The sequence below is a fragment of the Tachypleus tridentatus genome, chromosome 2, assembly GCF_004210375.1.
Source record: "Tachypleus tridentatus isolate NWPU-2018 chromosome 2, ASM421037v1, whole genome shotgun sequence".
Classification (NCBI taxonomy): domain Eukaryota; kingdom Metazoa; phylum Arthropoda; class Merostomata; order Xiphosura; family Limulidae; genus Tachypleus; species Tachypleus tridentatus.
Window position 1 is genome coordinate 129,172,457 of NC_134826.1, and position 58,013 is coordinate 129,230,469.

The 58,013-nt window shown below is 30.9% G+C and overlaps 1 protein-coding gene across 1 annotated transcript; it reads right to left on the minus strand.

Annotated features, from left to right (window-relative positions):
- Nucleotides 1-1,134: 1,134 nt before the first annotated feature.
- LOC143245093 (DEP domain-containing protein 1A-like) lies at nucleotides 1,135-55,854 on the minus strand. Its single transcript, XM_076490967.1, is given in 14 exon segments — nucleotides 1,135-4,326; nucleotides 7,910-8,083; nucleotides 13,438-13,614; nucleotides 15,800-15,966; nucleotides 19,498-20,603; nucleotides 20,605-21,163; nucleotides 23,700-23,846; nucleotides 25,510-25,557; nucleotides 27,509-27,639; nucleotides 32,280-32,594; nucleotides 34,088-34,201; nucleotides 41,115-41,272; nucleotides 51,144-51,404; nucleotides 55,596-55,854. Coding segments are annotated over 13 exon segments (3,282 nt in total). The 5' UTR covers nucleotides 51,222-51,404; nucleotides 55,596-55,854; the 3' UTR covers nucleotides 1,135-4,218.
- Between the last annotated feature and the right edge of the window lie 2,159 nt (nucleotides 55,855-58,013).

Here is a 58,013-nt window from a genome sequence, read left to right on the forward strand (position 1 = left end):
TGCTAAAAACCGGGTTTCAATACCCTTGTGTGCTAAACACAAAACAACAACTGCTGCATACCATGTTCCCGACATTATGAGCTCTTCTCACTTATGCAAGTTAATTAGTATAATAAAACAGCAGCATTTGATTATTTTTTATGTATTTAAAACTACCCACTGGTATTGCTACCATATACTAGTTTAAGAACACTTTTTATCCCATACTAATTGTAATTAAAGCAAGAGCACACAAACACTCATTATTATCTGACTCAAACTATCAGTTCCACAAGTATTTTGAGGTTAACTAGTTTTATCAGCTAACTAACTAAAAGATAGTTAATAAAGTATGAGGTGGTACATCAATAAAACATTTATGGTTGCACTAATGTTATAATGGATGTCTAAGTCCCCACAATTTGATGATGTAACATCTGGTGAATTTTCTGTGAGTTTTGACTCATGAACTTCAAGAAGTTATTTGGGTCTATAACTTTATATGTGTTACCTATTATATAAGATTGGTCAGTATGCATTCATCCTACATTGAAATATCATGTCCACAGAGATGGGGAAGATTTTTTATGTATTGGTAACTGTTTGAAATTCCACAGTTGATCATTCATAGAACTCTGCATGCTGTGTTTGTTGTATAAGTTTGGCTAAGATCCATCCATTGAAATTTGAGAGATCCTGTCCTTAAGACTGGGATAGATGAGTAACAGACAGACAAAGGCAAACCCCAAAACATCCTACTCTATGATGCTTTGCAGTAGGGGTATAAAATTTGAATACAGCATTTGGCTGTTACAAATACACCTGTTTCTGTGGGATACTGACATATCACTGGTTCCCACAGACATGGTTACAAGAAATTGTTATTACATCACACCTTATTAACCTTATTCTCACATAGTTTACGAAAATAACAGATGATAAAAAGTATTTCAATGTTTTGCTTGCTTTATTTGTAATTAATCTGTACATTCAGGGATTTTGATTAATACATAGATACTAGATTAATGAATAAATTAACACAACTTTTGTAGAATCAATTGTCCATAATTTAATAATTGCTTAAAAAAGTACTGTGACGTTGGAAAATAGACTAAAAGTTGACAAGTCCTTAGAAGAATCCAAACTTCAAAAATATTATTTTTTGGAATTATTTTTATTCCAATTTATAAAACAGTGCATAGAAATACATGAAAAAACAATATGAACACACTGTTAAATGTGAATTCTCTTTTGATATTGTTTAATGAGACAACCTTATTTAGAAAATACGAAAATATTTATTTAGAGAAAAAAATTAATTACATTTTTTTTTTGTTTACACGTTTGCACAAGATATTCAGTAGAATGATACACAATATTTTATTCTTACTGATACAAAGGTGAAAAATTAACAATATCACAACAAATACCTAATTTCTGTACAGTATTTGATTTCTAGGACACCATTAATAAAAATGAGATTATATAAACAATTATTCAGATTAATAATCAGAAGAAAATCATCTAAAGATCTTTAAATCTTAGCTGCCACATCAAACATAAAATGGATGAAGTTCAAATCACTGATTAAATGTGTTATGTATTGGTCAATCTAACAGTATTTTGGCATGTACATAAAGAGCCAAGACAAAACAAGCACTTCACAAATTAGCAACCAATAGATTGCAGAAAGTTACAAACTTTTTGTGCTAAATGCTGTAATGGTTAACAATAATAATTCACTAAATATGTCAAATAAATATAGCAGTTACTTATACTTAGAAGTTTTAACTGAAAATGACCATATTAAAAAAAGGTTCCTCTACAAAAAGAAAAAAAATAGTAATCTTAGGCTTACCAAAACATTAAAATAGTGTTATCTTTAGCTTTGTAAAAAAATTTGAAGGCAAACCTTTAGAAAAACGCTTTTGCATTTTCTGTTCTTTGAATAGTTTCTTTTCAACACAACTCTAGCCTACTGGGAAACTGATTGGAGTGGATGTGTATACTGTTATTTGTTGAAGATACAGTTTGGACAATGTTTAACAAAATATCTTTGTAACTAATGTTTTACAATACCAATACCAATATTGCACATAAGACACCTGTGATTACAAACAACCAATAAGAATAGTGTTTTTTAGAGTTCTTAACATGAAGTCAGACACGTCTTCAAATTTCTCCTAACATCTTCTGAATTATTTATTCAGCTTTCAGCAAGCAGAAGTTAGGGGAAAAAAAAAGCTGTTCTCATTAATGATCTAAAACCTTTCCTTAACAAAACGGAAAATATAAAGGGACTAAGTCGGTTACAGTCATCCAAAACTTTTCCTTGACAAACAGAAGAGCTGAAACATTGTTTTAATATCAATTACTATGAGTTTTTAGAATCTGAAATGAAGATTTGTGGGCCATACACAGAATACTAAACTTAAATCCACTGTTTTTATAATACTGGGCATTAATTTTACTATAAAAGCATTTGCTTTCAAGAAGTAGCCTCAATTAAACACATATATCAAAAGTCTTATAATACTGAAAAACAAATAACAGTATATCATGTATCACTAATAAATTGTCATACAGACAGTACATCCCTGGAAAAATTAAATTCTCAAAACAAAACATTCTGACAGTAACTGACTGTCTTAATGTGGCCACCATGCAACATACTTGTTTTACTATTTGTATTGACAGGATTTATTTAATTCTGTTTATTCAGAATCTTGTAAATAATAAAATTCTATTACTAATATGACTACAACATCTAAGTTTAATATAATTTAATTAAAACCAAAAGTTATAGTTTCCTGTAATCATCTTCAACTGATTAGTTGTTTAATGTATGATGAAAATACAACTAATCAGAACTGGATTAAAACATATTAAGAAAAGAAAACAATATATCATCATTTCACACAATGCTTAGACCAACTTAAAGTATCCACACACTTAAGAACAGTCAATTTCTAACACAGTATAAGGAACGTGACTTACATTACACTAAAAGAACTTGACAAGTAAGTTCAGTGTTTTAAAGTAAATCTAACCTCTGATAATCACATAAACATGTAATTTTTGGATTAATTTCTTCACATGAATTCTACTCATCTACTAGACCTCAAGAACTTAGATATTAAGAATTTATCAGAATAATAAATATTTATTTTTAGTTTTTCTTTATAAAGATATACAATTTGAATAGAGCTATCATTTTCATAGAGATTTACCTTCCTCACTTGATATTACAAATTTTAATAACATTTGGAAGTGAAAAACAAAAAATTATAAAACAAAACAATCTTCATGTTATTCACTTAAAACTTGACTTACTAAAAATAAATAATTTTCTTTTCAAAATATGTTTATAGAAAAGTTCATCTTTATTCTTATGTGAAATCATTTTAAGTAATATTAGATGCAGCTGATTATCATTAGAGCTATGAAGTGAAAATTCAATCCAACATATTTTACTTTGCAGTAACAACTTGTATGATTTTTAATGCAAGTCATTAGAACATACAGAGACAATGAATATTTTCAAACCATTCCATTAGAATAGTTTGGTTTCTAACTGTTTGTTAACATAATGAACTATATTAGTCCTCTCATTTCTTTAAGACTCATATTTAAGTGTGAAAAGATATAATGAATTGAAGAATCTCATAGTTGGGAAAGCAAATATAACTTGTAAGAAAATTGTATAAAACCTGTTGATGATTTATAGACTAAGCACATGTATGGCAAAGCAGACTTTTCAAATGCTGTCAACATATGTAAATAATGTTTTTCATATTTAACTCATTTGTTTGAATGCTAATATACAGGTTTATGCTTGTTTTTAATTTGTTTTTTAATATAACAACTTCACATTCTAGTATTTTCTTGATACAAAATGAAAGCAATTTACATGATGGGTTACATGTGAAACAAGATCCATGTGAACTCAGTATTTATGAAAATTAATTTCAAGAAGTTCTTTCACTATACATGACATAGTTTTCAAGTAGTGTTTGAAAGCAATGATGTTAAATTCTAACACTTGTTAAGGAGCTACAATATTTGATATTATACATTTGTTTTGTAAACATATATATTACATAGATGTAGTTAGATAGAAAAACCTATCTTAGCAATTGAGAATTATGTATTGTATATAAAGAAAATAGTAAACAAGTTTATAAACTGATATTATGCATTCTATAAATTAAACATACATACATACAGTCAACCTGTTATTCAAACTCTCACACTCATTATTCGTTTTAGTAGTGGAGCTTTCTTCCTAACTTTCCTTTCTTCATTGGGGAACCTGGCAGCATAGACATCAGGGTGGTTTTCTTTGAACTAAAAACAATAACAGAATGAAGCAGTAACATGTTAGCACGTCAAAATTTTGTCAGTATTATGCAATGATCTGTTGAGGGTTGTGGTGGACATTAAAAAACAAGGAGTAAACCCTCACACACGTAAACGACTAGTATTGACCTTAGAATTATACAGGTCAAGACCACAACTAGAAATAAAATGAATATATAAATACATATGTTTTCTATTTCTTAGTTAATATGTGAATTAGTTTTCTAATTATGTTTCATTAGTCTCAGTTTGGACATAGTGGGGCACTTAAGTTAATTAACTTTTCTTTTTCTGAAGTGTACAGTTGAGTGTGTTTGTAATTGGCTGTTATCCTTGTTCTTGTGCAAGAAAGATAACTTGTAAATTAGTATGAGAAACAGTTGTTTCTCTTGTCAATGAGTCAAGTAATGGCTAGGGACTGCCATGATCTATTCACACCATATGCCACAAACACGCAAGAGTTCTCACTGAACACTGGGCAGAGGGCAAACTTAGCTTTGTGTGTAATTTTGTCTTTATATTAAAAAATCAGGTGTGCTTGAGGACCTTCAGAATGCAAAATTCTATTTTATTTAAATTTTAATACAGTTTAAAGTTATCTTAAGATTGAATTAATTTTTTTTCTTTATTGAGGTTCATTTTTCAGTGAACTGGTTTAACATATTTTGGGATTTAATAAAGACTTTGACTTTCATGAAAGAATAGGTTTGTCTCAAATTCAGTTATACACTATTTTCATTTAATTTGCCAGAGTAATTTTTGAATTACATTTTACCCCATTTTGAGCTTAAATTTGAATTTGTACAAGAACCTGAAAAATGTTTCCTATATATCTCTCTTATCAATTCAATAAATATCCACAAGAATTACTTGCCTCTTTTGTCATGTATTTGTGACAGAAAATTATTTTCTCATTTGTGCACATGTTTAAATTCATAGCTTTAAGCATTGGTTTTATGTACAACTTTTAATAAAATTCAAGCTTGGATTTTGTTATAACTATTTTTCTAACTTGTTTAGGATTATTACTTATTCTGATTTTAGCTAATTATACTTTCAGTTCAAAGTTAAGCTGGTCAGGGAAACTAACAAGCACTTTTCATGTATCTGTCATCATTCAATAAGTATTTGTGAGAAACAACTGTCTTATTGTTTACTTTAGTATTGTATTGTGTTTTGGTTTTGTGACAATAAAAAACAATGCACCCTTTTGATTGTCAACTAAACTAGAATAACTTTCTCATCATCATACCATTATAATATAAGTAAAACATTTAAACTTAATAATTGATTTTTAAGTCTAATATATCAATTATTATCAAAAATACTCTCTATAAACAAGAAAGTAAATAGCAACATAATTAACTTAATATGGGTTGCTATATGCACCCAACTACATTTTCTTCCAACTAGTAACTTTATTACACACTGAGTCCTGACATATTAGAACAGGATCTGTTCAAATTTAAATGCAAAAAAATAAGAGTATATCAGAATTGGATGCAAAGTTTGGTTAGAAAATCAAAAAAATTAAAATAATGAACTGACTTAAGTCTGGTGCTGATTATGGAGAGCACAGATATTATAAGCTCTTGATTGTGAGCAATTATGGATTAACTGATGTAATTCTGTATTTAAGATGTTGCAATAAGTAAGTGTGATAAATCAGAGGTAGCATGAGTTCATTATTTTAAAACTTTACAGTATTTTTATTAATGCACACACACACATATCTATTAAAAGGAAAGGCCCTTCCAATGAGACAGTGACTTCTGCAGAGATGCCAACCATTATGATTTTGGTGTATACATTACGACTATATGCTCATACAGACAAATATTACGATTTGTTGCACCTCCCAAATTATTATATATTGTATAGGCCTATACAATAAACTGATAAATTGTTTCCCAGGGCTTGAAAGGGGTGAAAAGAAAATTTCTAGTGAGATGCAAATAAATTTTGATAATAAATAAAAGACATAGTCCACATGGCTACTTGCGATAATCATGTTTGTGCTTGAAATAATAAAAAATATTTGTATCTCCGATGTTTGCCAATAGTTTGAGTGTGGTGTACCTCCATACTGGGTATATGGGGGAATCCATAGTTATGTCATCAGTGCTTGTCAGCCAATCAGTGCTCACGTAGATGGGTATTTCTCGTTTTCTGAGCAGCATAGAAACACCAATGCGATCGTTCACAAGATGGAAAAAAAAGGCCTAGTTCATCCAATTGTCTTGTTTCTAGCAAATCTAAAAGGACTAAAACTGTGAATCAAAAATTTAGGAAAGAGTATAGTGCAAAATATCCAGTCATTGCATCAAAAGTCAGTGACAGTCATGCATTTTGTACAGTTTGTCACATCGATTTTTCTGTGGCACACAGTGGGATAAATGATTGTTCCACACATACAAAATTGGCATCTCACCAACAAAAGGCTGAGGTGAAAACAAAAACGATGCAGATAACAACATTTATGAGTAAGAATTCAGAATATGAAAATGCAGAAGTGATGTTCACGCAATTCGTTGTTGCTCATTATTTACCTCTAGCTGTAGCCGATCATGCAGGACATCTATTCAGAAAAATGTTCGACTCTGATGTAGTAAAAAATTATGGCTAATAAATAAGCAATCTATAGCAGTAATAAATAATAATAGTTATAATAATAATATAATAATAAACAGCTTAGAGACATTGGTCAGGTCTAGTAGCCACAAATGATAAAGGGCTCTGTCTACAACCATAATGCTCAGCCATTTGAAATAGTTGGCATCTCTGCTTCTGTAAATAAGGCAATAAATAAGTTTGTTTTCTTTTAGGAGTGATAGCAGAAAATTCAGTTATACTTTATAATTAGCACTCAGAAATGCTTATCCTACAATTTCAAGGCAAAATATAAATTTTCATAATAATAACTGGGTACATATAATTTCATAACATAAATTACTATTTCAGGGAGAAATTATGATGCTGTACAAAAAAGTTTGGAAGTACAAATTTCTTATATCAGTAGTTGAAAGATTTGAAGAAAGTATAATGCCCATTTAAACAACTGTTTTTGTTTCATAACACTTGAAATAAATGTAGAATTGATGGATTAGCTAACATCAACTTGAGAAATCTACATACTCTTAAAAATGTATACCTCCTTCCATTAAACACAAAAAATTGGGATATTTTGTAATTATTGAGAGATTTTGCCTTTAATATTTCTTAACAATTCATTCAAATATGAAAACTTTACAGAACATTAAAATATTATTTTGAAATTTAAGTCAGAATTATCATTCAGAACCTATTGAATATAATTTCAAGATATAATACTTTTAAACAAATTAATCTTGATATACAAGAACAAAATTAAATTTCATAAATACAAAAAGAAATTAAATGTACAATTAACTATATAGAAAATTAATTTTAAACTTGAAGAAAAAATTTATTGCAGACATTTTGTGTCTCATAGATTTTACTCATGAACAACTCTGATTAAAGAATTGTAACTGATTTTTAATCAAACTGTCTTTAGAAAGCTTCAGTTTTCTTATTACAATAGGTTGCTAACCTGTTTAAGTTTCTTCTTTTTTTCCTTCTCTGATAAAGTACTGTCATTAATAATTTTTTCCAAAAGGCTGGTCAAAGCTTGCTTTAGAACAGAAACTTTTTGCTCTTCAAACTGCTGTACTGAAACCTGTTCACAATAAGTAAGGGAAGATGGGTCTTCAACTGTGTATTTGATCTGTAACAAAGGCACAGACAATTGCACATGTCAGGAGTTGCAAAGAAAAGCACAGCATGCAACCTTTACCAAAGCAAGCAACTTTCCCCTGAAAGCTTCAACTTTCTTGTTAATTATGCATTACTGACAAGTTAGTTTTAAACTATAATAAAGAAGCATTATGACCCCATAGCTAAGATGCAGAATGACAGAATTTTATATAACAGACTAGGTTTTAAACTGCAAAAAGCTTTGCTTTTTCAAACTTTCTAGCATTCAACTCTTACATAAAAATAGAATCCACCTCAATTTTGTTTTTCAAGACCTTATACCAAATAATGTTAAGTCTTCTATTAAACTACACATTGATGGTTTAATTCTGAAAACTTCTACATTAATGAATTCAAATATGATATCCATTCAGTATTAAATTACCTCAAAATACTTTAATCTCAAGCAAATTCCTACTCTATTGTGTGTGTCACAAAAATAACTGATGAAACTAAAACATTTGTACTTACACAAATATTATGAGCTAATGTAATTGGAGAGGCTAGAGGATAGTTTAATTCAAAGAAATACCTCTAATTCCCAGGGTTAGAATGAAGCCCAAGATGTTTGTTCAAGTCAAAGATTTGGAGAGAAATTACTCAACAAAATTATTTATTTGTTAAAAAGAAAACAATAAAAATCCACAGTTTTTAAGACTGACTAATAACCTGGAACAATAATATATTTTTGCCATGATGTCAAAATTGCATAAATAAAATTATTTTATATGATGTGTGTTTTAAAAGGAACTGTTCTCAGAATACATTGCTTCATATTCTGCTGAAATGGTGCATGCCTTTTCCAGTACAGTGGTTAAATTATCAAAATAGCATAGTTTACATGACCAAATTTTTATAGTTTGAGAACTATTTGTACCTGAATTTCTCTTGAATCACAGTCAGATTTCAAAAAATAAATGTTTTACAATAAAAATAAACAATGGATAAAAATAAATTATTTTAAACTCTCACAGTTACTAAAATTGTAAAAGAAGGTACTGAATGTTTCAAGATTCCTAAGCACCTGTCTTTCATATAGCATGAAACAACTGAAATTAAAGCATATAATCAAATTGAAATTATTCTACACAATTTAAAATGATACCTGTGAAAATTTGAAAAGGAAAACATTTTGTGTATGAAATAACTCAATAGTTGGTGTAGTATCAGAAATCAATAAGACTAACATTTTTACCAATAATGGGGAAATTAAGAGCAGTATGGAAAGAAAAACCTTAACTTTAGTTGATTTCTGTTTTAATATTACTATTACCACCAATGAACAGACATGTGGGAACTTTCTAATCATGCCATCTAGCTAATTTGGTGTTTAAAAGTAAAGTTTGGTTACATTTTTTAAAGTATAGAGACCATCAGCAGTAGGGTGTTTTAAACTTTGTCAATTTAGGTCCTTGTGGTCTTTATACATAAAAAGTCCAGATAAATCAAGCAATATGTAACTTTTGTGAAATAGTTGAAATTTATTTTGATGTTTGAAAAAAATAAAATAACCGAAGATTTACACATTTAAATAGGATATATGCAAACGTTTTTACATGTAATAGTTGATTATGACAAAGTTAGAGTTAATTGTAGAGAAGAATAATTTTGTTCTAAGTAGTGGTTCTCAACTGTAACCATCATCTAACCAAGAAATTATAAAGATTATAGCTTTTAACCTAGTAAGTATATCTTTACAAAATTTGATAAGCTTTTAACTGTAGATCTACTATAGAAAATTCAAACTGTCTTTGATTTTACTTTAATTTTTAGGGCACTTGGTAAGTGTTGTATACACTTATCATCCATGGAAGTTAAAAATATTTTCTTCTTCCTTTTTTAACACTTTAAATATGAATTATTTCCTAAGATAGAGTATATCTTATGGTAGAACTTTATAATTACTTGACAGTTTCTTTAAGTTTGTGCACAGTTCTTTGTTTGCTAGTGTTCTTAAGAAGCATGTTAAAAGCATGAAACAGCAAATAGTATTTCTCTCTAGGTAGTGCCAATGTACCCTTTATAATTCTCAGCCAATTGCTTTTCTGTCTGGGATTTTTAAAATCAATTCTCATAATGGGGTGAAATAATTAGTTTTACAGAATATCTTGAACATACTTCTCTTTCAATGTAATTATTCACCATTCACAGAAAATGCAACACTTTCCTAGTGTTAAAGATACTGAAATACAAAATAAATGAAAATAATAAAAACTTATGAAACACAAAATAGATACAAACCACTGCAATTTTAAAATTATCTCATTTAAATATCCAAGTACTAGGATTATAGTAAATTTGAACCTTCCCCTACCTGAGAATAAAAGGCTAGACTTAATGAAAACCAAATATAGGTTACATTAAGTTTCTTTTATGTATTATACTGATTAAACAATAATGCTAAGCAACAAAAAGGTTCAGTTATTTCAAAACATTTAATACTGTTGAATATCATGAGAGTAAACAAATAAGCAATCATAAGAAAATGAACTTATGGAAACTTCCACTTGTGTTAAACTGTTTTTCACTAACAAATGCTAAGAAGCTAATTGCCTGTAGCTGGTAGATTAATGTGTATTTCAACCACAAGAGTAGGAAAGCAATATTTAGCTTTTGCATGAAGGTAGAAAAAACTATTTATATAAAAAAATCACTAAAAACCAAAAACTTCAGTTCTCATCTCTGTACACACTGTAAGACTACTTTTTTAACAATCATATTTCTATAATTATTAGTTTAAGCCTAACTATTTTGTGATATTTCTTGTTCATTGAAAAATTACACGCTATTTCACATTATTATTTTCCTGGGCATAATTCTTACTTATTTATAAATATATATCAATGGAACTGAATTGAACAATAAATTCAAAGAATTATGTGGTAAATAAATAAATATAACAAAATTAATTAAACAGAATGTAATACAATTTCCTGTTTGCAATCTTTTGCTTTTTGTTAAAAACAAAAATACAAATTTTATGATGCACTTTTTACTTCCAAGATGAAACATTTCACTGTTTTCAGAGGTTTTATAGCCCTCAGGCTAAGAAATTCTTGAAGAAAATTATTATTAATTGTAGGATAAAATGTATTAAGTTGATTCCAAAGAAATAACCAAAAGATTTTCCAGGTCTCTTTAACTTGAAGATCTTTATGCAATGATTGTTCTGTGTGAAGTCTTGAAATGTAGGGGTTAACAACAAATTTTGCTTTTATAAAGATTTATCTTAGAAATGTTAGTTTATGATAAAAATTCATTTAATCCATAATCTGTACATGTAGGACATAAAATTATATATAGATTCATAAAGTTTGCAACAACTTAATATTTAAAAACAACTGTACAGGATATTTAGATTTTATAAAACAGAATAAAATATAAGGTTAATTTTTTCCAAGCTATACATGTTTTACTTTTGAGTGTGTGTTTTCTTTCATAGCTTTATTTCACGGGTATGTGTGTGTATGCTCATGTTTTTTCCATTTATCACAAAAGTAAAAAGAAAAAGTATATATATTATATGACAGTTACTTGCTTCATGTGTGGTGTTTTTGGAAATTAAAATACTTTTTCTTTTTACTTTTGTGATAAATGGAAAAAACACGAGCATACACACACATACCCGTGAAATAAAGCTATGAAAGAAAACACATTCAATCAAATTGACTGAATTTGTAATCCTAAAATGACCATAGTTTCCATACTATAACTATTAATATATATTGTGTATCCTCATGAAATACAACAAGCTATTAGTAAACATTACAAGTCTTTTGCACACAATAAAAACTACAATTGTTTATCCTAAACAGCTTAAAGCTCATAACAGTATACATCTGTTTATTTTTACATTTTTGTTTTATTGACCATTGACCAATGCCTAACCAAATAATCCCACTAAACAAGTTATAAACAATTTGACAAATGCACAGTTGAAGTTACCATATTGACATATGTAATATTCAAACTGCTCATAAGAACACCACATGAATTCTTATTATTATATTTCATTATCTTATGTTATCATACCTAACAAGTTTATAATTTTTACATTTTAGTAACTTTTATAATAATAATAATAAAAAACAAACAAGCGAGAAACATGGTTCCTAATCTGTATAGAAAACACCATGATATGGTTTGTCACTTTATGTATTAAAAATATGGCTTTCTACTGGTTATAAATAATATACAATAAAACATTAGAAAGCTCTATTGACAATTTATAAAAGAAAGAGTGTGACAGTTGGGTCAGATTACCCAGTTGATGGTTTTGTAAACAAATAAGATTGAAAGCTATAAAAATTGTGCTTTTTCCAAGTAATATGTATATTATAACTAGTATGTACCCCATCAAAATGACTGGGCAAGTATTACCACCTCCACCCCAAAGTATACCATAACTTTACATTTAGAGCTAAGTGAAACAAGCAAATCTTGCAAAATCAAAATTCACCAACAAAAAGGCAGAAAAGTGAAGTTAAAACAGTCAAGTATCAGAAAATTCCGTTGTGAGCCAATCAAAACTAAGATCATTTCACGAAATGAATTTGTGACATATTCACAGAATAACTGTTGGTAAAAATCAGTTAGATTAACAACTTCTAATATGTAGAAAAGACATGTAATATGTTTTGTTGCTTAGTAACAAAAGTATAACCTAATATTCTTCTTAGTCTATGTACTATGTACTGAAAGTATTAAATGAAATGTATAGACAAGAAAACTGGAAAAATATTTGTTGCTTTCTTAATTTAGATTTAATTTTTTATGCACTTGGTTCCAGGCTAGGAGGGTCCACACTAAATCTTTTCTTTAGGCTTAGTGTACTCACTACATTTATAAGGTTTCATGGCATCCTTCTCTTCACATCCCCCATTACTAAAATCATAATGGGTGGATAGTAATAGAACTACTATACCTAGGTAAATGCATTTTGGCCTTTATGATTGCTCCTATTTTGAGAAATCAAGCATGACATGACACATGGGGTGAGGTGAGAATGCAAGTTAGATGAGTAATTTACATTCAATTCCACAGTTTTCAAAAGGTTAGTGAATAAATTAGAAAGAGGAAAGACCGAGAGAGTAAATATTTCCTTATACAATTAAAAGACATAATATTAAAATTTGATTCATTAAGTATTTCTTGATGCCAAGTTTATTTATATACAATAATAATAGTTTAAATTTTGAAGCTAACCCTCAAAAAACTGTGACACGTAATTTAATCTACCCATAAAGAGAGCTTATACAAGCATTTGAAACCACACAATTCTACACTGACATTTCTTACAAAACTTTATTACAAAAATAACCCTACCCGCCCTTGACGTACAACAGTCAAACGATTTTCAACTGCCTCACGTAGATCTGATGATGGTTGAAAGATATTCTCACAGTTATCCATTAGAAATGCTACAAGATGAAGGGCAACAATTTCATCATAATCTGTTTCTTCTTCTGAGCACAGGATGGACCTTACAAACGTTTTCAGCATCTATTAAGATAAGTATTAAAATTAGATGATACTTAGTTCAGATAAATTATTTTTGAGTTGGTTACGTTTGTGGAATTTTGTGCAAAGCCATATGGCAGCTACTTGCATTAGCCATTCCTAATTTTATTGTGATAGCCCAGAAGGAAGGCAGTTAGTTAACATCACACACCATTAAATACTAACACTGGACTGGTAAGCATGTTTGATAATGGGTTTTGATCACAAAACCTAGAGATTGCAAGTCAAGTACCCTGACCACTAAGCCATGTCAGGCCTTCACTTATATTGAAATGGTTGGAACAAATACGAAATTTTAAAAGCTTATGCATGCTACATCCCACCAATATAAACAGATTTGTTTGAATTTAACGACTGCAAATGCCATTTAAAAAGTTGCATTTTTGAAGCTAATGAAATTTGCAATTAAGGAATTGCACTCTCAGTTCAGTGGTAATATGTATTAGAATACAGATGTTATACCAAAGGTTTCAGATTGGTTTTGTATCTTAGCTAAACTTTCAATTTTAAGGAAAATCACAGTTAGATGTTTGTCTTATCTTTCAAAATGTTATCAGAGTTATGCAGCTGATACTTTTACTACATTCAAAGACCCAAATTACGTTCCCAGTTTTGAACTGTTTCAACAATAAACACAGAAGTATCAAATTTACTACTGTACATCAGTGAAATCTCAAGACTCAACTTGTATTTCTACATATGGAAACACATGATTCTGATGATACATTTCTTGTTTACCAAAAGAAAATATTTAATGGTTCTTATTTTAACTTTACAAGTTATATATATACACTGATTGTGTTAAAGAAAATCTAGTGAAAATCTAGTTCATCATGAACATAGAATCTCAAATACAAATGAATTTTTGCACAAAAACTATGCAACATCATAAATGTTATACACAAAATTGAATGACTTTTCTATTTATCAGATTGATTAAATATGTCACAATTAAATGAACAAATTCCAATAAGTTTTTGATGTATGAAGTTCCTAAATTCCCAGTTAATATAATCTTGCCATATACTGGAAAGTATTCTTTATATGTTACAAGTTACTATGCACACACTTCATACAGCATATCTACACATACAACTGCTATGCATTTTAAACCTGGGTGCCATCTGCAGTACTTCTTTGGAAATGAAGATTGTATTTATTCATTGAAATTTTCCACACAAGTAATTTTAAAATCTTAGTGTAGGCAATTGAAAAATATATCCTTATTCATAAAATGAAATTGAAACTTAATCAGAATAGGTCAGTTTGAAAATTGTCACTTACCATATAACATCATACTAAACTCTTGATAAAAAAAATATGTGATGAATGCTTCTCAAACAACTAAACATTTCTAGTTCAACTAACAAGTCTTTGGAGGTATGTACTACAGTTATATTCAAGATTTACTAACAGTGTGATCATGTGAAATGGATTTGTTTTCTTGCAGGCAAACAAAACTTACAGGCAACTGCTTGGGTACTTTTAACTTGCTCTTGTTTACACAGGAGTGGAGTAAACCAGCCTGTTACTTAAAATTTTCAAACCATACAATTCTCTGCACGTAAAAGGATACTGTGTTCAACTGCTATACATTTCTTTTGTTATATAACATTTTTCACTTTTATTGAGAGTACACCTTTAAAAACTTCAATTATTTTGAGACTTTCCAAAGAAGATCACTGCTACTGTACTGTATTTTGACATTTCATGACAGAAATACTGTGATACAAGTAATCATAGGTATTGATACACGTGTAATGTAAAGCCTACCTCTATTACTTTCAACTAAATTTTTGCCATTGCACTTCGAGTTTGTACATTCCAAGCTATTCACTTAGAAACCTTCACAGTTGGTCAGTCAATCAACCACTTCAAAGTAGACTCAGATATTGACTTTCGTTTAGCTAATCCAGCCTACTAGCCCAAGTATTTTGTCTCTTGCCCCAGCACCTAACATTTTCTCATGAGATTTGGTATAAACTGGGTAGATAGAAAATTTGACCAATGAAATTGTGGAAATCTTGAAAATAGCAAACAATTATAATCTATGATCATGTGCTATTTCTGTACAAATGCTATCCACACAGTTTTTGCAATAATTATTAAGACTGTCTGAACGACGAAGCTTAAAATTAATGCAAAAACAAACTGTGACACAACTTACTAAATTTCTTGTTGATAAGTCAGGATGGAGTTTTAACTTGTCATTCCTAACAACTTTGTTGATCATCCGAAGCAAAAGATGCAAATGTCTACGACTGGATGACGGAAAGAGCAGAGTTAACAACTGGTACGTGTTTGTTAACTCTTGTATTGCTGAGGGACTCACAACTAAAGAGAAACAGATTAACTTTGAAAAGAATATTTAATATTTTTAAACAAATTTTAGACCATATTAAAGCTAAAGAAGTTTTGTAAAAATTAATAAAAGGATTTTGGTAAAGTTAGGCTAACTTTTTAACCCAACCAAAAGGTCAACACAAAATATTTATATTCTGTTAGAAAATCATCAAAACTAAATAATAAAGAATATTCAACAACAACAAAAAACACACCTGAAGATCATTTACTGTATTATAATTACATTATAGGTATCAACACAAGTTTTCAATAAACTAAAAAAAGCAACTTAAAAAGTCTTAAGTAATATTCTACACAAAACTATCTACATTTACACATATTTTGTGTTCAGAAACTTTGGTATTGTAAAGTACATAGTTATTTTTTTATTTGAAAATTACTTTCTAGCAGTATTGTATTAATAAGCTAACAACTAGTATAGTTTGTAAAAGTGGAAAAATATTCTATTTTAAGGGCATTTATTCTGTGTTTCAGACATCCATACAAGTAAAATTACATAAGAGCTACATGCACTGATCATTCCTTAATTTCAAATTTGTAGAAAAAAGCTAGTCAACATCATCCATATTGCTAACTCCTGGGCTACTCTATACTGATAAACATAATTTCTAGTATTTTTTTATGTTAACTGGTTTAAAATATTTATTTACTAGTTGACAGTAATTTTGACTGGCTTATATATATCAACAAAACACCTAATTTATACAGGGTGTTCAGAAAGTCACTGTGCAGTTTTGTAATCATATGTCTATTCAGTCTAGTTCAAGCCAGCTTCTGATGGAGGTGTTTAGAAACAAAATAAGGATACAAGCCTGTATTGATGCCAACGGACGTCACTTTCAACACTGTTTACAATTGTCATTCATATTTACCTACTGTATTCTATATTGAAACATGTCTATTAATAAATATACAAGTGCACAGTGCCTTTCCGAACACCCTGTATTAGCCTGAAACAGAAACATATACAACAGGTATCAAACCTATAATGTTTCTCTATGGAATAACATCACAGTAAAAGCAATTTATTTTATAGCATCTTCAGCATCAATAAACTGTGAACTCCAAACATTCTGAAAAGCTACAGAATAATCACAAAATTGCTTAAAAAAGAAACATCATATAAAATAGATGAAATACATATTTTTTTTATTTTAGAATCACAACAAAAAGTACAGAAGAAAACAGTAGTTACAAAAAAGCACAAATAATTTAAGCAAAATCTAACTGGTTTATCAATTTTAGCCTCTAAACAAAACAGCTTTTGTTGAGAAGTCAGTAATATAATTTTATTTCTCTGATACTGGTACTAGTTTCATTGATAGATTGTGTAATCATTTATTTTAAAGCTTAGAGTGTGGCATATACGTAGTATTTAGACACAAAAAAGTCAGTTCTGAGAAAATAAATCTATTAAAACACTATGCATGTGAAGGGAGTAACTCTTAATGAGAAATGTGACTGAACTGTGATCACTTATGAAATGTATGCTCAAGATGTTAGAAAAACACAGATTCAAGAAGTCTTCATAGAAATAAATAAAAACCCTATAACCCAAGAGCTTTTGAAATGCAGACATTTCTTCTTCAGGGGCAAACTGAAGAAGAAAGATCCAGTTTTCCAAAGTGCTCAGATTATAAGGTTTCTCTTCACTTTTATGAAATGTATGGAAACTCACTCAGCACCAATCACTATAAATATAATAGAATCTGCATGATATGTATTATCACTTTTAACTCTTTCACTCAATCCGAGAAAAATTAAATTGTTTTTCTCTAATAATTCAAACAAATAGCAAAATATGTCAAATTCTTGTTTTCAGTAAAGTTCAAGGTCTATGGAAAATATTTAAAATTGCTAATTGGCAAGTCAGAATTTCTCATCCATATAGTCATACATTATCTAATGGCAGCTTGTTGCTGTAAAAACTTGATATTTCAATACATTAACTTACCACCAAAACTAGATTTTCAAGTCCTACTGTAATTGGTACTGTACATTGTCAATGAGAATTTGAAAATTATTTACATTTTAGAATATTATTACTCTTAAATTGTTATACAGATTTTTTAACATTTCAGTTAAATTATAAGTGACCTTTATTATTCTTGAAAATATCTATGATTGACAGATATAAATATTTGATTAATAATATGTTTAACTCAAGATATGAGTTACATATTACATTTAAATAGTGCTTCAAAAAACATTGTATAAAAAGGTTCCTCACAGAACTTTAGCAAAATAAAGTACAGGGTGTTCAGAAAGTCATTGTGCAGTTTTGTCTGTTAATAAATATATAAGTGCACAGTGACTTTCCAAACACCCTGTATTTCATTATTAGATTAAAAGTAATTGAAAGATCATACATTAAAAAAAAAGAAGAAAATTATAACATTAGAATATTTTCATCATTCAGTTTCGTGAAATTGCTAATAAGAGAGAGTGAAAACTATGATCTAACGTAGTTACAAATTGCATCACATGAATTTTGATCTGTATGAATCTATCTTCTTGTTCAACATTGCTAATGAATATTCACAACCAGGTGAGAGCAAAACCATTTATGATTATAACGAAGTATCAATTTTAATAGGTTATGCCTTCTCTTTACTTACTGTAACACATTTTAAACAATATTTCAAAAAAACTGTTGATTTTATATGGTAATTCTCGTTTATTTTTTTCTATGTGGCTTTTGGAATTGAATTTGAGAAACATGAGTTTTAACAGGAGTTAGAGAAATTAAGCAGTAACCTTCAAATAAAATACAGACTGAGTTTATTATTATTATTAAATACCTATTAAACCATGGTTTCAGGGGCTTTACATCTACTCAACCTTGTGTGAAATAGAGGGCTATATCAAATATTTTACATTTTAAAAGAAAAAAACTGATTTATTATATTCTTTTTAACTACATGATTTTTCTTAGAGAAGTATAATAATTTGAAAGATGCTTGTCTTAGAAGATAAAATAATACTGGATTAAATATGGGTTGGCAGTAATGAACTAAACTAATACAAATAGGAAATATAGACATCATAGAATTTAGGTATGCTACAAGAAAAAAAACAATGAAATAGGTAAAAGATGCAAATGAATTGCCAAAACAAAAGTTAAATTTATTTGTTTATATTATATGCATTATATTTTTATGAGTTTTAGCTGAAATACCTCTATGTCTTTGTTATGCAATATAAGCACAAAAGTTTTAAAAAATGCATTTGCTACAAAAATTCCATAGCAAAAGACTCCATTACAAAAGAAATTGAAAGATCAAATGTATATAAAATTACTCTAAAACAATTTTCAGATCTGTGTTTTACACCTCACTGATTTTTAGCCTTTATTACTTTTTAATAAGTACATGACTTAAGAAAACATTAGAGAATTAAAATTAGATTACTGTAATTAAAAAAAGTGAAAAGCAGTTAGCAATGAGCAACAAACACAGAAAATATTAGGAAAGAAAAAGCCAAAGCCAAGGCAGTAGTTACCAGAAAAATTAATGGAGGTAACAGAAGAACCTGGTGGATCAGGGCGATGAAAAAAACGCAAAGACTGATAACATTTCTTATTACCAAATGGTTCAATTTCTTGATCCTGACTCTTTCTGCAAGCACTGTGACTTTCCATTTCAGAAGATTTAGCATTTAATCTTTTACAATTATGTACATTGATACCAGAAACATCTACTGGATTAATTTTTCTAATATTTGACTGACACCATTGAGGCTGGATTATCATCTCATAGGATTTCTTGTTTGTGTCTGCTAGACTAGAGTTCCTGTTATTTGGCAAAACCAAAGTACCAAACTCTCTGTTCTTATCCTGTCTTTCCATTTCCTCTTTCAGAATTCTAGAATTACAAGAGCTTGGGACACTGCATGCTGAATCATTTACTGGTAAACTAAACTCTCTATTAAATGCTTTTTCATTACTAAATTCAAAATTGCATCTTTGCATCCATCCATCTTCACTTCTTCTTAAATAGCCAGAGTCTTGAATTATTTGCGAATCAACATTACTTTGGGACGAACATGAGGAGAAAGTATTACCTCTTGTACTAAATTTTGTAAACCCATCTACACTGTTTTTAACATGTTTATCAGTCCAGGAAGACTGACTTAACACTTCTTGTGATGGATGATAGATGTTAGAATTTTTCAAGCCATTTTCTTCTAAGGTGAATGACCTTGCTGTACAGTAAGAGCAACAACTAGAATGTGCACTAGAAAAATTATCATTTGTTTCATCATTTGATGAAGTTGGGTTTGGGGAATGATACTCCACTAAATCAGATCTCCCTGTTCTACTGTAGCCTAACTCACGTTTCATCAACTCTTGATTCTTCCTTTGTCCATATTCACGCTTCAAATGTCTTATGCTGCCAAATCCTCTGATATAGGAGGTTTCTCCAGTTCTTGGACTTGGCTGACGGGGTAAAGTCACCAGTCCACAAGCAAACCCGTACATTTTTTTTTCACCTTCCTGAGAGAAGTGGTCTAAATCATCAGCTGAGTGACACCTTGATGTTCCTTGTAAATCCCTCAGAGTGGGCTCTCTGGAAGGCCCAAACTGCTCATTGTCAATTTTATTTAGTTCAAAAGCTGAATGTGTTATAAATGGCTTTGTCTGCCATACAGGAGAAAAATACTCTCTTGGGACCAATGCTTATATTTTCTGGTATGTAACTGCAAGCACTAATTGTACTTTGAGTATCTGGGTGATTGGTGGATTGACTTCCCATTGTGTGAATGCTCGACTGTGAGCCATATTGCTGAGTTAGGGCCTTGTGAGAAACCACTCGAGTAACTGGAGTTGCTGTGCTAAAAGCAGTTTCAAAATACACCTGTGATGATAAGTTACTGTCGGGCTGCCTAATCCCCACATAATTTCCACAAGGTTCAAGATTATCTGCATTTTTGTAGACCACTTGATTTGCATTCTCGTGTTCTACCACATTTAAAGTATTTGTTTGAGTAATGGGAGTAGAGGTTTTCTGTTCATTTTCATAATTGGATCCCAGCTGATTTAATGTCAAGTGGTGCAGCAAATTTTCAATTGAGCTAAATGAGGACAATCCACCAGACTGAAAGCTTCCACCTCCTAGTGGTACTATGGAAGATTGTTGTTTTGGTTCATGAAGGAATTCTGACTCTTCTAAAAGAGAAAAAAAAGAAATTATTGAATACAGTGTATACCACACATAAACATCTTTAAAATATAATTCAAGTATCAGAAATAATTTAGCTTAATAATAACTTACAAGGCACATAACACTGTCAGTCACAATGGAAAATGCAAGGGACACATTATGAACCACATGTAGATTATTACATTTTTGTTCCAAGCAAATTCTCAATCAGTGATATTCTTTTAAGATTCATTTAAAATAGATTTTTCACACAGCACAAATCATACATCACAAGATCTTTTCAAACAGCATTTTAGTTTGGTCTAAGATAAGTTGCCAATTACACCACTGTTGTTATAAAAAATAATTACACATATGTAAGTTACACATTTACTTTATTCAACTATTTACATTTAAATATCAAAAGTAAAAAAAAAAATAAACAGCAGAACTGCAAAACAAGTGCTATGCAAACTTAAATAAAGGATTAACTATCTAATATGTACTAGTATGGCAATTTTTAACTAGTAAGGATGGCACACCAATAAAATTTGTTTTTCTCAATTGACTCTAAAATGAATACCCTTCTTGAGATCTAACAGCACACTGATGAAAGGTCAAATTGCATAAGAATATGGATTGTAACTCATTCCTTTTATCATTCAACTGTCTGCTTTAAAGTTTGAAGAACAGCAGTAAGGTAACCTAAAATGCCATTTTTTTCATTCATGCCTACTTATTATTGAAGTAGTTTCATCAATCTTTTTTAACAACACTACATGTTTTATTGCTTCACTTGTTTCATATTTAAATCATAAACACCTTTGACATTTGATGCATTCATTTATTCTAGATTTATGAAATAAATTTGTTTGGTCAGTAACAAAAATGCATTATTTACATTTAACTGTCATTAATAGGTACTTAACTGAAGTTCTGATGACATTCTTTAAAGTGCATAAAAAGCTCTCACTATCATAATATTTTTTTTAAGATTCTTTACTTGGGATAAACAGTTGTGGCTCTTTTTTAAAGTAACAAAAATTATGCATTTAATATATGAATAATCAAAAGATAGATGAAGATAACAAAATGCAGATAGAATAGCCTGTGCTTCCTTTTATTATCTAACATCATTTAATAAATAAATAAATGTTAACACCACCCACCCACACCAACCTGGCATATTAATGTGAACTTTGAAAAGAAGTTGTTCCAAAAAAGTTTGACTTGTTTTGAATAGACCAAAAGACAACATTGGGCACTATTTCTGAGATCTGTGTTGCTGGACAAGCCCCATGACCTGGCCAAAGACATGGAGAAGTTAGTATGTAAATGTAAAGTAAAATGATGCAGTAATGAAGCATTTCTGAAGTTTTCTAGATGTGATGATTTTAAATGCAATGATTAAGCTAAATTAAATCCTTATGAAAATACAGCACATTATGAAATTTTTGTACATAACATTAATTGATCTAAGCATGAGTACAACACTGCTTTCATTCTTATTAATATATGATTTTATGAGAGATTGTTATATAAATTATGGATTGTTGCATGTTTTGAATTTTGCACAAAGCTACGTGAGGGCCATCTCCACTAGCTGTCCTAATTTAACAGTTAAAGACTAGAGGGAAGGTAGCTAGTCATCACCACCCACTGCCAACTCTTGGGCTACTCTTTTACCAATGAATAGTGGAATTGACCATCACATAATAATGCACCCACAGCTGAAAGAGCAAGCATGTTTGGTGTAATGGGAATTCAAACCTGCAACCCTCAGATTATAAGTCAAGTGCCTTAACCACCTAACCCTGCTGGGGGTATAAATTATGGAAAGTACCACAGGACGAAAATTGAAGAAATAAAACATGTAGGCATAATTGGTGAAAAGACATATATTACAGCATCATCCAGCAAAATATTTCAACAACTTAATTCATAGTGTATGCCAGCTGCAGGTTGCCATTGAAATAGATACTCATATATACAAAAATATGTATATGAAAAAAACACAAAAAAAACATACTAAATTTTAATAAATCAAAGTAAGAAAAAAGTCATTTAAACAATTAGAAACTGATGAATATGACATAATTAAAAGTAAATAAATAGTAAAATGTCAAATAAAAGATTAAACACGTGAAAAACTATGATGGATAATCATTTTTTTTATCTTGTGAAAAGACTGTCTCTAAAGAAAAAAAAATACAACAGTGAAACATTGAAAATAAACAGGCCAACACTAAAGTCAAGAAATAAAATAATTACTACTTTCAGAGCTACAATATCTTTCAAAGCATTTACATGTTACAAAAAAGCAGTTGTGATAAAACAATTGTCAAGATCTTGCACAAAGGAATTTTCAAAACTTACAAGTACACAAGATTTTTTCAACCTCATACTAATGAGGAGACACAAACCATGAATTGACGACTTTTAAAATGAAGAGCAAAAAACTTCATGAAAACCTAGGATACGCTTCAAGTTATAAAAGATTCTATATTGAAACAAGCAACAAGACTAAACCAAATGATTTAATTACTTTATTTATTAACTTACTGAATATCACAACAAAAATGTCATATAAAGTAAATGGAATAAGAGGCACTCCTAAGTTATTGAAGTAATCTCTAACAACTCTGAACACGTCCAGCTCGAACCCAGGGTAATTTGGAAGACAACTGCTGCTCCCAGATGCATGTGGCCCTAGGAGGAAAAAATAAATAAAATTCTTAAAATATCTTAAAGGACATTCATTGTATTATTTATTAAATAGTAAATATGAATAAACATTTTTTGTTATAAAACTTATAAATATGTAGATAGATCAACATTAAAGTCAAAGAACAAAGTTCTCTGGCAACAGTTTTTAATTCAAGACTCCAACAAAGCAAAGTAAAAACTATAAAAAAAAATTAAACAGTCATTACCCTAAATGTTAGATGACATACATCAAAAAGAAAATTAACAAGTCCCCACCCTACCTCAACTTCTCAATGTTCAACACATATGGTTCAATTTTTTTTAAAAACACCCTACTATTTCACTAAAGAGTATTTAATAATAACAATAAATGCATACTTGTTTCTTACTGTAACAATATTATACATTTATAAATATTCATTGTTTTGACCAAGTGTACCTCTACAACCACAGAGTATAAACTATTATTTTACAAAAGTCTGTGTGTGTACATGCATGCATGTGTGATACATCTGCTTATAATGGCAAATCTCTTGACTAATTGTGATTGAGGTGGTGTATACCTTAAGAACCCTTCAAGATCCCTATGTATTTTCTGTTAAGTATGTTAGCTAGTATTAAATAAGTAACAAAATATACATGTTGCATGCCAACTTTTTGATTAAGCAATGTAAGATAATTTTTTTGCCAAATTTTTTGAAATAAAATAAAATAAACAATGATTGCTTCTCTGGTTCTGGTTTTTAAGCTATAAAAATATTTAAGATAATTATACTTTCTGTAGATTATTATATGCTTTAATCATAAGTTTATTTGCTTTATATAAATACCAACTCTGAATGAAGTATTCTACATTTTTACGGATTTTCTTCATGCAATGAATCTTCTCAAATTGCATTTTTTACCTGTATATTGTACATTGTGATCTAAGTATTTTGCAAAAACGTACAGTCTTTCCGAAATATTCAATTTTCTTAATGCAAAGCCTGGTTACTCAGGATTATAATGCGTATTAAAACGGGTTCATCATTTAAATATCTGACTTATAAAAGGTATTCTGCCTAGGATCTAGTTCAAATAAAGCATGTTGTTTGAAGGTTTTAAGATGAATAATATTTGCTCTCTTTTTCGGAGGTGAAGACCTTGGCACAAAAATAGGATTGTTTTCAAATTTTGTACACTATTAAATGAAAGAGATACTGTTCAGTGATAGTAAAATGTTCATTTAGTTTCAGTTTAAATCTATTACTGTCTAATAAGGAGTGATGATAATTTGTTCCAGGGAGAACAGCACATTTGTTTCTTTCAGATTTTTGTTTAAAGCTACTAAAATGCCATCTGTACTAGAAATATCTAATATTCAAGTGATAAAATAGCATACAGGAAGATGGATAACAATATCCATTACTGCTTCTTGGACAAGATCCTTTAAATTAAATAGTGAGATCCAACCATTACACTTGTAAGGCACCCATGATCCCAAAAGTGCAGGGCATTACTTTGTAACAAAGGGATTAAAACTGTGGACCTTCAGATTCACAGTCAGGCCCAGCCCCAAATATAATACAATTTTTACTAACCAGAATGAGAATTCTCTTACTTAATCATGCTTATATTATACTTACTGCATTTATAAACTATCTGAAGTATTAAAATAGGTACTTACAATTTGCTAAACACTTCATCGCAGACATCACCCAGTAAGGCAGGTCATCTGGGCAAAAACAAAACTCATTTCAACACATTGGTCAATTATCAAAATTAACTAAACTATTGGTTGTGAAATTCTTAATAATTCTAATTCTGTTATTATTGAACATCTGTGTTGCTGGATTTTAGTGCAGTAGATAAATTCTGTCTCTTTCTAAAGATGCTAAAATTAGTGAAAATTAAGAAAAACAAAAAGATTTTACAGGCATAACACTGGAGGCGAATATTTTATCAATTTCAGCCACTATTTCTCATCAATAACAGAATTTAGAAAAGAAAGTAAAAACTGTATTGCTTGACATAAAAACCTTTCTTTAGGTATTTAGTGGTGTAAGGGAAAGTTCTAAGTCATTTTTAATTACCAGAGGGAATGCACTCTATCTTATATATATTAACATATTTCTTTATAAGCATTCACTAACACTTTTACTAGAAAACTAATACATTTTTACTACATATATCTATCAAAACACTTCCTAAAAAATATACTTACCATTAAGTGGAGCCATTGTTCTCCTTGAAAAAAAATGCTATCAAGTTTTTATTTTTGAAAGCAATAACAGCTTAAATACTAACGATGCATAAATAACTGAAGAAACATAATTACATTTAGTCAGCTCCTGTGAAGAATAAATATTTTGAATTATATTTCTGAACAAAAGGAACATATCAAGCCATCAACTGTATACATCTTCCACGTAGTAACGAACTTGCATATCTAACTAATGAACAAGAAATGTTTCTTAAACCTTCTAACTGTATAATAGAGAAAAACAATAGCAACTTGAATAGTTTCACTGTTAATAGAGAACAGATAATGTAGTCCATGTGATGCGTCAGGGGTTTTCAGTGCTCTGATGCCAGGTGCTAGCTATAAGTGAGAAACTCATTTCGAGTCACTTTCACAGAAACAGTTACAAGTGGTACAATTTTTGTGGTATTGGAAGAGGATCTACGAGAGATCAATTATTAGATCAAATGACCAGATAAGATAAAGAAATACCTGTGAAAAACACCATTAAGTTATACAAAAAGACGTCAAATATGGATAAACAAATTACTAAAATGAGGGAATCCAGCTGACAAAACAATGAAGTATAGTCGTCACAAGTAAGAATGTAATAATAGTATATTTATTTAACTATGCTCATTACTGGAGTGATTTTTAGCCCTGCAAGCTACATTGCTTTGATCAGAAGTTAATTTCAAGTGCCCAAAAATCTCATCTGAATGTATCTACAATTAAGAGAGAAAGAGGGAAAAAAATGGTGATAAGGACACATTCATTGACAATGTCAAAACTAAAATTTCTATGGAAAATTAAAGAGAGGTTAGTTATGGATAAAACTTTCTGTATAAACATTTCATTATTAGTTCTATTATAAATCTTATTGCAAACTACCAAACTAAGATTGAATCTCACCATATTTTCAGTTTGTTTGGAATTTTTTGCAAAGCTACATACAGGTTACAATGTTAGCATCCCTAATTTAAATAGCAGTAATACAGTAGAAGGAAGGCAGAGTCAACCTCACCCACCACAAACTTTTCGGTTAGTTTTTCATCTATAAATAACAGGACTAATCATAACATTTATGTGACTGAACTGAAAGGGCAATCATTTTTTATCACAGGGTTTCAAACCTGCAACCTTCTGATTGTAAGTCAAGCACCAGAAACTCCAGGCATGCCAGGCCTACACCATGCAAGAGATGGAATTTTGTGATCAAAAATGTTTTCCTTGTAATATGGAGCACTAAGTGTTTGTAAAATAATTCATTTGTGATCCTAATGAGGAAAAACAAGCCTTATCCAATACTACAATATATTTTTATGTCACCACAGAAAAGTCAAAAACTGTACTTGTATACCATTAATATATTAACTTATTTCCACCAAACAATGAAACATTGGCTAACTAATGTAAAACTGAAAAGTACATCTGTCACTCTCACCTGTTTTATCTGTTAAGACAACAACTCCATTACGACTTATCCGACACATGTTATGCATAATAATCCTTCCACTAATTTCTTGAACATTGAGAAAATCATTTAAATCATGTTCTGGTATTAAATCCTGCAACCTGAAAAAACATTTTCATAAAATGAATGAGGGTAAAACATTTAAACATAACTACTTCAGCAAAATTTAAAGATAAGAAAACACTTATAACATTAGAAATAATTATGGAAACATAATGAGTTAATGCAAATAATTGGTCAATTTTTCATTAGTACAATACAACATTAAGGAAAGTTAAAAAGAAAAGCCAAAAGATGTACAATGTGCTGGTGTTTTGTATTTACCTTAAACAAAGAAGAAGATTTTTTTTTTTTACTTGTGTGTGAAATCATAGTAAACTAATGTAATATAAAACTGATAGATAATTATTTATAAGCATAATGATGCATTAGGTTATCCCATAAGTATTGTTGTTTTTTGGGATAGGACAGGTTTGAATGCATATTTCTCGGCTAAATGAAGTTATTCTCAAAGTCATATAACTTATATGGAGTGACTTAATAGCATTAAGTGCAAGTCAAATTTTTATTTTATATATTTTAGAGTCCCAGTTATCATGGAGGTGTCAGAAGAGCACATAAGGCATATAATGTTTTACAAGTTCACAAAAGGAAAACGTGCTATCAGAGCTACATGAAGCATTCAAGAGAGTACAACAATGACATTTTGACAGTGAGGAAGTGTCAAAGATAGTTCAGTAACTATAACTGGTGACTGCAGTATGACAGATGCAGCTTGCACTGGGCACCTTGTTGAGTTTGATAATGGCCTGCTTGTAGCAACAAATAAGGAGGATTGTGTTGTAATTGTTGAAAAATTTGCCCAGAAGCTCAATTCATCTCCTTCCACTCTCCATCGACATTTGCAACAACTTGGTAGAGTTTCAAAGTTGGGAAAATGGGTACCACATGAGTTGTCAGCTGATGATTTGAGAGAACAAGTATATATCTGCACATCTCTTCACTCTTGTGAACTTCAACCTTTGTTTTTGAGCTGCCCAATGATTGGTGATGAAAAACATCAAAATATTAAGTACAGCTGAAAGTGGGTTAGTGCCAGAGAACCAGCTACACCACAACCAAAAGTGAACCTGCACCCTTAGAAGGTTTTGCTTAGTGTTTGGGGGGATAAAGGTGGTGTAATACATTTTAAATTGTTACAACCAAACCAGACAATCACTGCTGAAAGATATCATCAGCAAGAGGATCCACTGAATGCTGCACTCAAAAAAACAAACAAATAAACAAGAGACTTGCTTTGGTAAATTGGAAAGAAGTTGTTTTCCACCATGACAATACTCATCTTCGTTCCACTAGGATCACTTCCAGAAAAATTAAAGAGCTTGACTGGGAGAAACTTCCTCATCTCCCATATTCTCTTGACATTGCTTCTTCAGATTACCATCTTTTCAGAAACTTGCAACATCATCTATGGATGAGTTTAAAAAAAATAGCCTTTGTACCTTTCTTGTCTCAAAACCACCTGATTTTTATAAGTGTGGTCTTGAAAATATTTTGAAATGTTGGCAGACTTTTACTGAAAGTGATTGCAGATGTTATTTGAGTACTTGTTTCTCCTTTTAAATCTTTGTGTTAGAAATAACATTACTTACTAATGACATTACCTGATAGTTTTATTTTGGGATTCTGTACATCTGTGTCAATGGAAAACTGGTCTATTTTCTGTAACTATAACACTATGCTTATGTTGTTCCAACTGTTCTGTTAGTTACCACACTTCAGTCACCAAGTTGTATGGTTGCTGTTTGATTTTATTCATTTCCATACCAGCCCATATAGCTTTAATAATACTTATAATAAAGTTTTGTGCATACCAAACCATACTTCTATTGGTTGCTCAATATGCTTCCCTGTTGCTGTTGTCATCATGATAATGCAATTCTTTCTACCATTTAATAACTATCAATAACACAGGCCAACAAATTTAAAATTCACAAAAGTTGTTCAGATCTTAATAATGGATTTTCCATAATTCAGCTGTGTGAATTTGAAAAATAATGGTCATTTTTATATATATCACATTATAGATTAAATTAGTTCATGTCACGATTGGTCTAGAGAAATCTATAGTGAGTAGTTGTTGACATTTTAAGCATAACAAAATGTGACCTGATTTCAGTAAAAATAATTCACTTATGTAAAATTACATATGAATTTGAGTGAAATCTTTCCACGACAGAGAAAAATGGATGTCATTTTCAGTTTCAACATACAAGAATTACACTAGAACATACAACAATTTCAAGACAATATAAAATCATCAGAGGTCTGTGTAAATGTTGACAAACAATTTGAATTTGTACTAATGTGTACATAGCACTTTCCACCACCTTAAGTCATCTAGTTGTTGAAAATGTGTTGCCCATTTCAGCTTATTTGTTTGGTCATCTCTTGTCAGTAGAGGTTTCTGAACAACAACAGAACCAATGTAGCAACTTCTTGCTAATGCATATCTCACTGTTCTAGAGGTAACATTCTAACCCATACAAGGTCAATAGAGAACTCTTCACTGGATTGTCATGAATTACATAAATAATCTACCTTGATTTACTTAACCTAATTTTTAAAGAGACTGGATGTTCTTTCCAAGCAGCTCCTATTACCAACAGTATTAATTCTATCTGCTTCCAAATACATACAAAACTTGATGAAACATATAACATCAGCTTAAGCTGTTACTCAGAAAAGTTGTCACAAGTCAAAATTTGATTTCTATTCTAAAAGCCATAAAGGAATTCACCTGCACACTACTGATGGGATTAGTACGACAGCCACTCACAGTGTAATCAACATACGTCTATATACTGAAGCAGTTGATTTTTGCACAGTAGAGAGCAAACAATCTTACAATGTTTGTAGATTATACCATTTTATTCTCTGTTTCCAATATTATTCCTAATACTGTACATACACCTCACATATGGAAGGCTAAGAAGCAATATCAACTAATTACTAGATGCAAAGATTAAGAAAATGTAAAGCAGTATTTTGAGATTACACATAATAGAGATATTCAATAGAAAAAAACGAAAAACTCAGAGGATGAAAACATATTGAAAATCAAAATTCTCTTCCTAAAAATAATTCTTGTTACATTAAATAATTCAATAGTGTAAGACATCTGACTCATCGTCATACTCAATAATCAGTTGCTGTGTCATTGTATTACTACTTGTACATGTATAAACCAGAAACTGGATCAAAAGATTGTCAGGAGTACATTCACGACCCTTTAATCATTACACTGTCTTCCATTTATCTGATTCCAAGTTTGTACACGAGTCTAAATTTTTATGTCCCAGTTTTCTTTACAATTACAAACATCCCACCAGATGTAGTACACTAAACTATGCAGAAAGTTATGAACTAAGAAATCATCCATTAGTAAAACACACATTAGTTAACTTAAATGTGAAGATAGCTGTAATTTTAACTTATTTCAAACTTTTATGAACCCTCAAAAACTGGAGGTTGCAGAGCTGGTAAATGCTACTTCTACTAAAACTTTCATGAAAAGTAATATATATACACAGTGCTTTGAAAAAATGTTAACACTTCTAAGATTTTTTTCTTTCTCTTGCAGTTGACCAAAATAGCAACAAGACTGACCTTAGAGTAAAACTGAATGGTGCTTTACCTCACTATACTTCGAATGTTTGCACTCATCTTAACAGAAAATTTGAGCAAATATGTACTTGCAAAAGAGGGCCTGTGAAATGGCCAGCATGTTCTTTAGATCTCACGCCTTGTGATTTTTGGCTGCAGCATAACGTAAAGAAATGTGTTTATGTTACCAAGCAATGCAACGTGCAAGACCTCAGAGAGAAAATTGAAAATGCGACTGTCACAATACCAAGAGAAATGTGCCTCTGGGCTCTAGAAACCATCTGAAGACGATTCCAGGCATGTGTTGACAATGATGGTGAACAAGCAAAGACTCTTGGATTTGCTGAAGCTATTTACACACATTTGTTATCATGTTACAGTGTATTAGCTATTCCTTTTCCATGAAAAATGATAGTCCCATACAAGTGTTAACATTTCTTTCAAACACCCTGTATATATGTATATGTACTGTATGTGTTTATGTGTGTATTTAAAACCTTTAAAAATTTGTTTGTGAAAGTCTTTCATGGTTGCAAAAATCCTAGGCATAAAAGATAAATTTCATGCATTAAAACATTCAGAAGTTTATTTGCACCTGTTTCCATAAAAGTAGCAAGAAGGTGGACTGAAGGATAAATAGATGCTTTGTTACATGTATCCTCAGTGATAACCTTTTTCTTATGATGAAAAAATAATCATCTTATATACACCCACATAAAAATATATCATATGCAACAAAACAGGCCTAGTAAAACTTAAAATCTGAACAGACGAACTGGTTATATAAAGTGGTTAATAATGGCTGTTAGTAACTCGAAAAACTACCAAGCTTGTTGGTAGATGAGAAATTCATGTGTATTTAAAAGTAGTAGTGTAACTAAAAATGTTAGTACAAGAAGAGTGAAATGTGCTTTACAGTCTTACACAATGTGTTTTTATTTAAAAAAATAAATACACTTTAAAATACCATTCAGGTTTAATTTCACTAATTTTTTGTACTACAGTATTACTCATGCAGAGACAGCATAAACCTAATGACTTTTCATCAGAAATTTGAATGTTAAAAAGTTACTACCTTTCTAGAGTTAATGTTGCCCACACTCTTTCGATTTCTTGCATTGATAATGACCTAGCAACAAAACAGCATTCTGGCAACTGGTTCTTGACCTTCTCCTGTTCACAGCTTGGTGGTTTCTGTTTCTTTACCATATTTGAGACAATACTGAAGTTTTCATAATTCTCCCTTTGAGGTGAATGCCAAAAGTTTGGAATATATGTTGCCATTTTGAATGTTTCTTTTTCATGTTGTTCATTGCAGTTTCTTGTAGACAGAGGAGTTCTATGAAACAATCTGTAAGAATGCTTTTTTGAAGGTGAGTGATAGACAAACCTGAAAAGAAAAAACATTTACCGGCAAAAGATGATTGGATAAAACATTTCTGTTAAATTATCTCAAATGTGTGACTTAAAAGTTCTATTTTATTACACTGATGATTCAATATATAGTAAGAACAGAAACTTACACTATTTTCATTGGCTGATTATTCTGAAGTTCTTACAAAATATTATATCAACATCATAGGTTAATAATTTTTTTGTGCTACATAAAGATGAGAAAAAAGAAATCTAGATTATATTATAATAAACAATACAAGTTTGATGGGATCATAAAATTTTCTCCAGGATAACTTTCAATCACATTAAATTCTTCACAGTTTCTAAATTTGTTTTCAGTATGCAAGTGATTACTTCCTAAAACAAACACAATTTAAGATTTAATATATACTTAAATCAAGCCACAATTAATGGCAATGAGTTGTTTCACAATTTCTTTCCTTTGTTATTTAACAGTCAAACAAAAGGACAAAACAAATGGACAAACGAATGCAAAATATTTTGAATGCAATGTTGGGCATCAAAAATGTGCAGTATACTAGAAAGCATGTTTTTCTATAAAAAGTTTAAAAACAAAAAGCTCTCTGGTGCATTCTCCTGTCTTTCACATATATTAGGTAGATATGATTTTCTCTTGTATCAAATTAGCTAAACTTGATTAGTCACTTGACAGATTCTGTGCACTTTTTGGTAGCTTTATGTGTTAAATGAAGTGCAGTTTATAAGTTTGTTGGATAGCTTACATAAAGCTCTTCCTAGCATATCATCTTTTGTTTTTTAAACAAACTTCTTTATTTTGATTTCACATTTTGTGATTTATCCAAAGTTTCTAATTCTTTCTCAAACCAGTCCCACCTGAATTTGTTTCTAAATTAACTTCTCAGAGTTTTGGTTCATTATGTTAATAAATAACCTTTGCCATTTTTAAATTCATACCATCTTGAAATTAAAATAATATATAGTTTTCAATCAATTTTTCTTGTAAAAAATTCATGCCATAAATATGCTATTTTGTAAGCTCAGGAAACAGGCTAACTATATTATAATTAGAGTTAGTTATACACAAAATATTGAACTACAAAGAATATGTCATTGTTGAGAAAAGAAATCTGGTTGTACTTGTTTTATTTATTTTATTTATTTCTTACAATTTTTTATAATGGTAAAATAACTACAATCTAAATTTCTACCAGTGTTATTGTGAATCTTTTGAAAAACCCACAACAGCACTGGAGTCAGAAACCCGCAAAGATGTGAAAGAATTCTCAACAACCCATGATTTTTCTCTCTTAATAATTAATATTTTCAATTCCTAGGTCTAAACGTATGTATGCTTTTTACATAAACTGTTAAATTAATGAAAAATACCTACAGTCATGAATAAGGTTGAATTCAACAGGTAACATATATCATAGATTATCAAACTGGGTAACATAAAACAGCATTCACACATACACGTAAAAAAAAATAAATAAGGCAAATACTCACTTATATAGTTTCCCATTGTCTTGAAAATCATCTTTTTGACTGACTTTAGAACCTTTCACATCTTCAATAACACAAGTTTTAAGAAACTTCTGAAGCAGCTGAACAGTCTGTTGTCTTATAAAATTAATGGAAAGAAAAAACTGCTTTAAGCAACATAAACAGTTTACTGGGGGTAGGAAGTTGAATGACCATATATTCAGAATTCAGCAACACTTTAACTTGATACTTTACAATTTTGTTAAAACATTACTGATTGTTAAACTAAGTGTTTACTAATTATAATTCTTGACACATAACAGGCACTACAACATAGTGACTTTGAATATGTTTTTAGTAACCAACCATCTTAGATTTCACGTAAAAGTTTTAAAAAAAGGTAAAATTACTGCTGTATATATTTTAATGTGCATGTTAATGGCAAAGTACATGAAATATTCAACACAAATTTTCTAAATAAAACTAAATATTATAATAATGAAAGTAGTTTTTCAATTTTTTTTCTTTTACAGTAGAAGATACATTTACCTAAGTCCTAGTTGTTATCTATAAATGAAAATTGCTGATAAGATGTAATAATTATACATTACTATGGGTATCTGTTTTTGCTGCCAATTTTTAATCATAGTTAATTTTAAACAACTAAAAAAAAATAAAATAAACATTTTCAAAAACAATAATTTTTCTGGGAAGTGATGCACAGGAACTGTTTGAATTGTGCTCTTTGCACATATGTAACTTATTACATCAAAATGATTCAAAGTATAAAGCTGAAAATTTTACTGATATAAACTGTAATGTTTTTTATGCATTAAAACTTCTATCCTCTATTGAAAAAATAATAAGTTTTAGTACTATGTTCAAAAATTAGTTCAGTAAATATACAACCAAACCCTTACATGTAATCCTAGTGAGAATCATGTTTCTGTTGTAAGAATACTTTTATTTAAAATTGTGTTCTGTTATAAAGAAATAGTTGTTGCACATACCAAAGTTATTTTTCAAATTGTCAGAACCTTTGAATACCCAAAATGTGATTTTTCTTATGGAGTTTTGTTTAAAGTACCATTCAATAGATAGCACCACATTTCACATAGTTTTGGTTAAATACATAACTACATAATACACTAAATTCATTTATAGTAAGATATATATATATACACAGATTTTAATGTTAATCTTACACTTGATCAAGATTATAATGAAGTATATGCTTAAAGAAAAACAACAACATAACACTAGCATCTTGCTCTGAAGTTATGTAGTCAAAAACCTGGTAATACCTGCAAACAGCATATGAAACTGCTTAAACCTCAGGATATGGGTAAATAGAAATGTGCACCTTAGATCAAAATTCACAAAGTTATACTGAAAATTTAAATTCCATTATTATCATTGTATTTCAATAAATTATAATATTAAACAAGTTCTAACTTCTTAATTTGAAAACAAAATACTCGATTCTCACTCTTCACTTTTCTATATCACATATCACTTGTTTCTTCTGAATTGGACATATTAAATGATCTTTCCACCTCTATTTGAGATTCTGAGTTAGACTACCGAGATATAATTTAAGTTTATGATCCTCATTAACCTTGTTTTATTAAATACAAATCAGAAAGTCCGACCCACTTGACGTTAACTACATCATTGTTTTTGATCACTAGAATGAAAAGGTTTTACTTTTCTAGCTCATTCTTGTGCAAAACATTCAAGTTTAATTTAAAGATTCAAAATTATCCTAATTCAACTTGATCAACGAAGGGAATTATTATAATGCACTTACAACTTAACAAAAAAACAGTAAATTATAATATTATAAGGCATTGTATGCTTTGTACATCTTATTATTCTGTGTTCTGAACCAAATGCTTGAATAACAAAAAATTCAGCATAGTATTAACAGCAACACTTGAAACAATTCATACAAGACTCTCAGACATGTATTAAATTTACTTCTACACATATTTTATTCATTCTTATAAAAATGATTAAAATATACAAAGTAAAAACTTATTAAGTTAGGTGAGAAAATATACATGAAAATAATTAAACATTTCTCAGTGAGGTATGCATTTAAGAGGCTCATGTGTTTTGCAATTCAAAACTGTAGTCTCAACTATGCATTCACCAGGTGATTTTTAGTTTATTGTTAGGGTTTAGTAGTTAGACACAGATCAAAAAGCAGGAAATTAATAAAACTAAATAAAAATAGATATACTTTGTTACAAACCTCAAAATGTTTAGGTTAAAGAATCACAATTTTCTCTTATAATCCACAGTTTTTTTAGAAATAAAAAAGGCAATTCAGAATTATTTTTCTTTGTGGTGGTCAAATGAACTAAGCCCATGTAGTTTGAAGATACAGAAAATAAAAGATAAAATACAGGTTCACTGAAAAAACTTAGTAAGAGTTAGATGTTATGTAGGTAAAGTGTCAAAACTATAAGATGCAAAAAAGCATTTTTAACCTTAATATGAAACTTAGATTGCACTCAGACTAGTCTGTATCGAACTTTGTCTTCATAAATTTACAGAGAAATGTTCAGTAAAAATACTGAACTGAAAAAAATCTGAGTTCTGTGACAAAAGACTTGTAATTTTTACTAGCATATTTATGAAAATACTTTTACAATATTATGTTGTAGTATGTACAGCTTCATGGTTATGTGGTGGTTACAAGGTTGGCCAAAATGATCAAGCACATACAGAGATGATTAGTGCAGCTCAACTTTCCTCATTAAGCCATCTAAAATTTTTTAACTGTTTCCCCTATTTAAAAAAATGTAATGACTGTACTTCAGCCAAAGAAATATGTTTCTATTAATGCCTATTATGGTGTACCTAAATAAAACATTGTGCCTAATAATATTTTGGATAAAATAGATATTAAATGAAGAAAAAATGTTTTGTAAAAATTGTAACTTTCAGGGGTCTGCCAAGCAGATGGCATTAGCTTCTAACAAAGTAGGATTTCATCACATTTAATTTTAATCAAGAGCTCAAATAACAGTAATAATAAATCACTGAATCTCTGCACAAGTTAAAGGTGCTATGAATTTATACATAAAGACTGAACAGATATCACAGTTCCCAAAGAAACTTAGATTGAAATTCTTTAAAATCTTGCAGTTTTAGATGTCCTCCCCCAAAAAGACATTTTGGTTTTGTTCCACTTAGCCCTGCCAGCCCCCTACTGCAATAATTTTAGGCAGATCTCTAAAACTGCGAAGAAAAAGTTATAATTATCCCATACTGAAAATGTATATGATAGAAACTTACCTCTTCCCACATGATTAGCTATCCAATTTTCAGTGCTGCCCTCTATATGTGAACTTGTTCTTTACAAACATGTCATAAGCCTTATACTACTCCCCTATTAAAACTACAAGATTCAAACATGTCTCTCTTGCAAATAAACATGCATTACATTTTCACTAATAAAAGTACGATGATATGCTCACTTGACACCCTCTTCACTCACCTACCAAACTATCACTTCAAAGTTTAGCAGATGTCAGCACCAGATAAAAGTGGAAATGAAGGGTGAAAAGTGTGATAGGAGGTAATTAAGTATTGGAAATACAAGATTAACTATAATTCCACATTCAAAAGGAGGAAAGACTGGTGTGAGGGAATTTCAGAAGTACCCTCAGAAAGCGTCCAAAGATTACACCTGAAAATGATAGATTTATATCCAGTGATCAAAAGAGGGAAATTGCACCATTTCTGAGATAGGTGTGCTCTTCATCCATTTATGGAATATGTAAGAGGTAAGGGTGGAAAATGAGAGTAGTAGTTCAGAGTGGGAGAGAATGTGGCACAAAAGCTAGTTATTTCAACCATAGAAATACACTGTAACTCAGTCCCAAAATGAGAATGTTGGGTAAATAAGGATGCACCCCTGGATGTAAAGCAGCTAGGACATGGCAGCCCATATCTGGTAAGTCAAATACATCCATAATCTCCTTGCGGGTTACCAACATCTATGAGAGGGTAGGGTGAGGATTATACCATCTTCACCTCATTCCCAAGAACCAGGGATTAAGAACCACTCTGATTTCCAGGTATGAAACAAGAATTAGATTTCAGCTATCAGTCTTTTGACATCTGGTATTGAAAGGATGTCTATCTCATGGAACCAACTCTCCCTACCATGGCATAAGCCGAGACCATCCGAATGGCAATAACATCCGCATAATAAGAAAGAATAAGGGACAGTCAAGGACAGAACCACAACAATCTAATGCACCACTACTCTAATACACAACACAGATAGAAGAAATTGAAGGAGGAAAATAAGACAACCCAAACTTGTGTTGATTGGTTTATTCCAATCAAAACCTCCATGAGGTACCAAATACTGAATGGTTGTCGTATCGAACACATTCAACAGAATGCCTCTATGATCAACCACTCCAGCAGCTTGCAAGTGGCAAGGACTCCCATTCTCCACTAGATGAGGGCAACAATACAGTAAAGAGTTCAGATGGAGATCATCACTGGAGACAGAGCAACTGGTGACCACAAAAAAGATTTTGAAAAATTGAACATACCAAGTTTCTCACTATACACAGGACAGAGATAGACAGCAATCATCTTCTGCTTTACCCATGCAATCTATAGGTGGTGTGGTCTGGGACGAGAATGTTTTTGAAGCAAAATATTGTGAGATTATTCACCATCAAGCAATCTTATGGAACACCCTTTTTCCACAATAAGTGTGTGAAGCCATGTTAGATAAAGCACAAGTCATCATGCTGGAAAGTGTAGATTTAGTAATAAGGAATACCCTGCCAGTCACCACTCACCAAAGGATGAGATCCATATGATAAACAGTATATAAAGGTCCCTGAAAAAAGGAAAGTATGAATTAAAACCTATAGTTAGAGATGCACTGAAATATGAAGAATGCCTACGGGTGGTAAATGAAACCCCAATGAAGAGGAAAACATGATATGGTGGAGGTAGTAGAAGATAAACATACTGTGAGTAGTCCATGTATTAGATTGCAGAGTCTCATCCACTGGACAACAAAAACAAGAAGCAGTGGAAAAAGTGAGGTGTAAAATTTGATGGGAGAATACCTGGAACAAATTCTGGAAGGAAGAAGGTAGGGAAGAAGAGGCCAAATGAACCAAAAAATGGTCCCAATTAGTAATGGTAAATGGCAAAAGATCAAAAAAGGAAAAGGATTGCCAGGGGGGTAGAATTGGGAACACATTCTCTGGAATGTAGTAGTAGTATAGGCTATATCCTACCCATAAGTTTTCACCAAACACAGAAGCCTCTTGAGTTCTGGTTAAGGGTAAAGATGGGAAATAAAAGAAAGGTGAATACAGGTAGGATGATAAAAGATATGTGAAATATCAATGGCAAACAAATCTAACCTTTAATGTCCACAGGCTAAGAAAAGAAGGAAATATGTTTGGAGGAAAAGAAGAAAGATGAAACACAAGGAAAGTAGTTCAAAGTGAGGTAAAATAAGGAAATGTAGGACCACCTTAACATCCAAATCCAGAAGGACAGGATGTCTGGGAGGGTGACATCTGGAAGAAACACATAAACATGGTGAGAATAAGGGAAGTAAAAACCCTATTATATTGAGAAAAACAAAAGGTATGGGATGGTATATAGAAAGTGAAGAAACCAAAGACCCACAGTTGAAAAACCAGGTGATCAATTCTGATTCATGAGCCACAGTTGGCTTATGAGTGAGAAACCCCTGGTTGTAGATCAACTGTGGAATATCTTCTACTTGTGTTGGTACACCTCTATAGAAGATGGATGGATGGAACTTGCCACAGAAAAGACAAAAGCCAGGTGTGAAGATGCAGGACATGTGATCAAAGTTGACAGAGAAGAGAGAGAAGCAGTCACTGTAACCTTGGAAATCAAAGCTGAGCTGACCAATAGTGAGTAATCAAAATGACTCCACAAAGTTGACTAGAGAAATGGGGGGAAAACAAAAATAGTTGGGAAGGTTGTTCATACAATAAGGAAGGACTAAATAAATAAGAAATAGATGAAAGGGTTAAAAAATAACAAACCAGAAATAGAAAATTCATAAAGACAAATTAGGCTTGGAATGAGAAGTAATGGCAAACTATGGAGGCAGAAATAGATGATCAAGGCCTTCATCGAACTGCACAGATTCAGCTGGCTCAAGAGGAGCCTGGATGGTGTCTAGGAATTAAGGTTGTCCCATGTAACATAAAAGAAGCTAAATCCACTGTCAGGATGCCCACACCTAGACTGAGAAAAAATGTTGGGTAGAGGAATGTAGAGAAAGTCATATGCATCATGTGAACATGTCATGCTCCTGTTGGTGAGGATGTGATGCATGAAAGACATGTTGAAATCTTGAAACTCCATTAAGTGGAAGTGGCTTGTAACATGCATAAAGAAAAAGTATGCATATAAAGGGCAGCACTGAATGGAAATAGTTAATTTTCTGATAGGAGGAAAGTATTGTATCAGAAATTAATTAAGAGAGATGTTATGTCCTGTTTTAACTAGTTCAGTTTGTCTAAACGGTTTTCAGTTAACTATCATAAGTGGTTTTGTTGAAAATAATAGTTAAAAAACAGTATTTTAATTTTTTTTATGATGAAACTATGTATACTTTAGAAATACATAATAAATACATGTACAAGTCGACATGATTAGTGGATAAAAACAAGCACCATGCTAGTCAAAATAACATGAAGAGCTTTTACTTTTTATCTCTTTAAATCATAAACATCACATATGATTCATCTGAAGAAGTTCATATTATTCAGTGCAAGAGCTACAACTATATGGTACCATATTACATCAGTATTTCCTAATGTTAATTGGAACTGTAAAAAGACTTAAAATTAAATTCAGGTACATTCATTTTTAAAAAATAATTTCACACAATTATACACATTACAAACTTATACAAGGAGGTACACAAAGAGCTTATAATGCATGTGTGTGAGTGAGAGAGAGAAAGAGATGATAAACATTTAAACATAAAACATGATAAATTACTACATATTACCTTGTAACACCAGGGCCAAAGTTTGGACTATGTCTCAAATAAACAAGAAGCCAATCTACAGCTTCTGAAGCAGTAAAACAGTTCTCGTAAACTCGCATATAGTGACGATGACGCTTCAAAGGCATGCCACAACGAAAATCATTAATAATCTGGTTCCACTGAAACACAACAAAAAATACAATACAGTCAAGTCAGCAATAAGAAACAAACATCTTTTTTAAAAATACAGTGCAGTCAGCAATAAGAAATGAACATTTTTAAAAATACAATACAGTCAGCAATAAGAAACAAACTTTTTAAAAATATGGTACAGTCAGCAATAAGAAACAAACAGCTTTTTTAAAAATACAGTAAAGTCAGCAATAAGAAATGCACATTTTTAAAAATACGGTACAGTCAGCAATAAGAAATGAACATTTTTAAAGATACAGTACAGTCAGCAATAAGAAACAAACATTTTTTTAAAAATACAGTACAGTCAGAAATAAGAAACAAACAACTTTTTTAAAAATACAGTGGAGTCAGCAATAAGAAATAAACATTTTTTTTAAAAATATAGTGCAGTCAGCAATAAGAAATAAACATTTTTAAAAATACAGTGCAGTCAGCAATAAGACTAATTATTAAACTCTCATTTCACTCTACCAATATCAGTATTTTTGGGGAGGAAGAAAATATTCATGGAGATGACAAAATAACATTTAATTCACAAGTCAGATAATGCTGTTGAACAATAAAATAGCATTTCATGGAAACAAAAGTTTAAGAAACACATTCCAGTCCCACTCTGCCAAAAGACTCTCTCTATAGTAAGTGTATTGGTTTAAAGTCTCATAACAATAAAATGTTTTTAACAAACTAATTTTTTTCATATCTGAACAGACATGTATTGAACTAAAGAGGAAGATAAATGTAAGAAACAAGCAGATGACACAAGTTGGGTTTTCTTTAAGATCATAAAACCAGGTCTGCAAAAATCAAATTGAACAGCACAAAAAGAACTTCTAGTTGATATTATATTGCAAATCAGCCACTTGAAAAATAAAGCATTTTCTCTAACTTTGTGTTTATAGTTGATAATTAAGATATAATAATGACTTCTAACATTTGTATCATTATTTAAAACCATATCTGTTGTTAATAAATTAAAATAGGTTTCTAACAGGTTTTTCTCTTTAACCTCTAATCACTTGACTCTGAATAAAATTATCTTGTATCCTGCATAAAGTAGACGATCAAATACTTATGATTAGTTTCATAACCCAATTTCTAAGCAGAAAGACATGGTATCAAGACATTTCGTTGTTTGTACTAAGAGAAGTTTACCATAATCACAGACCACATTTCTTTAATATGATGAATAACATTGAAAGATCCATCTTCAAGATTAGCACAAAAGTTACTGTTGTTACAACACCATGATTTTGAAGTAGTACAGAGACCAAGTCAAAATCACTCTAATGTAGTTGTCTTAAATATAATTAAGAGTAGCAAACTGCTGTTAATTGAAAACAAACAATTAACAAAATAAAGGAAGTACAGAAAAATAATGCAGATGTATATGAAGTAGTTTGGGACTTGTATAACATTATTATTGAACAAGAAAAAATTAGTGATAAGTTTTAAAATGTAATCTCAAGATAACTGGTATGAGTATTCAAACTTAAAGTAAAAGTAAAAAAAAATAAAGTTTTAATATCCACACCAGCCATCTTGAGATAAAATTTTTACTTTAAGTGGATTTCTCATCATCACATAGTAATAAGTTCATTAAGATGAAATTCAGCACATTTTAGACTCCTGTGTATTACTTAGAAAACTTAAGTGTAACACAAAGCTTGGAAGAAGTTACAATAAATTATCAAAATCTTCAATTTAGAATATGTAAAAATATTAGAACATTTATTAACATCTAACCTAGGAAATAAATATCTGCTAGTCAATAGAGATACTTAAAAGATACTATATTTGCTTGATCACAGAACAAACCATTAAAGTTGTTTTTTTTTATAAACAACACTGTGGTTTGAGATAAAATTACACAGTATCCATTAATAGACAAAATTACACATTTTATGGAAGAAATATGTAAATTATTGTGTGGAAGAACATAGAAACAGCTGCATACCATGTAGCTACTATTGAATTAGTGAATAGATTTAAAATAACTTTTCTTAGTAAATAAACTAAATAAAATGTTTGAAAGTGGAGAAGAAAAACAAACAAGTAAAATTTATTTAGGACATAAACAATTGTTACATATTATCATTGTTAAAGAGAGAAAACTAAAAATTATTAACATGTCTTGCAAGAGAAAAAAATAGAGTTTTTAACACATATGTGAGAAAAATAATGTTTTAGTAAATCAATAAATTTGGATGTTCTAATTTTGTATTCCTTATTATCATTAACTATATTATACATATTTAATTCTTTGAACACTGAAATGTATAAAAGACTAAAATGGAAAAAAACAAAAACAGTTTATGATTGAGAATGTATATAAATATTTCCTTTTAAAGTGAATAAATTAAAATCTGGACAATGTAATAAGTTGGACAATAAATAACACTTTCTTGTTATTTCACTTTCTTTCAGTGCATATATTGATAATATAACAACTACATTTTCAAACATTCTAAACAAAAACACATGCACACTTTGAGCTATCCACAGCCAAAAGTTTATCAAAATATTAATGAATTAATGCAACATTTATTGAGTAACGTGGTTATAATTATGGCTTCATCAATTGTTTCAAACTGTTGAATTTTTGTTTCCTTGGCTTTATTGTGATTTCAAAATTATGTAAATTTCTCTCCTTTTATGCTCTGAAAACATCTTGGAATGTTGATTGTAATTTTTGCTATTTTTATGGGCTAATGTTACAGTTCAGTATGAGTTTTGCTACTTTTGTGGGTTGATTGCTGGGCTTATGTTACAGTTCAGTATGAGTTTTGTTACTTTTGTGGGTTGTTTGCTGGTCTGATGTTACAGTTCAATATGAGTTTTGTTACTTCTGTGAGTCGTATGCTACAGTGCAGCATGAGTTTTGGTATTTCTGCAAGTTGTTTAGTGAGCTGATGTTATAATTCAATATGAGTTTTGCTACTCCTGTAGGCTGTATGGTGGACTGATGTTAAAATTCCTACTTGTGTGAAAGGTTTAGATGCTTATTGATTTCTTTTCATAGTCTCCTAGCTGTTGATACAATATACTCTTCTTCACATCTCGATCAATCCATAACGATACATGACTAAGGAATTATGTTAATAGTTAACTCATTCTTTGAAAAGAAAGACCTTTTCAATCAGCATTATGGGTCTGAAAATACAGTTGAATTGAATTTGTAGATAGGCTCTATTAATCAGTTTCTTGGCTTCTTTGTTAATATTTTTATTATCATAATAATGAACAACAGGCTTCTACGGTAAGATAATACTAGAGTCAGTTTCTTTCTGGATACATCATAAGTTGCTGTTATAGTATGGTATAGCCTGTCCATTCAAATGTTTATCACTGTCAAACAGGTTGAGCAGGTAAGAATTCTTGCATATATATTAATTGTTTTTAAACAGTTCTTGGTTCAATGCTTCTCAGTTATTACAATGTAAATTCAATTCACAAACATTTTTATTAGTTTTATTTTTAAATGTAGATGGTACATTAATTACTTAACAAAAGAACTGAAGATACGTATAAAGATGGGCTTACTGCACAACCTGTCAAAACAGCATTACCATTCGTGCTACACGTCTAAGAAGAAAATGTTATTCTGTATTATGTAATAGTTAAAACCACAATGTTGTTTGTTGAGGTGAGGTAAGGTAAACTGTTCTATATTATCCTGATCCTCAAAGACAACAACATAAAAGTTTAAGTCCTATTGGGCAACTCTGCAATTAATAAAAACATAAATAATATAAAGGAATTCATTCTAACACTCTGGAGGAAAAAACCTCTGTCCACCATCCCAGTAACTGGAAACCACTGTGTTAAGGATTCCATTGCTTCACTAGTAGAATCTGGTGAGTAATGTGCACAGGATAGTCCTGAGGAGCAGTGCTTTAGGAAAAATGCAATAGGGGAACCAGGTTTCCCAACTTTTACAAAGCAAACTGACCCTGATTTATTCAATCTAATGATTGACAAGGATGGGCAGGATCCCCTTTAGCTTTACTCATGATTGTCCATGAATATTGGTCCAGCATAACATTGTATTACCACTTAGTGATCTCCAAGATGATCTTATAGAACACTTCATTTCTACAGAGACTGTTGCAATCAATAGTAATTATAGTGAAATAAAGGTTGCTAGTGCAGAATTGGTTTGATGAAAGCGCAAATCTAAGCAACACTCGCCACAGTGAAAACAAGGTAAGGGAGCCTGAAAAGTAGAAATAAAAATACTCATCCTCTGGCTAATCTAGTAGAAGTAGTTAAGAGACTACTGGATCAGGCAAATAATGCGAGATAAAGTATTGAGGGAGGTTCACATACCAGTCCATACAGTGACTTTCAGTGGGCAATTAAACTGGTCTGAAAGAGTCAAAGAAAAAGAAATCTGATGAGATGTAACTCATGTATGATACCTCACCTTCAAAGGAAACCCAGAATAAAATGTCTAATATTTTTAATGGTATAAATGCAGGCAACAAAACCTTCAAGACCATCACTGAACACACCCAAGATCAAAATCTGATGGAACACAGACAGAGAAAAAATGAGAAGATGAATTAAAAAAAGGATTGAACCTGTTTCCTCCCCAATAGTGTTAGGTAAAAAGAACTGACCTGATAGCATAGAACAAGAAAGTGCTCTGTAGAAAAAAGTGCAAATCACTATGATTGGTGATGTCCATGGGTCAGCACCACAAAAAATAAACCTGCAGATTAAGGGGATATATGGCACATACAAGTTAGTTCACTAACAGGTGTAGAGAAAGAACACATAACCTTAATCTATCTGTTAGATAACTGGAGTGGTCATTTGGGACAAGTTACCCAAAACAATGTGAGGAGTAAGTAGAGTACTAGGGACTCATAAGGAATGTAGCTTATAATCAAATGCAACCTCCTCTCAATACAACACTGCTGATATGCATGTCATTAGCTTTCAGAAAAGTGACTTTTAGACCAAGCAGAAACTGAGCCAGATACACATCACCCTTAGAAATTAAACCCCAGTGCCGCGCAAAAAGCAGCATAATCTCTGTGCCAGAGTTTGAACTTTTGGATAACCAGGTGTACCATATTTTATCATGGCTGCTTCCAGAAAGAGAACTTAAAAATAAATGGACCCATCAGAAGGGACCACAGAAGCAGAAACTGAGTGTTGCCACCAAGTTGTGTGTTTAAAAGGAACTGAAAGTGAGTTAGAACAAATCATATTTTACACTCTGGGTTAACATATGAATTAGAAAGAAGAATACTGGCAAGGCCCAAAGTTGATGTAATGGAAACCAAATTGCCAGAAATTGGGTGATCCAATGAGAGGCTAACCCACCAATTAAAGTTGCAAAATGAGAGGGAATCCAACTGAATCTTGTAATGCAACATCTATTATCTTGGGAGAATCTGTCTGGAATGAGACAAAGGACTACTACCACAGGCATCACTTGTGAAACACGGCAAACTAGAAAGATAAGACTAGACCCAAGAAAGGAAGTCCAAAGTTCAAAAATAATAAGTCCTATACCATATGCCTAATTTATAAGAAACATAATGCACAACCACAGAAACTTCAGAGTGAAAAACTGATGAATTAAATAAAGAACCTCAGACCATGAAACCTTGTCTATTGAAGAGCAAGAAGGACAGAATTTTGCATAAGGAATCCTTGTCATTTGTACGTACTCTGGAATTTGTAACTGTTAGTATACACACCCCATTCCTGAAGTACTGCATTCCTGTGGAAAATGGAACCCATTGACAGCAGAGAAACCCAATTTGTAGCAGTGTTCTGACTTAATCCCTCAAGAATGAGCCAGATTCAGGGAACCAGGAAATAGACATGCATGATCCCTGGTTTCTTAAAGATCAATCAAAGGATAGTTTGTGCTCTCATCTCAAAGGCACGAAGAATTCAAGTGATGCTTACATTTACAGTGGAGAGAAAACAATCTGTGCAGTGAGTAAGAGTGTGGCATTCTATTCTAAATCATTTAACAGGATGGAAGACACCTGAAGCTGAGCCCAACTTAGAGATAAGATGAAAATTACAAAATACCCAAATTAATTACATATTGAATTGGAGCAAAAATAGATGATGTAGTCCTGAAAGAGAGCAATGGTTAATAATTGATGTGATATTGCCAGCAGTAACCAGTCATTCATGGAATGTGTACACTATGATGGAATGGAGGGGATGTGAAAACTTGTACAATAAAGCTGAACACATGTTAAGCCTATGCAAGTCCAAAGGGAAAAACAAACAAACTTGGAACTGCAATAACTGACCCTTGTGCACCACAAATGCCAATAGTGATGGGACTCCAATGCTGAGGCAAAGTGCAGATATGAGCCAATTACAACCAAGTTGGACATCTACAATCCTAGTAAATAATCAACATAGACTGAGGAATGAATAACATGTGAACCTTGGAAAATCTAGGTAATGATACAAACAAGGAAGATTTTGACTGGACATCAATCTCCTATCTTCATAGGCTCAACAAACTAACAGGAATAAAAACTCTGAAGAACTAGCCTCACTCTCTCACTACTCCAAGACCAAGCTGACTCAGATAACACTAAAATTAAGTTTCAAGTCCTGATAAACTGCAGAATCCAGAAACTCAACAGATTGGGTGCATAATAGTGAGGAAAATGACAACTGCACAACCAATTGTGACCAAAGACCTGTAGAGCTTATGGACCAATGGGTAAGAATACCACACATCCAGAAAGTTTTGGAACTGAAACCCCACAAAACCTGAAGATATACAATAAACACTAATGCTGCTTGTGATCCCACTAAACTGTAAAAACTTAATCAAAATATATTCTGAATGCCAATGTACCAATCAGGGATCAGTACTCAGGGATGGGAGTGGAATTGACCTCCCTGTAGGAGCTAATGAAATCTGAGACTCCAACAACAACCAGGAGGAGTGTAGAAGTTAAAAATTGATCCAAAATGCATGCTAATGACTGATCCAGCTTATCCTCAATGAAACTGATGATCCTGAGAGCTTTCTAACAAAGTGAAGTGAAAGGAACAAAATACTAAAGGAGAATTATAAGTCTACAGACTTACTTTGTCCAATTAGGGAACACAGACCTATAAAGGTAAACTAGAAACTTCACCTTAGAACCCCAAAATTTGAGGAGCAGAAATTATTTGAGAGTTGGAAAAATGGCTCCACCTGGTGGTAGGTGAAATGAGAAAGTTCCAACAATATGTTAGATAAGGTTTAATTGTCCCTTTATGTAAATGAGAAGTAAGCCTTCTAGCTTGAACTACAATTACTGTGTATGAAGAAAAAACACTCCCAGACCTTTCAGCCATTAATTAGGTTGTAGTTTTAAAAGGAACCAGGAAGATCAAAACATCACACATGTGATAAACCAAAAGAAAAACAAACCAAAAACATTTTCCTAAATCCCTCCCACCCTTTTTCATTTTTCAAATGTCTTTTAAAGACTGTGGAAATTATCATTGATTAGAAAAGCAAATTGTGAGGTAAAGTAACTTATTTTGTTCCACCCCTGTTGTGTCTATCCCAAAGAATCAACCCCAGGTGCTGCAAGTCCTTAAACTTGCCACAAAACCACTGGAGGGTATGGAAATCCAACAGATTAATAATAGCCACATGAAAAAGTGAATCTAAAGTTTCTCCAAAATGTCAAGGAATCACCCTAACATGCAGTCTCAAAGCCTCTGGAGGACCACAGAACCAAATATATGTCTCCACCTCACTACAGAAGAGCTCACTAACAGTCTCAACCAAGAGTGACTCTAATAATCTGAGAATTCATACCATAATCAGCTTGCTAATCAGAAGAAAAAAGTTATTATTATTATTAAGAAATCAACTAGATAACACAGTAACATTCAAAGTATCTCCAAACACTTGTAATACTGGGAAACCCATCAGGGATGCTTTATTGAGAAAAACACTGATATGTATTATCCAAATGAGGTGCTTATATACGGCACCAAGATGATGCATTAACACAGATGGAGAGTATCAAAAGAAATATTCTACCAAAAGCATTTGAGTATGGTATAAAAGACTGTAGCAAATAAGAAACAATCAGACCAATGCTTAAATGAGTAAAGATGGAACTCTGGTTTTGATCAATAGCTGTAAGTGGGAGAAGAGGTATGTATCTTTTGTAATTAGGAGGATTTTTAATAAAGTCATTCAATAATCTTTATGAATAAAAACTTTCAAATGCTGTCATTTTATCTGACCTTTGGTTGAAATACTTTCTTTGGATTAGAAAGTAGTAATTTATTTCGAAATGTGTAGAGCAACAGCAAAAGTCTTTGAAGTTATGGCTGAAGTGAATGATTAAATTAGGTACTGTACATAAAACATTTGCTCTCGCAATGGTTACATAATGTTATGTATCAATCATGTACTAGCCACAAGGTCAGCCATCATTTTTGTTTCACTTATTTAAATAAAAACAAAGTTTTTTTTAATGGGAAAGTTATTGAAACTTCAACCATTTCATATTTAACAAAGTTTCAAAGCACATTCTCTGTAGTCATTACAATTTTAAAGGTTAAACTGTTTAACAATATTACACAATGATATTGTCATCTTTACTGTACACAGTTGAGATCATATGCTATAATTACTGGCGACTGGTAATTTCTAATTGTCATATGTCTGATAAAACAGTAGTATTATGTTCTTGTTAGTGTAATCTGCTGAGTTTGCCTTAACATGTACATTCATTTAGGTAAATTCTTAAAACAACTTATAAGTTTGCAAATTTCACTTACTTGTGTTTGAAAAATGTTAATAAAAATGACTTATGTACATCTGTCAAATGTGTGAGCCATGATGCAGGTTTGTTCTCACATATAAAAAGTTTTAAAAAATAGCATTCTGATTAAAAACAGTAGTCAACTTTATAAAAGTTCAAATAATCACTATATTTCAAATTTTTTAAATGAAATATTGTATATCAATTCAATTACACAGACACAAAAAGTTTGAGTATTTAACAAACTGATGGTTTTCTCATTAATGAAAGTGCATTTACTTTGAATACATGGGAATTCATAGTTGTTGTTGTTTGTGGATTATACATAATTGATAAATGTTTGTAAGTTTGGGAAGGTCTATTCATGTGTTTTTTTGTAAGTTCTGCTCAGTTAAGAAATGTTTAGACCAATTTTATTTGGAATCAAATTTTCAATGGCTCTTTTGCTTTTAAGGGGCCATGTTGGCTATTTAGTTAACACTTTTTACAGGCCTGCTGGGATTTGCAGGGGTCATTAGGTCTGGACTTCCACCAATTTCAGAGTTCTGAGTTCCACAATTAACTTCCATGTTATTACCACATCAGGCTCACTTATAAACTAACTGTAAAAAATGGAAAAATACTAAAGCCATGGTAACCCTGTACTTGTTAAATCTCACTTCCTGAGATGCATTTCCAAACTATTCTTGAATGGATTCCAGTACTTTACCAATGACACAAGTCAAACTAACAAATTTACACACACACACTTCCCTAATATTTTGACAACCATTCTGAAAAATAGTAAAACATTAGTGATCTTTAAATATATTATTTTTCAAATAGCCTAAAAATTTCAAAAGATCAGTTAGAGCCATCACTAATTTCCCTCTAATCATTTTTACATTATCACTGATAATGTATTAATTATGTAAAAGCAATTTAAGGCCAAAAAAATTAATTTTCATTAATTAAGAGTTTTGTGTTATAATCTTATCCTTCTCAAAATATACATGATAAAAAAACCATGTTAAGTATTTAAACTATAGTAATACAAAACAATCAATACCTTCACCAACACTGCCATAAAAAAAAAAAAATTACTCACCAGCTTTGTTGCTTTGTAGGGTGCACCACTGGTAGCAAGATTTGGTTTGCTCTCATTTCCATATCTTTCTTGTTCCATTTCTCCAGAAATACAGTACAGAATTTTAGCAGCGTTATTTTAAAACTTGAATGTAGCATTCATTTTGAGCAACTGGAAAAGGTATTCAAATCTAATTTGAAGATCATTGGCTAAGATGTCTGACTAGAAAACATGGTCTTTTCAAAAATAAAGTAAGGAAGATCATTCCATTTGACAAGGGTTCTAAAAGAAAAATTAAATATTTTAGCATCAAAAAATTTAACAGGGATCAGTAATAAATAAATATATATATATATATATAACAAGTAAAAACAGACTTGTGTGCTTCTTTCTATTACGCTATCTCCAGTCTTAAAAGTTTTACCTATCTTAATCTTCATTTGATTATGATTAAATTAACTCATGAAAATAATCAACTAATTTAAATCAGTGTTTCCAATTATTATTGTTTTTCTATAGTCCAACATCTGAATTAATTGAGTCACAAAAACAAGAACTTGATCCAAATTAGGGTTTCCAATTATTCCAACTCTTTAAGTAATCAAAACAGTGTTTGTTTATTATGAAGTGTTTAAAGATACATAATGAGCTATCTTTCATGGGTATCAAAATTCAATATTTAGCATTAGAATTTTTAGTAATTTTTTTTAAAATCAAGTTTGTTAAGCTTTTACAGCATGGCTTTATGACTTACAGGTCTCAGGATGGTTTTCACCAAATTTGTTTGTCTTGTCAACAGTGGGAGTATTATATTAATTTCTTCATGGCTTAGAAACTGAACAAGGAGTTGAGATGTTGCTATTAAGGATATTGAAGCAACAAATAAGAAAGTCTAATTTTTAAATGCACTGTATTGATTGGGAAGGTATGAAGTCAAATAGTCCAAGAGATAGGTTCCTTGGAAGTGATTCAGGATGGTTTACTATGTTAAATGATCACAGCCAACCAGATGAGGAGATGCTACTTTAGATTTACTGTTAACCACTAATGAGGATGTGGTTGCTGGAAGCAAACTGAGGAACATTGAGAGAAAAGTGATCACTGCATAATTAAATTTGATGTTTTGTTACATGTTGAGATAACAAGTAACAAAAGTATGGTTCCTAATGTTAAGAAAACCAATTCTGAGGACATGTAACAAGATTTATCATTAACAAACAGGGATAATGAGCTAAAAGGCATTGTACATAAGGTTTGGGAAATTTTCAAACATCCATTTCTATTAAGATAGTCATGTTCATAAGAACAAATGGATAACACAGAAGACAAAGTCTAATTTGCTTACCAAATACTCAAAGATAATCAAAAATAAATGCCCCAAGTTTAAGACGTTTTATTAAATTCTCTCTTCTGTTTTAAAAGAAAGGATGTTTGCAATAATTTCTGACCCTGAGTATTCTATAGGAAATATTGGCATTAACCTAAACCATGTCATTAATACAAAGATTTCAAAGCTAGAAATAAATAAAGTACAAGGGCCAGAATTTTTTTTTCTCCAGGGATTTTGAAGAGGGTCAAAGATAAGATATGCAAGCCTATCTCAGTTCTGGTAAAATTGTTTTGTGAAAAATGATAACGTAATCAAAAGCAAACATGAATTAACCAATTTAATCTTGTCCTACCACCCCATCATTTTTTCTGAAGATTTTACTTATTATCTTGAGAATGGAAAGTGTGTGTGGTCTTGGGGTACATAAATTTTCAAAAAGGTTTTGATAAGGTACTAAACAAAAGAAAATCATATCAACTAGGTTGGGGAAAGACTAGTTAGCTGTACTGTAGAGTGGCTGGATGAAAGAATGCCAAAGGCTGTTATTAAGCCTTTGCTTTTCTGTATCTACAATAATGATATTGAAAGGGGTACAATTAATAATGATTGTGGATTAAAACTCTTGTGTATTTCTGGCTATACTGATGATGGATCAACTTATAAGTTGGAGAAACATTTGACAAATGACATTTAATTATAGTAAGTGCAAGATAAAGCATTTGGGTTACCATAATTTGGGTCACCTGGGAAGTCATTCAGTAGCATGACAAAAAAAAAGAATTCATGGGAATGGTAATAGGTATGTCAAATAATTGAATCAACACTTTAATACTTGTAACAAAGCTTACAGATTTCTAGGGTGTATTTGAAGACACTGATAACATGTCAAAAGTGGTAATTATCTTGGTTTTCTATTTAGCCTTCACCTGGAATACTGTGTACAGTTTTGTTTTTATTTGCAAAAAGATACTGCCTTATTAGAAAAGCTTATAAAAAAGTTACTAGGATAATTTCAGGAATTAAAAGGCATATTAGACATACAAATTGAGATATTAACTTATTTACTTCTTAAACTCTTGCAAAGCACTGGTTTTCACTTCTGCCAAGGGTAACTCATTTCATATATCAATCACCCTAACAGAGAAATCAAACTATTATTTGTAGTCTTGTCTGTCTTATGTGGATCTTAATGTTGTTTCATCCTAATATCTTTAAAATGTAACACTGAAAAGTCAGTTGCCTCCTTTATCCTATTAATTCCACAGATTATCTTGTGAGCTACTAAAAATTATTTCTTGTCTTTCTTTTCTTAGATTAGTTGAGAGACATTAACTCACACCAAAAAATAAATCTTTCTATCCTAAGAATCATCCTAGTAGATCTTCAATGAACCCTTTCCAATAAACCAATATTCTTTCTGAGATAAGAAAAACTGTTAACAGTATTACAATTGAAGTCTAACTATTGACATGTGATTACACCTTTAGACTTTAAATGAGTATGCCTGTAAATACATCCTAAAATTATATTAGCACCACTACTAGCAAAAGATCAGTTTTAATGGATCAAGTAACTCATTCATCACAATGTGAAGTAATGAAGTAAAAAGTGCAATCCAAATTATGCTAACCCAAATGCTTACTATGTATAAAGGTCACTTGCCAAATATTTGTATAACCTGTCAAGTTATTGTTGTCATACTTCAACATCCTCAAAACAGCTACTAAATATACCACACAGATTAACATAATCTGCAAACTTTAATAACTTATAAACTATGCCCATATCAATATCAGTTACATTAATAAATAAATCAATAAAACTTGCAGGTCTAAGCACTGATCTTCAAGACACTACTAGCATGAATGGTCCAATTTCACTGGACTTCAATAACAACCTTTTATCCACACTGTTGAAGTTATTTTTTTGAATAGCTAATTTTTTGCATGCCTTTTAAAACCTAAGTACACTAAAACTAAAATGGCTTATGAGAAATAACTGCTTGATAATATTTAAACTAAACAGCAAGGATTTTGTGAAAGAAAGCAAAATATTAAAACAGGAATTGGGCCCTTAAAAGATGTTGATATCAAGGTTTAATTTGAAGACTTTGAAATAGCTAGAATTTCAATTATGCACTTTTGTAGTTACAAGAGATATCAGTAATATACCTGACTTCGAGTATTCCATACGAAAATACTGAAGTAGCCTTGAGTCATGTACTTACTAAACTCATGGTGACATACATTTTAATGTATGTTCACCAATATGAGTATTAAATATATATATATTTTTTTCATAACATAAAACTTGTTCCTTTCATAAAATATGTTTCACTTTTCGTTATTGCTAATTTTCTGTCATTGGGCCACATGAATAGTGGTATTGAAAAATAGAATCTGAAACTTCAACGTATTCAAATACTTTGAAATAGTCCAAATTCATTCAGTATGTAATTAACTTGATTTAGACTGACAACCTAATAGATTTATCAGAAAATGGAACCTTTATTAACAATCTCAGTATATCTTATTCCTATACTGAACACACACTCATACACATATAGATATCATAACTTGAAAGTGAAAGTAAAGAAAAGTGTATAACAATGTAAACAGTGCTTATGCTTCAGTGGGGAGATAAAATGCCAGAAATTCATTAATACTTTCTCACTAGTCCCTTATTTACAAAAGAACTTTTATTGTTTTATCAAATATAACACTTCAGAAACCTGAGAAGTGAGATATAAAGTTAAGTAAATCTCTGTAACTGAAAAATGTCCCTATTAAACACACTATTAATAAAACATTTTAGTTTTATGGATTTTTCTTAGTTACTTTTTGTGATATATATATATATATATATAAATAAAAGTAACTGAATTAATCTTAAGCTAATCTCGATTATTAATATTAATAATATATAATATTCATAAAAGAGATTACGTAGTATATTATACTTACCTGAGAATCTACTGTCTTGCAAATGCTTAGGTCATTGTATTGTAAATTCCAATATATACTTATATGTTTTACTGATTAAGTACTATAATTCTAAACATTATATGAAGTAATGCACTAAAGTTAATACATTAACAGTTAATTAAAATTTAATAACTATAAGTAGTGGTACTGATTACCTACAAGTGTTAATACTAACATAACTATAATTTTTTCGTAAGAGTAATAGCCTAGGTCAATGACAACAGAATTACAGAGAACTAATATATGATATAAACTATATTTCAGTACAGTTGCGTGTACAACTTATTGTAGCAGCCTTTTATACAGGATCGCAAGTCTATTAAAATTACCCATTGTAATTTCAAGCTTCACGAATATAATACATTTTTTTCTATAACTGAAAGGCAGATGTTTTTAAACCGATCTCAACCGTTCTCCCGCTGACCATTTTGAATAATTGGACATATTCGCCATCTGTTGGTGAGAGTTCAATAATTTTTAGCATTAATTTCGTTTGTTTTCTATAGTAGCACAACAGCAAGAAAATAAAACATTCATAACTAAGAAATCTTAAAGTGTGTTTTTCTTATAATAAGGCCAAATCCGACTATCTATTGTATCTACCAAAGTGAATCGATCCGAAGACTTACTGTTGTCCAACCGGGGATAAAACAAACCTGAAGTGTGCATGAAATTATTTAATTGCATCATTTTAGATTTAAACTGGATCTTACAAGTTATTTGCATAACAGTAAAGTATCTAAATTGCAGTAAATATAGTATTTTTGGAAAAATTGAAATCAACGGAAAACCATTAAGCCAACAGAATGGACGGTTCTCAATAAATGTGTGAAAATTGTGAATAATTCCAGTCATACAAAAAAGACATTATGACTGAACATAGTTGTTTTATTTATGCTCCTTTTTACACAGATTAAACACCTTTTTCGCAGCTTTATTTGGTCACAATATGAATAAGTGTGAGGGCTCACACCGCTATAAACCAGGCTTTGATAGTGGTGGTAGATACAGCACAGATAGCACATTGTGTAACTCTGCTCTTAACAATAAATAAAACACCCAAAGGAATTCAATAAAACTTCTAATCACATTTCATTTTTTTTAAATAAAAATACCAAAAACTGATACAAAGATTTATTCATTATTGCAAATTGTAGTAATATTTATTAAAAATTAATTTCGCGCAGAAAGTTCATTATGCTGTTTTGGGCTATAACGAGGTCCGGAATGGTCATGTGGTTAAGGCACTCGACTTATAATTTGAGGGTCGCGGGTTCAAATCCTAGTCGCACCAAACATGCTCGCCCTTTCAACCGTGGTGGCGTTATAACGTTACGATAAATCCCACTATTCGTTGGTAAAAGAGTAGCTCAAGAGTTGGCGGTGAGTGGTGATGACTAGCTGCCTTCCCTCTATCCATACACTGCTAAATTAGGGACGTCTGGCACAGATAGCCATCGAGTAGCTTTGCACAAAAATAAAGAAACAACGACTAAATAGCCATATTATTTTACGTCATTCAAACATTGAGAATTTTTATATTTATTTCGAAAGATAATTAACCTTCATGTTAAAATATTTTTGTGTTAATAAATTGCATTTAAAAAACGTAAAAGAAAGAAACGTTATCAGGTTTTTTAAAATTATGATTTACTTTTTTCCATTTCATCTTGCAAAGGCAGGTGAAACGACAGGCTATGAAATTATATTGGCACAGTTAAGGTCTACCCGTGATGTCTCTTGATACTCTGTTTAACAGAAAACAAACATGATTGTTCGATGTCTTGGAATATGCATACTGTAACTGTTATAGAATTGTTAAAGACGACACACTGAGCCACCCTGTAGTTAATATACTGAATAGTTCACCGTTCTAACCTTGATAAAGTTATTGTTTCAGCAGTAGCGACAAGAGGGCTGACACCTGTGATGTGGTCATGCACTTGCACTGACTGTTAATGTAGAATATCATTTTCTTTGGATCAGGGTCACTTTTCACCTAATATTCTCCCACTCGTGGAAGAGAATAACAATCACCGTGCTCTAATCATCATGTACCTGTTTCCTGGAATTTCTTCACATTCTGCCTCCTGATTAAATAGGGACTTCGGAGGCTCATTGGTGATACAAGCTTCAGCCTGTCAACGTGTGCAAAGCACTTCGCAAATGCATCCAAAAGCTGAACTTCGTAGTTTTATGGATTGTAATTACACAACAAAATAAGAGCCAGTCCAACTTGATTCAAGTGGTTGTCGCGTTATTGAAGTATACAAGAGCCATATCCAATATTCTTATTCACAAAAGTGTTCTTTCACCATCTTATCATACATTGTCTTCTGGCCACTTCTCCCACATATCGACGTGCAACATTTAATGCATAAACCTAACATGGGTCACAAACTATTTTGTAAACAATATGGCAATTCTGCTGTTGGTGAAGCCATACAGAAGATATACTGGGAGCGAAACTTCAGTCTGAAAATTATTATGTTCAGAGAAAGGCCAGTGAACTCTTTATCTATTGCGAGCTGTCATCATGTACTGCTGATGGTCATCCCAGTCAGTTGATTTTTATAA